The 72,089-nt window shown below is 41.0% G+C and overlaps 1 protein-coding gene across 1 annotated transcript; it reads left to right on the top strand.

Moving 5' to 3' along the window:
* The first annotated feature begins 19,493 nt into the window (after positions 1 to 19,493).
* On the top strand, positions 19,494 to 57,817 carry LOC114643928 (PRKC apoptosis WT1 regulator protein-like). Its single transcript, XM_028792267.2, has 7 exons — positions 19,494 to 19,795; positions 21,891 to 22,390; positions 23,308 to 23,391; positions 38,676 to 38,710; positions 51,449 to 51,587; positions 51,735 to 51,839; positions 53,003 to 57,817. Exons 2-7 carry the CDS (start codon positions 21,923 to 21,925, stop codon positions 53,090 to 53,092), a joined length of 921 nt encoding a protein of 306 aa, XP_028648100.2. The 5' UTR covers positions 19,494 to 19,795; positions 21,891 to 21,922; the 3' UTR covers positions 53,093 to 57,817.
* The last annotated feature ends 14,272 nt before the right edge of the window (positions 57,818 to 72,089 follow it).

Here is a 72,089-nt window from a genome sequence, read left to right on the forward strand (position 1 = left end):
AGGGGGGGTTTGAGCGAAGGTGCGTTCAGCTCTCACACACCCACACACACACACTCCTCCTTCCAAACGCGCAGAGCGACAAGCAGGCATTTTGGCAGAAGCAGCACAAAGTCCATTTCTGCTCTGCTGAGAGTTCAGCTGCCCCCCTTCACAAAGCGAGTGCAGACACATTGACGTCTGATCGCTGCGTGCAGTGTTGGTCTGAGGTGTTTAAGAATGTAGAAAGTGTTTAAGAGCATAGGAAGTGTTTATAAGAGTGTGGGAAAGGTTAACAAGAGAGTGAGAAAGGTTTATATGAGTGTGGGAAGCGTTTATAAAGCCTTAAAATATGTATAAATAATAAAATAAATATAGGTCGCTACTTCGCGGATTTTCACCTATCGCGGGGGGCTCTGGAACGTAACCCCCGCGATAGGTGAGGGATTACTGTACTTTGTTAAGCCGCGAGGGAATCTTTGTTTGATGAATGGCATCTGGTGATGCCACTTCTGCATGATATCAAATCTAAGTCCAGGCTCTTCTCATGTGTAATTCTTGGCTGGTGGAACAAGCTACAAACCTCCATTCAAACCTCTGACTCCCTCAATGTGTTCAAGATGCATTTGAAGACTATTTTGTTTGGTGAATTTCTGCCCAACTGTTAGGTTAGGTTTTCTGTTATCTAGAAATTATAACTCGCTTATATTTTGTTTTGAGCTCCTCATTTGTGATGATCAATTGTATACCCTTGTCCTGTAACACTTGTTACCAAACAGTCCCCCAGACTGATTTTTATTTGGTTATGTTGACCTCTTTTGTAAGTCACTTTGGATAAAAGCGTCTGCTAAACAAATACATGTAAATAGAAATCAAGGGAGTTCTCCTTTAGCAGAGATACAGAACAGACTACTATTGAAGGCAGCGGCCTGTGTTTGATTGCTGCTATCTCAGGCAGGTCATCAGCAATGAGAGGAGTGTAGCCCTAACATCTGTGATTTCCTGTTTGTGTGAAAGTCAAAAAGAAACGTGACAATGTTCTATGTGGAGTGGCCCCTGTATAGGGTTTCCCAGGTAATAGTGAAAAAAATTGCCAAGCTGGTGACAAAGGGGAAGAACATTTCCAACAGAGTGTGGGCAGGGGGCAGGAAACTAACATCAGAAAATGGATGATTCCTTTGCAAGTAAAACAAAAGGGCCAATGGTGAAGCAGACCACACCAACACCTTTGATTCTGGAAGGACACGTGCAGTACTTCTGCAGCCAGTAAAAACAAGGCAACGTATCATGAGCTGTTGCTGCCGAATCTTGGCTGCCCAAAAGGAAGGGCCAGTGGCTCAGAATCTGAAATGCCTGTCTTGCCAGTTCCAAGAGTATTAAAGTCTCCAGGCTCTAACAAGTGTGATAAGGAGTCGCTGGATGCCACTGTGGCCTAACAGTACCGGAGTTCTATGGAATGCCCCTGAAAATGTGATGTTATTCCAGTGCATAAATAAGTCTGGAGCCAGGAGCTGAGTTGGACATACATCTAAGTTAGGGTGAGGATGTGGTATAGAAATGTGGAACCTGGAAAATGGAAGCCTGTATAGTTATGCACAACAGAGCCCAAAGATTTTGGCTTTCTTTATACTTGGTATATAGCTTATGCTTTGTTTAAAAATAATAGCTACATTTGATTTCCACTGGCAGGTTGGAGAGATGCCCATGGAGTTCTTTCAGTCACACTTACAGCTGCTAATACTAAATTGAACTCTTCATCTATGCCCTAGAGGAAATAATTTTTAGCAGTTTGATTGTACTGCCATGCATAACAGTTATCTAAGTACCCCCCAAGAAACCCACCAAATGTCAAAGAATCCTTGTGCTTGAACACCAAGAGGTATTCCATGCCTCTTTCGAATTTTAATGTAAAAGTATGGCTGCGTTCAAAACTCCAAGGGGAACCACCCCCTCAGCCCCCCAGCTCTTTGATTGAATACATTAGCATTAAACAGAGTACTGGCACTTACATATATCTACTTCAGGCATTAGACTCTACAAGGGGCTGCAGATATGTCAAGGGTTGCTGGTCCTATTCAGATGCTACTGTGCTATTGAAATGTTAACTACTTTGTTCATTTTACTTTTGCAAAAATCTCAGTTTCATAAATGGTTGTACATTAATCTTGTTTTTCGCGTTAATTGAACAATATGTGGCTTCTGTCTTCTGGATTCTTACAGTCTAAATTTTACCAGATGATAACTAGTAAGAACCATCTTATGTTGAATAAAAGTGTGTTATTCACCTAAATTTTGATACTTATTTGTATTTTTAGGATATCAACCACAATCTAATAACTTCATTATACTATCTGAGTAGGTAGCATATACCACATAATTTGCTCTGGTTTCAGCTTCTGTTTTTATTTTAATGATGACCCCCTGACATTTGGGCCTGTGTGATGAGGTGTGTCACAGATTGGTTTAAATGTTGGCACGATTTGGTAGAAGGAAAACAGTTAACAACAGGCACACTTACCTAGAAGGGGGTGCTGGTCTTGCAGTGGCATGGGAGCGCACGTGGGTATGAGGTCCACCCAGGGCATGTGTGGAGTTTGGGAGACCGATACATCAAAGGATGGAGAGGGGGAGCTGTCCACCTGGTGCTTGTTGGTCATGTGGTGGAAGTGGCATTAGATTGCTGGCAGTGGGTTGCACATGGGTGTACAAGAGAGACTGCAAGGATGAATGAAGCCCAAATGTGCTTCATTTCTTATATTCTTATCAAATTAAGGGAAAGTACATTTAGGACTGAAGCTAGGAAGCACTTCTATACACAAAGAATTTTGGGAATCTGACAAAAACTACCAAGACATGCAGTTGAAGCAGAAACTCTGACAACCCTTAAGAAGAAACTGGCTGGGATTGGCTCCGGCGAACCCCCATGACCCTGTAGTTAGGATATAGTGGGTTGGATAATGGATGGATGGATGTTTGAGATTTTAGGACCGCTTAGCTATTATCCAAACAAACAGGTTTGATGGAGTGAATGGTCTCCTCTCGAATGTCAAAGTTTGTATGTTTTTAAGCACGCTGGTGAGAAACAAATGCAGAGTAATTACTCCTTTTAATTACAGGTCAGAGGAGCTGCATGAAGATGTCTCTTGAAGAGAGTTTATTGCCTGAGTGAGAGAGGAATGGAGAGGCATCATGAAATATGCAGATGCATGTAGGAAACAGTTGTTTTGTTTGTTTCGTTCTTGTTCCTTCCAGATTAGTGGCAAACTTGAGGTCTCATTTATGAAACCTTGCATGGATTCAAGTGTGAAAATATGCTTATGGCAAAATAAATCAGATTTATAATACCTGGAGTGTGCAATTTAACTTTATAAATCACAATCATCTTACAAATGTGCTTAGGTGAATGCACCTTGAACCCTACCCAGGTGCCACCCTGAAACAACCACATATGGATTATGCTAATGAACCTCATACATATGCAGTAACAATGCTGCAGACCTTCATTGGCTTGCAGAGCAGCCTCCCACCTGATGCATCCAGACACCGACACCTGTATTGAGGAGTCTGATTACGTTAGGAAAACTGGACACTGCTGCAAATTGACATTTTATGTGGGCAAAAAACATGTTATGTTTTCTGTAAATTCACACACGGCATATGAAAACTGAGTGTAGCGCCTCATTGGTCAGTTAGTGGCTTCCAGGACAGTGGGCATGACAGAGTGAAGCTTGGCTGAGATATTCCAGGACCTGTCTGCCTATTCTCAGAGAAGTGATAACAGGTAGGCTATATAAAGACATGAAAATCCAAAAAAGTTTTTTAGTGCAAATATGCAGCAGTCTGTACACGATATTCATTACTTTTGAGGTTTAATATGTTTGTCATATCAACACACAGTATAATAATGTATTATTGTGCACATGTGTCGTCATTTAGCTGGCTTGGCTGCATTTCTCCACTTGATCAATGCTGCTGTCATTTCATAGTTTCTTTAAAATGTTATGTACAGTTGGGTCAGAGTTGCCGCAAACATGCACAAGTTCTCCAGCCAAGTTTTCCTTTATAAACCCCTGCGTATGTACATTTCAAGCCTCATTTTGTGCATATGCAAGTTTTATGCATTTGTATGACCCCAAGCATCGCAAAATAACCATGTCCTCGGAATCTCGATAGATAGATAGATAGATAGATAGATAGATAGATAGATAGATAGATAGATAGATAGATAGATAGATAGATAGATAGATAGATAGATACTTTATTAATCCCAAGGGGAAATTCACATACACCAGCAGCAGCATACTGATAAAGAAAATATTAAATTAAAGAGTGATAACAATGCAGGTATACAGACAGTCAATAACTTTGAATAATGTTAACGTTTACCCCCCCGGGTGGAACTGAAGAGTTGCATAGTGTGGGGGAGGAACGATCTCCTCAGTCTGACAGTGGAGCAGGACATTGACAGAAGTCTGTCGCTGAAGCTGCTCCTCTGTCTGGAGATGACACTGTTCATTGGATGCAGTGGATTCTCCATTATTGACAGGAGCCTGCTCAGTGCCCGTCGCTCTGCCACGGATGTCAAGCTGTCCAGCTCCATGCCTACAATAGAGCCTACCTTCCGCACCAGTTTGTCCAGGCGTGGGGTGTCCCTCTTCTTAATGCTGCCTCCCCAGCACACCACTGCGTAGAAGAGGGCGCTCGCCACAACTGTCTGATAGAACATCTACAGCATCTTATTGCAGATGTTGAAGGACGCCAGCCTTTTAAGGAAGTATAGTTGGCTCTGCCCTCTCTTACACAGAGCATCAGTATTGGCAGTCCAGTCCAATTTATCATCCAGCTGTACTCCCAGGTATTTATAGGTCTGCACCCTCTGCACACAGTCACCTCTGATGAACACAGGGTCCATGAGGGGTCTGGTCCTCCTAAAATCCACCACCAGCTCCTTGGTTTTGCTGGTGTTCAGGTGTAGGAGGTTTGAGTTGCACCATTTAACGAAGTCATTGATTAGGCTCCTATACTCCTCCTCCTGCCCACTCCTGATGCAGCCCACGATAGCAGTGTCATCAGCGAACTTTGGCATGTGGCAGGACTCCAAGTTGTATTGGAAGTCCGATGTATATAGGCTGAACAGGACCGGAGAAAGTACAGTCCCCTGCAGTGCTCCTGTGTTGCTGACCACAATGTCAGACCTGCAGTTCCCGAGACGCACATACTGAGGTCTGTCTTTAAGATAGTCCACGATCCATGCCACCAGGTATGAATCTACTCCCATCTCTGTCAACTTGTCCCTGAGGAGCAGAGGTTGGATGGTGTTGAAGGTGCTAGAGAAGTCCAGAAACATAATTCTTACAGCACCACTGCCTCTGTCCAAGTGGGAGAGGGATTGGTGTAGCATGTAGATGATGGCATCCTCTGCTCCCACCTTCTCCTGGTATGCGAACTGCAGAGGGTCTATGCTGTTTGGGATTGAGGAGAAGTGCCCACTGTATAACAACAACAAATCGTGTCTCCAGAACATCTTATCGGGATGCAAGGTTGCATTGACACAGGGGCACTACAGGTGGCGGCATGACCTGGTGTTGGCCAAGCTATTACAAAGGCGCATAGTGGTGGCAAATAGTGCTTAAGAACTCCATCAGCCAGGTATTGTATTTATTAAACAAGGTGAGACTCGACCACAACCAGCAGCAGGAAACTCACAGTCAGTGCTGACCCCTGGGAGAATATGGGAATTGAGGGTGGACTTGGATAAGCAACTGTTTTTTCCATCAGAAATCACTCAAACACCATTAAGACCAGATGCTGTAATATGGTCTACAGCTGCCAGGAAGGTCATCATCATCAAACTTACCATCCCCTGGGAGAGGGGGGCTACCAGTAGCACATGAGTACAAGCACCTCAAGTACTCCGAGTTGGCAGCAGAGTGCAAAGAGGCAAGCTGGGCAACTTCCATCTACCCAGAAGAAGTCGCATGCAGGGACTTCATGGGTAAATCAGTGGTAAATCTGGCTCCTGCGGGCTACAAGTATGACTGATACCAACTTACAGAAGGCCATTAAAGAGCTGGCAGAGGCTGGCTAGTGGTTGTGGCTGCAGAGGAGAGATAGTTTTTGGGGTTTAATCCCAGAGTAAGACCAGCTGTAGAGAGTGGTGGAGAGATGTCCCCATTTGACCACAACCCCCTCCCCCCAGGAAATGTACTGGGTACTGGCTGGGTAGGGGGCGAAACATTAATGAATTATGGCACCAGCTGATGATCCTGCAGCTGACCTATTGGGCATTGGTGGAGGTGCATCAGCCAAAGGCCGAGTAGGAATCACATCACCTGTACAACAAACTGGACGGGAGGGGTGCGGCAGAGTGAGGAAAGCGTTGATGTGGATTTCAATTGTTTGTAAGCATGAAGAGTCAAGGGCTGAAATTTGAAGAAACTTTATTTATTTTGTTTGTATGATAATGTGTGAGAGCCCACCTGAATGAGCATTGCGATATAAAATAAGATTGCTCTTATTTTAATAAATGACTGTTTGATTTTGCACTTTATAATATTTGTGTGTGTACCTCAGTAATTCTGTGGCGCATGCTCAGTTAAGATCTACAAGATGATCCAACAGGGGTCAGTGCCCATTGGTTGCAGCTACCGGGGCATCACAGCCTAAGAGGCCTGTTCAGGAATCCATGTATGGATATATTGCAATTTTTGTGCAAAGAACTGACCTCTTGCTAAGATTTAGGTAATATTGAACTGTAAAATAGTGAATAAAGCTTCAAAAGTGTATATTTCAAAATGGGACAAATTGCCCAAAGGGCTTCAGTTCATTCTGCCTCTATCTGCATTGCTGCCCCTAAAGATTAATATACTTGGTCGGATTTTGTCCAGGGATGTAAAGGTGATACTGGAAGATGTTTTAGAGCAATATGAATTGTTTAAAAAAATGACTACTATGTATTTTGTTTAGTTTTTGGAAATGGCCTTCTAACCTGGCTTGACTTCTTGTTCTCTATGCTCATACATGCTCACATGTGTCACAGAGCTGCCTATGGATGAAGGGAAGCTTCCAGATGAAGAGCAAGTGTACTGATATTGACTTGCCACAGCTTAAATGCAACACGTGTGCACATTTACATGTGTTTATAAGACCAAATCTTAGCACCAGACTTTAGAATAAACTTTAACTGAGCTGGTCCATGAAGGAACTTTCTTATTGTGGCCATTTGACACTAGCCTGGTCTAAGGGTCTTGAAGCCTGTTTATCTGACATGTCTTCCGTCATCCATGCTTACATGCTAATTTACCTTTCACATTCATATGAGACCATGTGGTCTTCTGATATAATTTGACACCCCACTAGCAGTGAGGGGCTTTCTGAGGTCACTGCACTGCTCCTTGGTGCTTCAACTGTAGCACACTTGGAGTGCCCCTCCTTTACAACTGTTCAGTAAATTTCAAGTTTTCCAAGAAACTGCAACTAACCAACTGAGAACTTTGAGAAGAAAGATTGACTGTATTGATTCTCTGCAACACCACTGTCATCCAGGCATTTTATATTGTGTTTAAAAGAAAAAAGTCTGTAAGTTCTGCTGGCATTAGTGGCCCGCTGCTGTGAGGACTGATGCAACTTGCTCAGCTCCTCTGTCCAGTGCACATCTCAGGGTTGCATACAAAAGACTAAGCTCAGAAAGAAAAGATGCTGACCCAGGTCATTCACTCTTTCTGAAGAGTTCTTTAGGCCATCTCAGTGTATTCACTAGTACCGCAGAGAGTGTCATGTAATTAAAATGAATCACCTGTACAGGAGTGACCAGGCCATTGAAGAAGTTCCATTATGAAGACACTTAGCCGAGCAGTGTCGTCCTGTTTCTACGTCTACATTGTTCAGTATATTTTACTGCTGGCTCTTCACCAATAGTGAGCTGCAGACTCATCTGGCAGTGTGCCGATTGCTTGACAAGTATAGTCTTCATCTTTTGGAAGAATTTACTGAACAGTGGCCTGGCTTCTTGGGGTAGCAGAACAGCTAAATTGGGCTTAGGAGAGTTGGTGGCCATCTATAGGCACCTGGGTTTTGAGGAGGCGCTGCCAGTGTGTCCGTTTGGGCCATGCAGGAGGGAAGGATTGCTTGTCTCTCTAAAAGCTGAATCCCACACATTCAGTCTTTGTGACGGGCTGCGTCCCGAATTCCTTCCCATTTGGCATGGTGCCTCCGCAGCTGTCTGTCTGCCAGATGTGCGGCTAAATCAGACAGAGCTGCATTAGACTCGTGTCTTGCGGGTTAAAAGTTTCCATTCCAAAGGGCACCAAAAAAAAAAGGAGCACTGCAAGGAGACGTCAGATTATACAAGCATTTGAGCAAAGCCACCGTGTTTTCACAAAGCTGTGCTGCTTCTCATCTGCAAGCAGAAAGTTTCTGACAAGGTGATCCTAGATGTCTCCTGTCGTACAGAACGGTTCCTGCCACATGTGTTTTACATGACTATGGACAGATGAAATAGGTTAGGTTTTTGCTTTTCAAGACTGACATTTGAAGAAACAATTCTCTACGTACAAACCTGTTTTTTAACACTAGGGGCCTCATTTATAAAACTTTGCATGAGTTCCAGTGCAAAAATATGAGCACGACAAAAAAAATCAGATTTATAAAACTTGGGCTAAGCACATTTCTAGGCAATTTACCGTTTATAGATCACAATCACCTTGTAAATATGCGTACGTGAATATGCCTTGAACGCCGCCCTGAAACATCCATATATGGAGCATGCTAATCAACCTCATACATATGCAATCACGCTGCTGCAGAACTCACTCCGCTACACTCTGCAACTGAGATCACAAATTATGTGTGGCATCATAGCGCTTCTACACACCATCATCTACATTCTGGGTGGTCAGGAAGATGCATGAGGCAGCAGCGTCCGAGCAGATAGCTACTATCACCTGGCACATGTAATGATGAGAGTGCTGTTACAATGAATAGTTCATATGAAACACGTTACCATTAAGCCAGCCATCACGTACAGCACCATCATGTCTGCCAAAGCTACTTTGCCATAAAATAAATTAATCACGTGTTGATGCAGGCCATTGAGCCACAATGGTGGTCAATCTCATATTGGTATCACAGGTGACTTGAGCGTTAATGGAATGTCACTGCTTATGGTTAACAAAAGCAGCTTCATTTTTGCTAGATGCCCTTATTACAATTTGTGAGCAGTAAAGTGCTTTGATTACATTAGGAGAACTGGACACTGCTGCATATTGCTTTTTATGTTGGCAAAAGCATGTTATCTGTTTTCTGTATGTACACCTCACACAATACGAAAACTAAACGTAGTGCCTAATTGGTCTGTAATGGCTTCCAGCACAGCAGGCACGACAGAGTAAAGCTTGGCTGAGATACTGTTGGCCAGCTACTAGAAAAGTGACAGCAGGTAGAAATGAAAATTAAAAAAAAAGTTCTTTAGTGCAAACGTGCAGAATTGTCTCTCTTAAAAGGGAACGAAAATACAGTCTGTACATCGTATTCATCATTTCTGAGGGGCACGCTGTTGATCACGTCAACACACATTCTAATAACGGCTCAGTAATATGGATTATTACACATGCTGGTTTGGCTGAATTTCCCCTATTGATCAAGGGTGTTGTCATTTCCCAGTTTCTCTGAAATGTTGCATACACAATGGTTCAGAGTTGCCCTAAATTTAGGTGTGTGTGTTCCACCTTCAAGTTTTCTTTTATAAATCCCAACTTTTGCATGAGAAGTCGCATACGCACATTTTGAGTCTCTTTATTTGTGTATGCAAACTTTTTAAAGGAGGCCCCCCGGACTCTGCATTTCTTTGAAACAGGAGCATCCTACTGTTGTTTTTTTTCTGTGAAATTGAAGAAGCACACATTAGGCTTCCCTGGTGATTTTTTTTTAAATTTAGCACCATCAGATGGCCCTCCTCAGTGATGGGTGAAGATCAAGATACCACTCAGATCCCATTCAGTTCCAATATTTTTTAAGATGCTTTCCTCATATTGGTGTGTTTTCCTTTAAGAGGGCAAATTCTCCTGGAACTTTCATATGCCTGTGCTGGCTTGCAGGTTGATTGGAGAAAGCTTGAACTGCAATGGTGAACGTGCTACTTAAAAAAAATAAAGCAAAACTGTCCCCAATTCAGTCCTGAGGAGCTCTAGCCTACAAGCCCCATGACTAAACTGGGAAGGTAAAGTTACACATGCACACAAACACACAGCCAAGGAGAAACAAAGGACACTTCAGGGCCATAAAAAGCAGGATGTTTCTAGTTAAAGAATTACATTGAGTCACATGACAGAAATGAGAATGTTGAGATGGAAGTGTGGATTACAAAAAAGACAGAAAAAGAAATGAGACAATCAGAGGTACAGTCAAACGTGGGAGAGATTTCTATGAAAGTACATTGAACTGGCATGAACATGTGATGAGGACAGACAATGAATATGTGGGCAAAGGACCTATGGGAATGAAGGGGAGGTGAGGGAGGCCAAACCAGTGGTGGACGGATAAAGTAAAAGAAGATCTAAAAGAAAAGGGTTTGACTGAGAAGGAGATGCAGGATTGAACTGTATAGAGAAGGCTAATCAAGCACATTGACCCCACATAGAAGCTGGAAAAGCTGAAGATGAATATGACAAATTCATGGAAAAAAACTGTTCTAAACATTTAATAGCAAGTTAAATTACTGAGGGAAGCTTATTATTATTTTGCACAACATCAGTGTGCTGAATGGCCTTTCTCCTGATCCTGTCTGTATGTTCTGCACATCTGGCATGTTTCTCCACATGTTCTGCAGCTGCCCTTCCATTTCCCCATACTGGTCCCATGTTTCCTTTTCTTTTTACTCAATTCTGGCTACAAATATTCCTTTTCATCCTCATACAGGTATACTCTAAGTCACCTATTGGACTTTGCTTTCCTTCCTCTCACCTCCCTCCAGCAGAAAATCTTTTCCTTGGGCACCTTAGCTACCAAGGGCAGTAGGGTGGCGCAGTGGTAGTGCTGCTGCCTCGCAGTAAGGAAACCTGGGTTCGCTTCCCGGGTCCTCCCTGCGTGGAGTTTACATGTTTGCTCCGGGTGCTTCGGTTTCCTCCCACAGTCCAAAGACATGCAGGTTAGGTGCATTGGCGATCCTAAATTGTCCCCAGTGTGTGCTTGGTGTGTGTGTCCTGGGGTGGGCTGGCGCCCTGCCTGAGATTTGTTCCTGCCTTGTGCCCTGTGTTGGCTGGGATTGGCTCCAGCAGACCCCTGTGACCCTGTGTTAGGATATAGCAGGCTGGATAATGGATGGATGGATGGACTTTAGCTACCACATTAAACCCTTGCATCTCACTCAAGGCAGGCTGATCCTTTATCCCAGAATCTGTGGAATTCCTCCTTTTAGAAACTTTTGCTTCTTGAATTATCAGCAATGAGAATCAATGGAGCCTCAAAAAAAATATTCAGACCTGGTCCTCTGCAGTACACATCACATCGAGAATAAGATGACCTCATAGCATCACCGAGATATGTAGATCACCCTATGGCTGCACCCACAGGGATTTTGGAGATGGGTGGGATTTGGTGGTTTCAGTTTCCTTTTGATTTGGGTATTTAGTGACCAAAAACTGTTTGTGTAGCTTTGCATGTTCTACTTTTTCATCTTTATAATAAAAAATTGATCACAAAAAACAAGAAAAGAATACCACCATTGGGCTGAACTGAGATTAACTGTTCGGAGATCCACCACCATTTTGGATACACTTCACTGAACATGGGCCCAGTACATTCGTACCACACTACCAGTGCCGTTTTAAGTCCAATTCTGGAATGATACTGTAGCACGTTTTCACCAGGGACATAGTAGTGCCTAGTGGTTGGTGCTTTATGGAGAAGAACTCCACACCAACAGTGACAGGTTTGGATTTCAGCTCATGGAACTGTGAGGCAGTAGCATTAAACACTGTGTGCCACTCCTCCCCCCAAAAGCCTGAAACCCAACATGAGGTGTTTTACTGCCAGCCTGACAGAATAACGCTGGCCATCCTCAGCCCTCTTCAACTACTATTCTGGGTGACATGGTTGTGTGGCAGTAGCCTCAGAGTGTCAGGAATGCAGCTCCCAGCATTGCCCCTTTAATTAAAAGTGATTGTCTATTAATTTTGTGTTTTGTTCGCGTATAAGTGGGGTTGTTTTTCATGTACTCTGACATCTAAGGACTTAAAAGGCTGTCCTAACAGCATCATAGGCCCCCGGGCAAAGTAATGCGCTGGGGCCCCTGTCTTGATAACAAAACAGAAACATACATAGACATCAGAAACATTGTGGGCCCTTATGGTCCTGGGGTCCCCGGCCAGTGCCCATTGTGCCCATACGTTAAGACGGCCCTGGGTAGGCTCAGATTAGCCTGATGTGAGTCAATGCGCCCAGCAGTCATGGATGTCCCCCTGTAGGGTTGGTTTCCTCTTTACACAACATGCTGCTGACAAGAGCACTGCTAGAGTGGATAATGACCTAGCAGACGTGCCACCTTTGCCTATTGCTTTCCTTCCTTACTTCTCCACAGCTGGCTTCTCCTGCTCACAGTCCCATTTAAACTTTTATGATTGTTGATGGGAGCTCTGGCACTAGGATGGCCAGTCATGCGCTTACTAATTGCACCCCCTGACATCTCCCCAGTTATAAATCCCTCCATTTCACTTAATATGGCGCATTTCAACATTTAAGCCCACTCAACAAAGCACCAGCACACACTATTAGCCGTGACAATTAAATTGCCCGGTATCCTTTTATAAAATCCATGTAAAAAGTGAATTAAGTTAAAAGCGCCTCAATATCATATGCAATAGAGCGCACGAGATGGGTATCATTTGCTCCTTGGGGTTTTCTGCCACGACGTTCAGACGTCAGTTTGCGGAAATAAAGTAAAAAAAAAAAAGTAAGTCAGGGTTAACATCTTCAAAAACAGCAAAGAAGAGGCACGAAAAGTGGAAAGGAGGATGAACGAGACAAGATCGGAACGGCAGAGCAGTCTTTGTATTCCTTTTTAATCGCCTCAATGCTTTGAAATCCTCTTTCGGACGAGCAGCACTTCTGTAAATAATGTGCTTTAGGGCCTAATAAGGCAGCGAGAGTCGAGCTCTTGAAATATCCCAAGGGCTCGCAGAGAAGGAGACAAGTCACGGCTGACCTTATAAGGGCAAATCTGGGTAGTGCAGCTCAACGGACGGCTTTTTCCCAGGACTTCAGCCCTGAGAACGCGGGCTCGGCGCCCATGGCTACTCTGGCGGGGCGCTGCTGCCATCTCGTGGCCAGCGTTAGAAAGGCACCCTGCAGGCTAGGAGCGTCTTTGAGACTGACTCGCACCCTGTCCTGGGCAGTCGCCTGACTTGCACCTTGTGTTTCAAGGATAGCCTCCGGCCTCCGATGCCCTGAATTGGATGAGCTGGGTTTGAGAACGTTTGACATGTTACAACCTCACCCTGTAACCAAAATGGAAAACAAAGGTTAGAAAACATCCATCCATCCATCCATCCAATTTCCAACCCGCTGAATCCGAACACAGGGTCACGGGGGTCTGCTGGAGCCAATCCCAGCCAACACAGGGCACAAGGCAGGAAACAATCCTGGGCAGGGTGCCAACCCACCGCAGGACACACACAAACACACCCACACACCAAGCACACACTAGGGCCAATTTAGAATCGCCAATCCACCTAACCTGCATGTCTTTGGAACGTGGGAGGAAACCGGAGCGCCCGGAGGAAACCCACGCAGACAACATGCAAACTCCACGCAGGGAGGACCCGGGAATCGAACCCAGGTCCCCAGATCTCCCAACTGCGAGGCAGCAGCGCTACCCACTGCGCCACCGTGCCGCCCGGTTAGAAAACAGGTGTGTGATAAACACCTTGGGTGGCAGGGTGGCGCAGTGGTAGTGCTGCTGCCTCGTAGTTAGTAGACCCAGGGTTCGCTTCCCGGGTCCATCCTGCGTGGAGTTTGCATTTTATCCCCGTGTCAGCGTGGGTTTCCTCTGGGCGCTCCAGTTTCCTCCCACAGTCCAAAGACATGCAGGTTATGTGGATTGGTGATTCTAAATTGGCCTTGGTGTGTTTGTGTGTGTTCTGTGGTGGGTTGGCACCCTGCCCAGGATTGGTTCCTGCCTTGTGCCCAGTGTTGGCTGGGATTGGCTCCAGCAGACCCCCGTGACCCTGTGTTCAGATTCAGCGGGTTGGAAAATGGACGGATAAACACCTTTAGATGTTTAATTAGGTTTGAGTGTGGATGTTGCGTATGGTGTGAAGGAAGGATCAATCCTTTTGTATCTCTATTGATACTCCATTATTGCCTTAAACTCTAATCCTTGTTAGTCTGCCCTCACTGCACCTCACCTCTTACCAGCAGAACGTTATCTGCTGAATCCGTCTTGCTAGTAAAGTTCTCCTTGCTTCACGCTGATAATCCCCAGAGAGTGTCACTGATAACTGGGTATGTAAATTTAGCAGTTTATTACAATGGAGTTATCTGCATCTTGTATTAACAAAGCGTCAAATAGAAGACTATGGAGGACTGTTCTAGTGTTGTTCATCCTGTCTGTCTACTGCTCACTAATGTTACCATTGGTTCAGTGCCTCCTGACTTAGCGGGGTGGTGGGTGTAAGTATGGAGTCTATTTTAAATGTTATCTACAATTGGTTTTACTTACAAAATGGGAAATTTTCAATAAATAATTGGTCAAAAAAAATGGAAGGACCATCTATGGATGGGAAGTCACTCCTCAAGCTTAACAGAAACCAAAATGACATATTCTTTGAATATGTTCGATAATCCGATCAGTTGGCTTTTACATGGCATTTTCCAAACATTTGTCCACTCCTACATCTGGTTTCATATCTGTGTGTTCTCTCTCATGACCTGGGATTTTATCTACAATTGGCTCTCACAAAGGCTCCATGATCACCAACCATGAAATAGATGAAGCCAGCATCAGGTGTTTAGCTGTGTTTCCTTACTGTTTTGAGATGTGTTTTCAGCTATCTATGCCCAGGTTGGTTGCCATTTTATAAGAATGTGCATTAAAGGGTAACTGTCAACGTATAAAGCTTGAACGTGTGCTTGCAGTGGATTGTCATCCCATTCAAGTTTTCCTTTTTCAACTTTCAGCCTGCATAAAGGAGGAGTGTGTGGAGCAGTCTGGTAAGGGTACGTTCCAAGCATAAGTTGACCACATTTTCATAGTCCCAAAACAGGATACAACTTAATAATGAAACAATCACATATGAGTTAACAAATATTTTAGACATATATTAAAAAGTGGATATCATGCATGTTAGTTTATTAATAGAAGTATATTAAATCAAAGAGCTCTGAAAGAGCACACTAGGGCTCTATTAAAAGACTTTTTAGAACATGTTGTTATATTCCAATTATTGAATGAGATGCAAGTCATGAAAGTGGGACTGGCCCAAAAAAAAAAACTGGATGTCTGGTCACCCTATCCAGGCACCATGTCACACTGCACAAAACAGATCTGCACTGTCACTTCTCTGCTTGTTGTTGTCCAATTACTATGAAAGCAAATGTTCTCTGTGAGCCACTCCTGAGAGGATGGAAGAGGCCTGCAAAACTAATGTGAGCAGGAAGGCTGAGGAAACTGAAATATGAAAAAAAAAAAACAATAGTTCGGTTAGTAATAATACATAAATGCAACAATAAGGTAATTTCATCAAAGGAATTAAATACAGTATATGCATAATTTTTAGGGAAGGGTCAAAAAACACAAATGACAGGCTCAGATTCAGGCTCAGATGCAGAAGTCTATTTAAACACATCAGCAGATAATCAAAATGGCTTCATAGAATTTGCAGCTGTCAGGTGACTATATGTGGAAGGTGCAGCCAGTTATGATGTGCACACTGGGGTGTGATATCACTACACTGCTTACAGCCCTTGCTGGAATGCTATGCTCAGCAGAGATATTAACAATATAACTGCATGATCCAGAATCCTGGATAAACACCCAATGCCACATCAATACCTGTGTGGAGTTTGCAGGTTCTCCCCATTCTTTGTGGTGTTTCTTCCACATTATTATGTTAGTTATATTTTTATTCTGGGTTATGTTAATTAACGGCTGTGTGCAAGGCTGAGCATCAGTCCAGGGTTGGTTCACTCCTTGCTCCTAATGTTGCCAGGATTGCTCCAGACCCTTTTGACTTTGAATGGAACAATCAGCTTGGAAAATGTTACGTTATCCATTCATCATATCATGTTATGAACCATGTTTTCAGGATTGCAAGAAGACAAAGCAAATCCCAGTCACATCAAGTGCAAGACAGAAGTCAATTCATTGTGAAGTTTACTCTCACACATCTCCACACTCACATTTCCTGGGCCAACTTACCTAGTAATATCTAACACATACTGTATTTTTGAGATGAATCAAAAAATGCTATAATACCCATAAAAAAGTATGGAAACACAAGAAGAATGCATAAATTGCACACAGACAATCATGAAGCCAGCTTGTGAGAAAGTGGCACTAACAGTGCACCACCATCCTGTTCATTTGTTTTGTTCAGTTGGGCCTAATGGTCAGTCCTTAAGAAAGAATTCAACTATTAAGCAGAAGTAATTGCATTTTATTAGAACCAGGATGAAAAAATGCTTCTTTGAATGTATAGGGCCACACCCATGGTCACCTTCCAAAGTGTATGCTTTTTAAAATAACTTGACAATTCCAGCTGTAGTTTTGAAAACGGTTTGGGAGCTAAATGGCCTTGTGATTGAATTTCCCATGGGCTGTGGGTTCCCAGAAGGTTAGGTGGATATGGAAATTCACTTTAAAATCTGATCGCATCTGGAATTTCCTTCTAGTTTTCATCTCTTTGCCCAGTCTTTCTGACACTTGACAGCAGTGCTGGAGCTGCTCTCTTCACTGCGATTCCTGGACACCTCACTTGCCGAGCCATTGAGGGGGAGGCTCCCATTCTTTCATATAGGATATTTTTTCTATTGCTTTCTAGCATGTCTTTGACCCAGGTCCCAGATCTACCCTGAGATACTTCCATACCCATTTGCTGGTGTTCAGATTTTGGACATCATAAGTAGCTTGTATTCTTGCTTTACTTCGGTAGAAGCATGTTTACTTTGCCTGTGCCATTTGCTAGTAGATAAGATGCCTGGTAAACCAATGATGGCTACCTTTTCCCAGACTTCCTAATCACGATTATCCAAACATATCTCAGAGTTCTGCAGATCACAAGCCTTTGAGAAGTTCTAAAAACTAACGCTGCAGTCCATCAAGATCTGGGATCCCATTCTGAATAACTTGGGTCAGCTAACAAATCAATCAACCTCTGCCCCACTTCCACATTGGACATATTAAAACAAAGAAATGTGGCGTTAAGGAAGAATGCACTTATCTTATTTATTAATGCTGTCTTAAACTTCCAGTTTTAAATAGCAGCTTGAAGCTCATGGAATGCACAATGCCACCGGATCTCCTATGTTTCTGTGGCAGAAGGAGGCATTGTTTTGAGTACAACATCCAGTGTGTTTCTTAGGATAGTCTTTTGTTTGAATACTGACACATTTTATCAGAGATCACACATACTTGTCCAGCTAACCCTTGCTCTCAACTATGAACTGGCCACATTCATCCCCCTGCACAAGTTTGCTTGACCTTAGACTATCTGGACAATTCCAACCCCAGCTTTTAGACTGAAAGCCTTCATTTTTGTAAATCCCATGACTTCTTTGTGTGCTACATAGGGTCTTATACTTCACATTGTAAGCTTTCATTCTTCTATTTATTTGTCAAGCAATTTCAGACGTCTGCAGACCGCAGCCTATCCTCACAGCATTGAAAGTACCCAACAACCATGAATAGCAGTAAGTAGGTAATGAAAGGGATTTACGGAATGTTTGTTGCTCTATGCCTGTGCAGATGTTTCAACATTTTAGTCTTTTAGTAAGACACTGAATTTTAGTGTCACTACCTTTGTTTGAATCACCCATGTGACACTAGCACACAATATAGTGCCATATATTTAGGAAGAAAATTCAGAATTGGATGATTTTCAGACAAAGGGTTTGGAGATTGGATGCCAATAAACCCAACTTGTCTTTGGGACGTGTGAGAAAAACCCACTCAGACACCAGTTAAATGAGCACATACCACAGAGAAGGTGATCCATTGTTTTGGAGCTGTGAGGCAGCAGTGGTAACCACCACTTTTTTTTCTTGCATTTATTCTTATCTACTGTTTATATATACAGTATGGTTGTATGTTAAACTTACATGTGTATGAAGTAAACAGGCTTACAAATCACACTTACATATTGATTATTGATGTTTCTTCACCACTTACTACTCATAGCTGCCAGAATGAGAGGGAGGTTGATGTCAGTGAATGTACCGGTACTTAGTGAGTCATTCCTTCCGATTAGTGTTTCATGTCTCTTCATTATGTAAGCCATTGGTTTCAAAGAAACTATCCAAGTGAGTTGGTCCTTACACACCAGGCACTGCTTATGCAATTAATGAAGGACACCAGCAGACAAGGTAATATGTCAGGATGTGTATACCATAGGAATAAAATATGATAATCCTTGGTTTGTGTGACCTCACTCCCACTCCAAGACCTCTCTTCTTATTCTACATTACTGCCACTTGTGTTAGGATCTCTGGTCAGGTAAGTAGACTCCAAGGCACCAGCAACTGCAGATATAATTCATTTCTGGTATACGGAGTGCACAATGAAAAAGGTGAATTGGAATCTGAATGACCGTCACATGACTTCTCCTCCTAGTGATCCCGAGAGAGGGGTCAAGTGACTTGCCTCAGATACACACTGAGGGTCAGTGGCCGAGGTACATGCAAGGGGTTTCTGATCCTTCTGATTTGATTAATTGGGGTTGGTTCCTGCAGTGATAAACTGTAAAGTATTACAAATGCTCTGAGCGGCCTACTGGTTGTGAGTTGTTATCTCTAGACCAGGAGCTTCATAGAGCAGGCAAACAGAAAAAAATATTTTTAGAAAAACTGAGAAATATCCACACTTATTAAAAAAAGAAGTGTCAGGCGAGTAGGGGAGAAGGCTCAGCTGTCCTATGTGTACAACGTTTTGGTCATAAATCTCTGTTAAAGACTTACGGAGCTTACATGGGAATGCAGTGTGAAAACCCAAAGCCAATGTCTCCTTGGGAGCAGTTCTGTACCTAGCTTTGTCCATGTTTTCCCGTGAAGTCTTTGACCCATTAAGAAATGCATTTTCCGAACATATGTATTTCAATAACCCTGTGATTGACTGGCACCCTGTACAGGGAATGTTCCTGCTTTGTACCCTGTGCTTTCTGGGATAGGCTCCAGCTTCCCCACGACCCTGCTCAGGATGAAGCGTGTTTAGAAGATGTATGTATGTATTGTAATACAGGGTGTGAAGGGAAGTGGAGCCTGTTTCAGCATCACAGGGTGCAAGAAAGGACTCAGCTGTGGACTAATCAGCAGGTAATAATGTGACGCACTCCTCTGCTTTCCTGTTCTTTGCCTCCCTTAATCTTCCTCACTTTTCCACCACCTCTCTTGCTTTCTCTATGCTTTCCTTCCTCTATTGTTCTCTCTCTCTCTCTCTCTCTCTCTCTCTCTAGCTGCCTCTCTTCTTTTCTCACTTGCTCCTCCCTCACTCATGGCTGTTGTGTTGCTCACCCTCTGTCCCTCCCACCCTCCCTCCACACCACAGCCTTTCATAGCTCAGAGGTGTAGGCAGAGTGTCAGGAGACAGACGTTCAGCTCCCACCATCATATACAGGTAAGACCCTCCTCTCCCACTTTTGAGAGCTCATAGGTGTATCCCCTGTGGCAAAACTTTCTCTTCTAGACTATCAGCCTTGAAATGTCTTTCTGTAATCCTCTTGGGAATTGCTGCTTTTTTGGCTTCTTGTACTTTACACGTGCAGGAAACTGCTACTAAATATGACGCATACAACTGGTTGCCGGCTCTCATGACCTCCACCTCTGAGGCTGAGAGGCTACATGTGCACCATAGCTGCATGTGAAAAGACTTATAGCGCATTTTTTATAGCTCCTTTTATTTATTGCTCAACCCTGTAGTACTCTGCATGTGGTATAGCCTGCATTTGGGTCTTGGTCCTTCCTCATATAATTAAATGAGATATTTTCTTGACTTGGCCACACACCAGGAACTGATGCTGGAGCTGGCATTTGTGCCATGTGCCTCCTGATATCCTAATCTTTACCTGCCTGATCTCTTAGACTCTTCTAAAGTAAGAAAAAGGGCAGTGACCTGGCACAGCAACATTTAGCAGGGTCACTAGACATCTCATATTTCTCTGGATAGTTCCATATATCAACCTCAATTTAGACTTTCTGACATATTATTCACATATAATTTTTCCAATATTTTAATTACTTAATGCAGTAAATTATGCACACATTTTTGCATACTGAGACATGCTAATGGCACACATTTAATTTACAAATCAGATTAGCTCTGTTCATAGCCAACATGATCTGACCAATCAGATGTCCTGTTATTGCACCTGTGTCAGTGTGCATTCCAACAAACTCACACACCTTAAAAGATCAGGTTGAAAATGAGGACTGTGGCGCCTTCAGTTAATAAAGAACCTTTAGAAAGTCTGCTTTTGTGAGTTATAGCACAGCAGTCTGTGATGCTGAGAAGTTTTGATAAAAACATCAAGTTTATATCTAGTGCTTTGTGTCCTTCCCCTTTTTCCTGTTGTCAGTGTTGCTTGCATGCATTAGAGGGTAAAGTTAATGTGGATGCAAGGTATGGATGTGTTCTGTAACCCTTCGCAGAGAACTCAAAAATAAGCAAACCAATATACTTATATGTGGTTGATTTTTATTTTTTTCCCACTCACCTGGGCATAATGGAGCATTTATCTGAGCATGACCAGTCTGGGTCCTGTGGTAGGTGGGGATTGTGCATTGGTATGATATTGTGCTAAGAAGAGCTATGGGAAGGCAACAACCTTCATGGAGCAGAATGGCAAAAATCCATTAGAGACTGTCTTTCAATATGAGCATAAGTCATGAAAGCAAAGATACAAAATGCTCCTGGCTTGGTAGAAGAGTTTTATAAAAGTTACAACAGTGGTAAATGTCCTATGGCGTCTCTTAGTGATGTTGTTTTTTGATTGGCTATTCTTTTTACTGTGAAGCAGAACTCAACTAGCAGTCACCCACTAATAAGGAATGTGATCTGGGGGTTAGACTGTCAAGAGGCAGGTTAATATTAGCTTGGTGATGATGATGGCTTGTCATGGTAACAATCCTGTGAATTATGAGTGGAACCAGTGACCTCAGGTTCAGACCTTGGTCAACCTCTGCACCACCAATGCTCACCAACACTATATTTTCTCCTCAGTCTGACTTTGCTAAATCCCATTACCATCTCGTAATACATCCAGGAGGAACTGGTCAGTCTAACTTTTAGAGAGTCAATGGCTGAACAGAGATCTAAAGTGATAAAACTGCTTGTTTAAAGACTCATTTATTGTCAATAGGAAGTTTATATTTTAAAACTAATCAGCTTTCCCAATGAAATAATCCTTCAGTTACAAAAACTGAGAGCACAAAAAGGCTTGCCTAACCATGAGGGTCTGCACTTGGGATCTTCAGATGGTTCTCAGATGGACACATGCAGGTGAGCTAGCACTCGTTTTATAGGAAAACAGGCATGGCATATGGCTCATCAATGTCACTTTACAACTGTGATTCAGATGATATTGTGGGTAGAGGGGTTAAAACTTGGGGTTTACTACCAGAAACCTTAGTGTGTTTTTTTGATTTACTGCCTTGCACTTTATTTGGACTGTCCTTACATGGCATGTCATGCTAATCATTTTTTTGCCTTGTAGTGTACTTTAACTTTGGACACACTTTTGATAAGATGTCAACTACCACTTCCACTTCTGGCTCTCCATGGAGTCCTCGAATTACCTCAGAGGCTGATCAAATAGATTTTCTGGAGGAGTGGAAAGCCAAACGAGAGAAACTGAGAATGAGATCTCTACCTGCAGTGCCTTCCACCACACAGCCAAATGATAGTCAATGTTCAGGAGTCAGGGGAGAAGCATTGAGACCTGCAAGTGCTCAACAGCATGTCAGCCCCAATGAGCACAGAAGTCAAGGAAGCAATACTCCTAAATCAGGGAATGATGAGCGTGGCCTGGGTAATGTCTCTCAGTCCAGGACAGAAAGTTCTGAGAAAGCAGTAAGCCCATCACCTTCCAGCAAGGAGAAGAGTGGGTCATTGGGCTCCTTATCTTACCGGAAAAACAAGACTCAAGTGGAGAAGCGTAAACTCAGGGAGAAGCGGCGATCAACTGGTGTGGTCAATCTATCCCTTAGGTTTGAGGTAAATGCAAAATGCCAGGATTTTGTAACAATCTCAAAAACATTGTCAGTACATACCGGAATATGTTTCATTTACTCTGATCCTGTCCTCGATCTTCAGCATACCAGACTGCCAGCTCCCATGTCCCGATCAGACAAATACAGTATGTAACTGGCCTTCTGGACAGCCTGACTAGATATCAGATCAGATATCACCGCCCTGTAAGCTGAACATAATCTTTCTTCGGGGTGTTGCTGTGTTTAGCACTATTGTCCCATAGGTTCATTGACCCATTGATAATTCCCGAAACCACTCACTGTCCATGTCTAGTTTGCATATCCTCTGGGTGTTCATGTGAACCCACCATCCTCATATTTTAAAGTTGTACATGTTAGGATGAATAGTGACTCAAACTGGCCAAGTGTATATGTGAATGTGTCCTGGGATGGACTTCTGTCCCAGGGATAGCCATGAAACAGAACAGAGGAGGTTCAGGATGGTGGATAGATGAACTTATGAATTTGCTGGTAATCCACATTTCAGTCTTACACATTAAACTTGCTGACCAGGCCATGGTTTGCTAACTTAAACTTCTCCCCACTTAATAATTAGTGGCAAAAAATATAGTTCAGTACAGCAGGCTTGCCCCTATTCTGTGATACTAATTATAGACAAGGAGGGGCTTTATTAGAATGAGACTTCCTCTTCAACTTTCAGACTTTATTAACTGGACTGGGAGGATGGATCTGCCTTATACAGACCAGACAAGGATGCTCTGTTTCACCCTCCTCTTTGCCCTCCTGGACTATAGTTCTACAGTATTATCTAGAGTGTTCACTTTCTAGAGCAATGGAGTATTCACTTTCTAGAGTTTCAGATTCTCTTTACATATTTATACTTCTCCATGCTGCTGACTCTCATCTTTCTATTCTTCCCAGAGCTCAGATGAAGACAAGGATGTTGTAGACAGAGAAAAGCAGCCATCCAGTCCAGACCTTCTGAAACTACCATCCACTGTAGAGGTTAGTAATGGTAATGTTGAGTGATATACTGGTTAGTCCTGCTGCTTCACAGCTTGGGAGTCCTCAGCTTAAATTCCAGTCCCAGACAGCAGCTATGTAGATTTTGCAGGTTCTTCTGTGTCTGAGTGGTATTTTCTAGATCCTCAAGTTTTCCCCCTATATTGTAAAGTGTGTAGTTTAGATTGATTAGTGGCATTAATAAAACATAAAATAAAAGGGACATGGACGGCATGGTGGTACAGTGGTAGCGCTGCTGCCTCACAGTAAGGAGACCTGGGTTCGCTTCCCGGGTCCTCCCTGCGTGGAGTTTGCATGTTCTCCCCGTGTCTGCGTGGGTTTCCTCCGGGTGCTCCGGTTTCCTCCCACGGTCCAAAGACATGCAGGTTAGGTGCATTGGCGATCCTAAATTGTCCCTAGTGTGTGCTTGGTGTGTGGGTGTGTGTGTGTGTGTGTGCCCTGCGGTGGGCTGGCGCCCTACCTGGGGTTTGTTCCTGCCTTGCGCCCTGTGTTGGCTGGGATTGGCTCCAGCAAACCCCCGTGACCCTGTGTTAGGATATAGCGGGTTGGACAATGACTGACTGACTAAAAGGGACACAGTTGGAAACTTGTTAAGGTTAAATTTTGTACAAACATTACAAAATTTTTCGTCACACAGAGAACCACAGACATACGGAATATGTTGTCAACTAGTGTGATAGAAAGTAGGACTTTATGTGTTCTAATGTTCTAATCTGGTCCAGTATGAGTGAGGGCTTGTGTGTGCATGCCAGCATGCCCTGCAATAGGTTGGTGTCAAGTGGTGCTGGGCTATGCATTGAGTCCCCAGAGCTCTGAATTAGATTAGAAAGAATGGAAATGTAGTGCTAAAGAAGCAGATCATTGTAAATCTAAGAAATGCTGGAGGAGGGAGATGCTTCAGATCACTTTTAGGTTTGCTGTATATTTTAGTGGCTGTTAAATGAAATCAGTTGTTCCATTGTCCTCCTGTGCTACATCCACTGCCCTTACAGCTACAGCCCTGTAAAGGATCTACAATGCATAAAGCAAGCAATTCCTCATATTTGTTGTTTACCAGAATAACAAAATCAATCCTTCTTGAGGACCCTTTAAATGCTTTCAAATCCCATTGCATCCTGCAACTTGAGGAGTAATGGCAGAAGACTATGGCAATTTAGCACTTGGCACACAAATAAAGAATAATGTGGAAACATCAGTCAAAATAGCTAGTCTTAGGACTTGGAAAGAATGCCAGCTGTTTCAGAAGACACTATTGTAAGCACACTAAAAGGACATAAATCCAGGCCATCACTGAAATTTGGGCACAGTGAAGTGTCAATACTGCTAACAACAGCAAACTGGAAATTCAGATAAATGTACTTCAAACAGAAGGAGCTGTTTAAACTTAAATTAATTACGGACTAATGTGAAATAGAATAGCTGCTTTCTGTAGTGAACACGATCATACAGTGCTTTATATGTACTGAGCTCTAGTTTTATCTTTTTAACAACTGGTTAGTGAGTTACACAGGGAAGCATGGTGGGTACTCAGCCTCTGATCTTATGGTATGCAGTGCACTACCACAGTCACCTGGGCACATCGCCTGTCTGTCCTGTTCATATCACAGGCTTAGAGTAGCAAAACTAAAGGACAAATTGTAATGTTTCCTTTTTTCTTTAACTTGCAGTCAGCAATAAGAAGATAGATAGATAGATAGATAGATAGATAGATAGATAGATAGATAGATAGATAGATAGATAGATAGATAGATAGATAGATAGATAGATAGATAGATAGATAGATAGATAGATAGATAGACAGACAGAACTTTATTTGTCCCCAGGGGGAATTGTGGCATTTTACAGAAGCCATGTAAATAAATAAATACATAAATAGATAGATAGCTAAATAAATATATATACACACACACTATGATCCAAGTACACACCAGAATGACTATGAAAGGAAGAAAATTTAAAAAAAAAAGAAAAGAAAACTTCTGATTTGGCAATCACTGTCAGAGTAAAGCATTATGCAGAAGTATGCAAAACCAGTCAACAGATAATAAAATTCTTGAAAAGAAAAAAAGCGAAGGTCTCAGAAATATTTTTCTGGTCTGGCTCACAAAACATTTTTGATGATGTTCTCAGAAACAACATTACCATTCTACAGAATGAGAATACTGATAATCTATACAGTTAAATCAATAAAATAACCAAAATGGCTTCTAATTATGAAATTGGTCAAAGTGAAAATGGTACCCCTTCAGGTACTGATTCAATTTGCATTTCATTATTGTTTGGCTGATAGATAAGGAAAAAAGAAACAGTAAAAGCTTTGAATCTTAAAAAGCAAGTCTAGCACAATTAAGGAAAATTAAGCCAATCCCTATTAGTACCAATAACTGGTTATTAATTAAGAAGGTGGCTGGAAAAAAAATCCTGCCATCATGGATCCACAAGATCTAAGCTTGACATCTCTGAATTAAGGATTTATATTCACAAAATTATGGGACTAATGGAGAAAGGGGTTTATCAAAAATGGCTCCAAATACTAAAATTATTTAAAACACAGTAACAGATGCAAGGCAATTTGTGCTAGCAGACCCTTAATAAATCCAAAGCTCAATTAACTGGTGTTACACAAACATATTTTGACACTGTGTCCTCCTATCCAGACTTTAGCATATTTGGGCATCGCATGCTGAGCCTCAGCTGTGACTGACCTCATATTTCAGCCTAAATATTTCATTGTATGATTTTAGTACTTGATTACTGAGTCTTTACCCCTCAATCTGCTGATACGTTTAGCTAATGTTTTGGCTCCTGTTTTATTTTTAATCCTTGGTATTGTTTCTCACTCACAAGCACAGCAACCTTTGCTGGTCCTCTGCACACTTGCACCTTTCTCTTAATGGCCTGTAGCCCACCTCTGGATTAGTTCTTCATTAACTTACATCACTTGTGGAGTTTTATTTTGTTCATGCCTAAAAAGAACTTCATTTCACCTGCTTAAAGATGTATACCAGACATGCCAGACAAGGACTGCCCTCTGTTTTTACCATTATTTGTAACGTTTGATATATTAACAGTTTTAACACCAACAACAGTTTCTAACAATGCTGCCTACTCTGTCAAAAAGTTATTGGATATCACAGCTTTTTCAGTACTCGACAACACTCCTCATTTGAGGTGTTTAGCTTCAGTGGTTAAATCAAATACTGTATAAGAAAATGAATCGTTTGTCCTTCTGAAAATGGAGGTGCATTTAGTCATCATGGGAGGTTGTTCTAGACTGTGGTAAAAAAAGCAGTGAAACTACAAACATCTGCTGCTTCTAAACCATGGCATTGTGAGATGTTCACTGGAGGCCCACTGCACATAGATGCCTGGTAGTCCTTTAATTCTGCACTGAGAATTTTAACCTAATACATGTCATTTTCTTCTGATTCAATGTGGATAATAAGAAATCATTCGAACATTAGAACAATCTCGATGAGAACAGACCTTTCAGCCCATCAAAGCTCGCCAGTCCTGTCCATTTAACTACTCCAAAATAACATCAAGTCAAGTTTTGAAAATCCTTAAAGCCTTACTGTCTACTTTGTGCAAAATTTACCCTTAACAAGTTTCCAACTGTGTTCCCATGTTCTTTAACTACTGAATTAATTTTCATTTTTAGTCAAAATGACCCAATTTATAGCAGTCTAAAAACTTTGCTCTGAACTTTCATTAAGAGAGGATGCTTAGAAGTGTCAATCTCTCGTGTGTGACAATTAACAAAGTGCTTCTTTGAGTTCCATTATATGGTCCAAGTTAGTGAGCATTATGCAGTCCCTCCATTCAGCGGCCATTGGTAGCCAGCATTGAAAATGGCTTGGAGAAAATTATTTAAGCCTCTCCTCCAAAAGCCTGGATCAATAAACAAAATAATAATACAATACAAGAGCATATCTGTTATAAGTTTACCACTCACAATAACATCTTGTTCCTCATAAGTTTATTAATATTAATTCCTTTTTTTATTTCTTTGGTGTAGTGCGATGATGAGGTTATCAGCAATGCCATTTTGTTTGATGCACTATATTGCTAGTTGCATGTTCTCTGTGCACATACATTGGTATGATGTCACGGCAGTAGTGATGGGTCTTGACATCATACGTTAATTTTGAATGGCTCTTTTCAGTGAATAATACAAATCAATTCAGCGCTGCTCAAAAGGAGGGTTAAAGTGCATATACTGTATGTCCTACGTGATGTCATTAACATGCTTTGTTTCTCTGTTGCTGGTAAATGTTTAAAACGCATATGCAAGAATCACCTGAATCACAAATCTCTATATTTTTTTTATGTTCCTTTGTACATTGAACAGATTAGTCACACAAAAATGAACATTACAAAAAAATTAATCTAATTTGCAACAATTACTTGTTTTCAACTTTACTTTAGTGTGCACTTTTTACAGCTCATTGACTGTACTGGGGATGGATCACTGTCTGAATTTTTTGAGTTCAAACTGAATCATTACCCGAGAACCAGTCAATTTTATCCATTATTTTCTCCTAGAAGGTTTTTTTTTTGGGGGAAACTTTTCTTGTTTTCGGGAGTCAAGGCTGGGGGGCTGTTAAAAAACAGGGCCTGTTAAAGACCCTTTAGGCATTCATTGTGTGATTCCGGGCTCTACAAGAAATAAATTGTTGTTGTACGACACTCATTCATTTGATTTGTGAACTGAATCATTGCTCACAGGTTTTGCTAACATGTGATTCTGTAACATAACATCTTATTTTAATTATGCATCTTAAATATATTGAATCTTTGTGTACTGAAACAGGACAATATATAATTACTTATATTTACACACACACAGACACACACACACACATACATATATTATATATATATATATATATATATACATATATACATTTTTTTTAAACTTGCACTGCGTTTTTATTGCTCTTTAATTAATATTGTTTTTATCAGTATGCTGCGGCTGGAGTATGTGAATTTCCCCTTGAGGATTAATAAAGTATCTATCTATCTATCTATCTATCTATCTATCTATCTATCTATCTATCTATCTATCTATCTATCTATCTATCTATCTATCTATCTATCTATCTATCTATCTATCTATCTATCTATCTATCTATCTATCCATTAAATTAGATATTTGTGATGTGATCTTGGAAATTCCCCCTCATATCAGGGAGTCCAAAACATAAGTCAAACGTATTAAAGGAATCAATCCATGTAAATGGGTGGTTCAAAAGATTATTTAAAAGTGATTCACGAGTGTAGTCAATGAGTGAACTTTCTGTTGATAAAGGAAAGAGCTTTTTATCTAGTGAGAGAAAACTAGTTTCTCTGGAAATGTCTTTTTGAAATTCAGAAATTCTTCTCTTGGTATTTTGACAGATTGATTATATTGATTTCCCCAACTTCCACGGTCACTTTGCCATGGTAGTGGGGCTTGTACACCATCAGGATGCTCAGAACTAGGTTGTCTTGGACTCTGTGCTTCTACTAAGATCTCCCTCGGTGAGCAGGTTTGGGTTGAAAAGTCAGACAAAGAATGATTTCCAGTGGCCCTGATGGTGGAACACTTTGGTCTAGGCAGGAAGAACCTAAATGAATTAGACCCTGACAATGGAGACTGGCTTTGGGAACTTAGAACATTATCTTTCTGACAGGGATGAAGCCTGAGCTTGTGTAAGTGGAGGAAAAGTTCCAAATTGATACAATTGGTACTACCTCTATTTATGAATAGTTCTCTCTTCTAGTCTGATGCTCTGATGTGTGAAAGGCATCAGAGGGTGTGGGGACACTCACAATCCCCCAGCTGAAGGCTGTGCATTTGGAGTTTCAGGCTTTTTAGAGGGGGAAGGTGTGTGAAAAGGTGCAAATAACTGACTTGGAAGTCTTGCTGAGTGACTTCAGTACTCACATTTGTTATGGTTCAGTCAGGGTTTCTCCCCTGGTTTGTGTAAATATGTCCTTGTCGAAGAGTGTCACTGAATGTTGTGAACACCAGCAGTGATTTGCCAATTTATAAGCCATCTCATTCTAGGGATGGAATTTTATTTTGGAGAAGGTAATGTTCTAACCCAATCATAATGCGGCAGTAACATGGAAATCCCGGCTTGAGATCTTTCCTTTGAAAATAAGGAATGTGAAAGAGGAGGATAAAGAGGGATGATCATGCTATGACAAGTGTCTATTCGAGGTTTTGGAAAAGAAAATAACCTTAGCTGCGGGGTGATTAAGAAGCAAATAGAAGTGCACTTTTGTTATAGAGACAATCCTGATTACATGACCTGGAGCTCCAATTCAGAAGTCACCAGTAAAAATGATATTGTTGGTTATAGGAGTTGGGGTGACTGCTTTCTTTTGCTGGGACTTTGTAAGATATCTAAATTGAGAATAAATTAGCTTGTGTTTAATATACATATTGTTTATAGCGGTGTCTAAGTGTTGGTTTTTTACATCCTTATTACATGTCTGTATTTGGCATATTGTATCAGATAATGTTTAATATAACTACCCTATTGAGACCACAACAGCTTTGAGTTTAATTTTCTTTAAGATAAGAGGGGTTATAAATACGAGAAACTGGGGGCTAGAGGTAGTTACAAGTAGCAATAAGCCTTGGTCAGCGTATTATTAATTTACCCTTTTCAAAAAGGTATGTGTTTTGAGTGGTGGACCTTGTTAATACTAAAGTTTGTTACAGACTCACTCAAGGATGTGCTTTGTCAATGATTTTGTTTGTGGTTTTCATGAATAGGACATAAAAGTGCAGTTTAAGATGTGAGAGTGTTCAGTTGGGGAAGCTAAGGGTAGCATTGTTGCTTAATGTGAATGATGTAGTTCTCTCTGCCTCATTTGACTTTCAAATTCTGAACGCACTTGAGTGATTTGCTACTGAGTGTAAAGTTGCAGGGATGAGGATCAGGTCCAAAGTCTGAAGTCATGGTTTTCTCTTGGAAAAGAATGTATTGATCTCTGTAGGTGTGTGTTTGGGAATGGGAGCAACCATCTTCTTCTTCTATGTGGTGGTGTGCTGGGGAGGCAGCATTAAGAAGAAGGACGCCTCACGTCTGGACAAACTGGTGAGGAAGGCAGGCTCTATTTTTGGCATGGAGCTGGACAGTTTGTCATCTGTGGCAGAGCAACGGGCACTCAGCAGGTTCCTATCAATTATGGAGAATCCACTGCATCCATTAAACAGTGTCATCTCCAGACAGAGGAGCAGCTTCAGCGACAGACTGCTGTCACTGTCCTGCTCTACTGACAGACTGAGGAGATTGTTCCTCCCCCACACTATGCGACTCTTCAATTCCACCCGGGGGGGGGGGGGGTAAATGTTAAAATTATACAAAGTTATTGTCTGTTATACCTGCATTTTTATCACTCTTTAATTTAATATTGTTTTCTTTATCAGTATGCAGCTGCTGGAGTATGTGAATTTTCCCTTGGGATTAATAAAGTATCTATCTATCTATCTATCTATCTATCTATCTATCTATCTATCTATCTATCTATCTATCTATCTATCTATCTATCTATCTATCTATCTATCTATCTATCTATCTATCTATCTATCTATCTATCTATCTATCTATCTATCTATCTATCTATCTATCTATCTATCCTTAGTGGAGGATTTCAGTTATCTTGGGATTGTGTTCACAAATGATTGAAAAAAGCAACGTGAGATCTATAATCAAATTAGAGTTGTGGCAGCTGTTATGCAGGTGCTTTAACATTTTGTGGTGGTGAAGCAGGAGGTGGCTTTTAAAGACAAAGCTCTCGGTTTACCGGTGGACCTACCTCAGATCATGAACTGTGGGCAATGACCAAAATAATTAGATTGTGAGTACAAGTGGTAAAAATGACAATTATTTGAAGGATCACTGGGCTGTTACACTGCAATAGAAACTCAACCATTTGGGGTAGCCTCAAAATAGACATAAGGATGTCCCCCAGTCGTATGCCACTGGAGCTGCTCTGGGCATGTCCCACTGGACAAATACACTGCAGCAGACCCAGGACACACTGGAGGGATTATACAAGAAGGAGGGTCACAGGCTGACCACTATCTAATGTCATTCTCAGTTTTGCTAAAAAACAAGAGTGGCATGGTGGTGCCATAATTAGTGTTGCTACTGAGTTGTATGAGCATACATCCTTCATTTGATTATCTGCATATCTCAAAATTGGTCATCTCCACTTAGTCATCAAAGCACAGATACTATATATTATAGTATACTATATTTTAGAAGATTGGAATGGGAAAGCACTTTCGATACTAGGGGTACCAAAGTAAAGCGCAGTTGAGGGTACACATGTTTTGTAAAGAAAGTTGAAAGCACCCTTACTTGGTTCAAACAGGCTAACGTGCATGGATAGCTAACCTTTACATCTCATACATGTGTCAATGTGTTTTATTGGTAGTAGCAAGCATCTACAATTTTATTGATGTCATGATACTGCATGTTCAGCCCATCCCACGTGTCTTCCTGCTTCACCATTTAGGAATGTGGAGGCACTTAACAAGTCTGAGAGAATGAGAGCTGCTAGAGACATTGTCTGAAAATGGATTGGCCAAATAAGTGAAATCAAGAAGTAAAAAGTCTAAATTAGTGTAAGATGCCCTAATTTGGGGTGTTCATCAAAAAGGTAATGATTTACTTATTGAGGAAGAAGTACATAATAATCAAGAATAGTTGCATTAAATATTTGAAATATTAACATTCTTGCTTTAATTGAAATGTATAAAGTCCAAATATTCTCAATTGTAATAGAAATGTGTCATTTCTTTGCCCTCTGATAAGGGTCTATAGAGGGCTAGATCCTTTGTAAAGGATCAGATATCAAAAATACCCTCATATTCATAACCACTCAACTTGAAATAGTCTAAAACAATACCCACACATACTTATATTTGAAATTTATCAATTTTTAACCTCCTTAGACGGTTAGGGCCACTAGTAAAGAATGACATTTCAAAAATACCATATTCATGATCATCAAACCTCAAAGCTGCATTAAACAACGCTACACATGTTTATATTGCCAATCCCCATTTTTTCAAAGTTTTGCAAAAAGGAGTAGCTTTGGCCCCTCATATCCCATTAGGGAATATGATCTTTGGACCCTGGGTTCGGCAGCACGGTGGCACAGTGGTAGCGCTGCTGCCTCGCAGTTAGGAGACCTGGGTTCACTTCCCGGGTCCTCCCTGCATGGAGTTTGCATGTTCTCCCCGTGTCTGCGTCGGTTTCCTCTGGGTGCTCCGGTTTCCTCCCACAGTCCAAAGACATGCAGGTTAGGTGCATTGGCGAATCTAAATTGTCCTTGGTGTGTGTGTGTGTCCTGTGGTGGGCTGGCACCCTGCCCAGGATTTGTTTCCTGTCTTGTGCCCTGTGTTGGCTGGGATTGGCTCCAGCAGACCCCCATGACCCTGTAGTTAGGATATAGCGGGTTGGATAATGGATGGATGGATGGACCCTGGGTTCAGTTGATGTGGCATTCACAATTTAAAGTCCTTCTGATCATTTTCACTCTTTATCATAAGAGTGTAATTTCCTGCACAAAATTTCATCCAAAAATGGCATAAAATTAGTTATTTTTGGTTCTAAAGCTCCATGTCTTGCATAACTAGACATCAAGATGAGTTAGGTGCAGATCTAGTGACAGCTACAAAAGCTTACAATGTATGCATTCCATTTTCTCTCATCATGATGATTACATTTGGGCCTTACATAAAGAAATCACAGCACTGAGTATAAAATTGGCTGAAAAGGAGGAAAGGAAAGGATTTGAGGAAATGTGCCTTAGGGGATTGAGAAAGGTGATTGGATTTCTTTTGTGCCCATGGCTTAGTCAAAATGGTTTCCAGTGCTATGTGGCATCACCATAAATATTGTACAAGCTCACAGAATATTTGGAGGTATCATAGACTGATTTAGACCTTGCCTCCTTATCATTTACTCATATACAGTATATTCAAAACAATTGGCAGAAGGTTTGCACCGAACCCTGCAGGACATTAGATATTTCCTGTTAAGGTGCACTCATTAAGCTCTTTCCAGATTTTCGACTAGTGACATCTTAAAAAGTAAACACAATGGGCCTAGCTGTTCAGCATGCAAGGGAAAGTGGTCCCCATCCTCTTCTACCATTTCCTGCTGAAGCTTTACTTAGGAAAATCCTGTTATCTGTATGCAGGCAGTTGAAACTTCAAAATATGTAGACCTTTAGACCCTGTTGAAGCAGTACTCTGACTACTTGACTCTTAAATGGACTGTGTTTAATTGTTATCACATTTATGACTTCTTCATACTGTCATTAGTATGGAGGGTCCCACATTGTACTGTGATAGGCTGTTTTACTTGGTACTCATTTCCTCTTGCTTTTGAGATGGCTTCTGTTCAGTTTGACTTTTACTGTCAATTAAAGGGAAATGTCTGAAGTTGATGATGTTTACTTTAAAAATCAGTCAAATGTTGGGGGAAGTGAGCTTCATACTTTAGGCTTTTTCTGTCAGTGCATTCATAACGCTGCTGTATCCAGCAGGGGTTGCTAGCTTCCTCTGATTTGAGTTCATTTAAAAAAACAGTATTCTGCTAAGAAGCCAGAGAACATCCCTCCACCATCCCTTGACAAAAAAGCAGTACAACTCTAAAAAAAACTAAAATGAAGAATTACACTTAGATTTATTTTGTTGATCACTTGCAATCAGTTAAAAGTGAGCCCATTTGGAGGAAAAACAGTTGATTTCTGTTAAAGTATGTTTAATTTTCTTCAGCAGAATTATGCTGGAGCAGAGAGCAAGAATGAGCAAACTGAAGGAAAGCCATCTTCTTTATTTGGTAGAGCTTATATTCACATGTTGGGTGGGATCCTCTTTTTCTCAGAGGTACATTGTATTTTTAGACAGTTTTTTAGTGTACTTGAACAAGCTTAAACAGTCAGGTAGAAGTATATGTTGTTTTTTCTGTAGTTACTTTTACAAAGTAAGCTTCACCACAGCAACATACAACAACAAAAATGTATTTCTTGTATAGCTCAACATGATACAAGGAATGTCTCAATGGGCTTTAACTGGCCCTGTTTAATTGACAGCACCCCGCCCCGCCTCTCTAATGGACAAGAAATAACTCCCCAAAAAGTATGCAGGAAAAATTAAAAGCTAGTCTGTGTGTGCAATAGGTGTCAAAAAAAATAAAGTAAATACAATACACAAAAGATAACACAAGTAATCCTCTTCACAGAGCAAGATGGCCAATCTATCATTGCCACCTCCGAAATACAATAAAATAATACAATATAATTTGTTCTTGCACAGCAAGCAGGTGCAGATTGCTGCAACAACTCCCAAGGCAAAATGCAAGAACAGATTATCACTCACTAACTACAGAACTATCACGTACAACGATATACTGTAGATTTGTTAAAACATATAGACAACAAAGTAGAAACTGATTAACTTTAATGGGAACCAACAATATCTGCCCATTAATTAAGTGTAGAACTATGGCCAGTTGACAACATAGGAGATGTAATTGTAAGAAAGACAGTTATAAAGAGTCAGCATACCAAATGTTGCCCTTGTTCACAAAGTTTTATTATGTTCATATTTCCTGGCACAAACATGGCTGCCATTGCATCATTCAGTTATTTGCTGCACATTAGCGGTGGGTGAAGTGGCTCCCCACTCACTATTTAAAGTGCTTTGACTAGTGGGAAAAGTTCTACATAAATGTAAATAATTATAATTATTATTTTGATATCTTCAGTTTGTTGGCAATGTGTCACATAGAATAACCATCATTCTGCAAAAAAATTACTGACACGTTTCTTAAAAAAGCTGTTTCATTTTGTCCTTTTTTGAACCCAGAACTGAACTTTAGGAATACCAATACAGAAAACAGGTTTCAGTGGTGGTAATGCAATTAGAAAGGTTTCTATAATAACAAATGAATACTTATACATGACTAAATAGGACTTTGCAGTCATATATGAATGATAAATTAAAAATCATTCATTTCAAGCAGTAGTAGCCATTAGAAACACAAGTAATGTTTTTGATGTATTTTTAATCAATTTAATGGTATCTTGTATCAAATTCTACCAAAAAATAATTTAACTTTCTGGGCATATCCAAACTTTTGACTGTTAGTATATGTATGCATATATAGTAACCAAAGAAATACATGTGCATCATCTACTCTATATATAAAATCCTAATCCTAAAAGTGCAACGATTTTATGTGACATTTTTATGTGACGTTTTTATGTCACTTTTTTGTCATGCTTTAAATAGGGCTTATTTTAAAACCTAAATATATATGTTTGATATCATTCTTTTCAGAATTTACTGAACTTCAATGTGATGCTGTTAGATTTTCAGATTCTTATTCCATTTTTAAATTATCAACTAAAAAATATCAAGAACATCCTGCGAGACGAGACTTTGTGGCAAGAGATTTAACCATGCCCAGGACCGGAAATAAAAGACAAAGAGTAGGACAGCTCCTGTACAGACTTTTAAATGTTTGAAGTGCCACCTGAGATGCAGATCACTTGGCATGGCAGCAGCAGCAAGCCAGAAGCTGATTGAGCAAAAAAAAATATTTGTTTCCAATTGTATCACTGTTTAAAAGAGGGTTTTGGGGTAGTGACCACTTCTCCTTGGGGTGCGTTCTGCCCCACTTTTCACAACGCGCGCGACAGAGATGTGAATTGGCTGGCCGATGGAGGTATGGTTTGGCGAGCAATGCAAGCAGGGGGCGAACTCCCTTGTTCAGCAATGTATTGAATTTTCATCCATCCATTTTAACACCTCTTAATCCATGTCACAGTGAGCTAGAGACTATCACTGCAGTATTGGGTGCAATGCAGAAACCAAACCTGGGTGTGGCACCAGTTTATTTCAGAGCAAACAATTTTCTTTATACAAATAAGCTAAGATAGTCAAATAATATGTACATGCCTTTGCAAAATGTACAAGAGTATCAGTACATAAAACACAGTCACTCTAAGAAATCAGGGGACATTTTGAAAAGTACACACATAGTATCACACATATAAACCATGAAACTGCTTCTTTGTCTGGCTTTCCTTTAAATAGTAGATAGGTAACATATTCAACCTAAATGTTTAGTGTAATGTTGCATTACTATGCTGTCTAGATAAAGATCTCTGCACACACAAAGGTCATAGTTCTGACACAAAATTGCTGTTATTTGCACTGCCTTAGTCACAGTTGTCTAAAGCTGAATTCTCATGGTAGACCACCTCAGGTCTGTTTCATACATTCACAACATAGGCCACCTATATGATTTATCCAGTCAAACAAATCACACCTAGCAGTTGGAAAAACCTGGCTGTATTCTGTTTCCAAGTTGTAACTCCTTCAAACACCTACACACACAGAGTCTCTTTTAATTAAAAGATAAATATGAAGTTCTTAATTTGAGAATAGACGATTAAAAAAATCAAAAGGTAAATGTAAGTTAAATTAATATAGGGAAGATCCTAGACTTCTGGATGGACTGAGCATAATATGTGGAGTCAAATGCTTGCATTCTGTCTTTTGGTGCACCTTAGCTACTAACAGCTACATGTTATTTTAATTAAATAATAGGAAGATTATTTTAAATTGCTAACAGTTTCAGAATATTGTCTCTAAATTTGCAGCTCTAGCTCTCTTTTGTATGTGAGGAACCAGCAAAAAGATTCTTTTTAACAGAGAGAACATTATACAGAATTTCTTTAAAAAATGAGAACACATCTGAATATACTGCAACATATCCAACTGACTTCACAGATGCTATAGTAATAGTGTCTTCACTTTTGAAAGCACTTTAAATATTTGTGCTGCTCTTCTCTATCTTTTAAAGGAAGTAAAGTCATGAGGCCATAATCCCAAGACAAATGTCCCTTCTGCTGTGTTAATGACCCCATTACAACTGAATGGTAAAACAGTAGCACTTAGAAGGTAACATCACTCAAAAACTGACTATTTGCCAGTCACTATTCACAATCATGGTACATATTTAAACAAAGTAAATTCCCAGGCTGCCAAAACTATTCATTTCACTTCCATTTGAGTTTTTCTCTTTCCAGCTGTCCAGAATAGCATAAAGGATTGTTTTGAATATTTCATTTTCGTGTAATCATACCACCTGAAAGGTAGTTTGATTTATTTTAGCTTTTCTTGCTAACCTTGTGAAAGGGATGGATACTGTTGTTTTCACTTGCATGAGTGATATCTTTCTTGTATGGGCTACACTAAGCTTTTCCCAATTAGTGATGATGGGGAGGAGGACCCGAGTGCAGCCGTGCAATGGGTGACACCTTAGCACCACACTAGTTCGAATGGGATGGACTGGTAAAGTGGACGCTTCATCTGAAGACATAACCACCATTATTGTTAACTGCAGTAATTTGTTTGTCACTGTTATCTCTGCCTTAACTTGTATGCCAAACCGTCATGGTACCGAAACACTTCAATGTAGAGCAGCAGCTGCTACTTATCATCTGCAGAACAGCAAGCCACTCTTACAGGATAAATCCATATACAGTAAACAGTGACTGTGCTTTTGGGCATATTGCTACAGTAGTAAGGTCCAGGTCTACATTTCATTATGCAGATTTGGAAATGGATGAATAGGAAAGTATGCAATGAAAACCAAAGAAATTATAGTTACTAGTGCCAATCTCCCCCACCTTTGTTTTAGGATTGTCTTGATAAGGAAAGCAAGATACCAATAAAGGGCAGGAAAAGGTATAGAAACTCTTTGATTTATAATGGTTATATTTGTGTTGTTGACAGTTTTCTCAAATAACTAGCAGGAAGGTAAACACAAGGAGTCTAACTGTGAATAAAGATGAAGTACTTCAAGTCATAGTGACAACAGATAGAGAAAAGTAACTCTTTGGAGAATGAACACAACACATGCCTGACTAACTCCTACTTTACCTTTGGCTGAACTTCACAGGCTCTGATTTGCTTTCAAATGAAATCCACAATTAGAATGTGATCTTTTGTAAATTGCAGTGGAGTGCTTTGAGATGCTTGGTGGCAAGCTTGATTTTTATGCATTTAGATATTCTGTAAACTTACAGACCTAGAGTTTCTTGCTGTTTAACACTTGCCAAGTGAAAGGTATGTGAAAGATAGTCAGTTCATCAGAGGCTGATACTATATTGTAGAACTGCATAAATTTAGCGATTCTTCAAGTTTTATAATTTTTTTTACTACACTGTCTTTGCAGGATGGAACAAGGGTGAGCCTCAATAAACAGAAAAGGTAAGTCATATCTTTGGAAATGGAAGGTGATTTAATTTCAGCAAGACTGTCATAAATAACCCTAACACAGGGAGAGTGGGTGGATGTTACATGTTACAGATACGAGCCACCCAGTAGATGGAGAGATTGTCACATCTGGATTACTGCAGCTCTCTACTGGTAGGAGTATGCGGCATGTGTCACCAAGCTGCTGCAGATGATTCAAAATGCAGCGACACATGTCACTTCTCATTTCAGATCACTACAATGCCTTCTTGTAGTGACACATGTTAAGTTCAAATCCTTTAGGCTTGCCTAGGTCAGCATCTACAGCACAGGCTTTGAACTCCAGGCCTGGAGGGCCGCAGTGGCTGCAGGTTTTCATTCTAACAGTTGACCAGTTTTCACTGCTAATTAACTCCTTTTCCCTTCATTTTACTAGCCCTGTTTTTAAGGATTCAGTCCTCTCAATTGATTCTTTTCTTCATTAAATGGCACCCAAACAGAAATGAGACGTGAAATGAGCCAACAGATGACCAGCTAAACTGCGGCTTCAAACTCCAACCAATTTCACTCCAACCAGTTCCTTAATGAGAAGCCAATTCTGTCTGTTAATTAAACCTGTTGTTTAATTCCATGGCTTGCTGCTGCTCTCATTCTACCACAGCAGACATATCCCAAACTGTTGATTTTCTGTTTCTGATTACTGACCTGAGAGATCAACCTTACCAAGACCATCACCTTTCTTCATGTTCAGATAAAGTGCTTAGCTGGTCACCTGTTTGTTCATTTTGTGTCAAATTATTGTTTGGCTGCTACTTAAGGAAAAAGAAAGAACTAAAGGGTCTTAGCCGAGTTAATTAAAACTAAGGCAAAAGTTAATTAGCAGAAAAACAGGTCACTAATTAAGAAGGTGGTTAGAATGAAAACCTGCAACCATTGCGGCCCTCCAGGACCGGAGTTCGACACCCCTGATCTACAGTATATACCTGAAGACACTTGTAAGGTCCTATGCTCATTCTTGACCACTCAGGTCTGTTGATGAACAGTGCCAGGTGATGTCACCTTTGTGTGGCATCATGTCTCAATCCAGATTCTTTTTAAATTTACAGTAGCTCCTAGAAAGAGATGCGTTATCATAAAAACACTGGTAAATACTTGAGAAACGTTCATCAGTAGTAGTAACAGTAGCAATAGTATTAATATTGTTATCAGATATACAGAGTACAGCAAAATTCTTCCTTGCATGTCCTACCAACCCCTCCTTTAACCGTCACCTTATCGTGGTGGAGGGGTTTGCGTGTCCCAATGATCCTAGGAGCTCTGTTGTCCGGGGCTTTATGCCCCTGGTAGGGCCACCCAAGGCAAACTGGTCCTAGGTGAGGGATGAGACAAAGAGTGGTTAAACAAACCTCCTATGAAGAAAAACCATTTTGGACGGCGTTTTCCCTTGCCCGGACGCGGGTCACCGGGACCCCACTCTGGAGCCAGGCCTGGAGGTGGGGCTCGATGGCGAGCGCCTGGTGGCTGGGCCTGCACCCATGGGGCTCGGCCGGGCACAGCCCGAAGAGGCAACGTGGGTCCCCCTTCCCATGGGCTCACCACCTATGGGAGGGGCCAAGGAGGTCGGGTGCAGTGTGAGTTGGGTGGTGGCCGAAGGCGGGGACCTTGGCGGTCCGATCCTCGGCTACAGAAACTGGCTCTTGGGACGTGGAATGTCACCTCTCTGAAGGGGAAGGAGCCTGAGTTAGTGCGCGAAGTTGAGAGGTTCCGGCTAGATATAGTCGGGCTCACCTCGACGCACAGCTTGGACTCTGGAACCAATCTCCTTGAGAGGGGCTGGACTCTCTACCACTCTGGAGTTGCCCCCGGTGAGAGGCGCCGAGCAGGTGTGGGTATACTTATTGCCCCCCAACTTGGAGCCTGTACATTGGGGTTTACCCCGGTGGACGAGAGGGTAGCCTCCCTTCGCCTTCGGGTGGGGGGACAGGTCCTAACTGTTGTTTGTGCGTATGCACCGAACAGCAGTTCGGAGTACCCACCCTTTTTGGAGTCCCTGGAGGGGGTGCTAGAGGGCATACCTTCTGGGGACTCCCTCGTTCTGCTGGGAGACTTCAATGCTCACGTGGGCAATGACAGTGAGACCTGGAAGGGCGTGATTGGGAGGAATGGCCCCCCTGATCTGAACCCGAGCAGTGTTTTGTTATTGGACTTCTGTGCTCGTCACGGATTGTCCATAACGAACACCATGTTCAAGCATAGGGGTTTTTCATATGTGCACTTGGCACCAGGACACCCTAGGCCTCAGTTCGATGATCGACTTTGTGGTCGTGTCATCGGACTTGTGGCCACATGTCTTGGACACTCGGGTGAAGAGAGGGGCGGAGCTGTCAACTGATCACCACCTGGTGGTGAGCTGGCTTCGATGGTGGGGGAGGATGCCGGTCAGGCGTGGTAGGCCCAAACGTGTTGTGAGGGTCTGCTGGGAACGTCTGGCAGAGCCCCCTGTCAGAAGTAGCTTCAACTCCCACCTCCGGCAGAACTTCGACCACATCCCAAAGGAGGTGGGGGACATCGAGTCCGAATGGGCCATGTTCCGTGCCTCTATTGTTGAGGCAGCTGACCGGAGCTGTGGCCATAAGGTGGTCGGTGCCTGTCGTGGCGGCAATCCCCGAACCCGCTGGTGGACACCGGCGGTGAAGGATGCCGTCAAGCTGAAGAAGGAGTCCTACAGGACCCTTTTGTCCTGTGGGACCCCGGAGGCAGCTGATAGGTACCGGCAGGCCAAGCAGAATGCGGCTTTGGTGGTTGCTGAGGCAAAAACTCGGGCGTGGGAGGAGTTTGGGGAGGCCATGGAGAATGACTTTCGGACGGCTTCGAGGAGATTCTGGTCCACCATCCGACGTCTCAGGAAGGGGAAGCAGTGCAGTGTCAACACTGTATATGGTGGGGATGGTGCGCTGCTGACCTCGACTCGGGACGTTGTGGGTCGGTGGGGGGAATACTTCGAAGACCTCCTCAATCCCATTAACATGCCTTCCAATGAGGAAGCAGAGCCTGGGGACTCAGAGGTGGGCTCCCCCATCTCTGGGACTGAGGTCACCGAGGTGGTCAAAAAACTCCTTGGTGGCAGGGCCCCAGGGGTGGATGAGATACGCCCGGAGTTCCTCAAGGCTCTGGATGTTGTAGGACTGTCTTGGTTGACACGCCTCTGCAACATCGCATGGACATCAGGGACAGTGCCTCTGGATTGGCAGACCGGGGTGGTGGTCCCCCTCTTTAAGAAGGGGGATCGGAGGGTGTGTTCCAACTACAGAGGGATCACACTCCTCAGCCTCCCTGGAAAAGTCTATTCAGGGGTCCTGGAGAGGAGGGTCCGTCGGATAGTCGAGCCTCGGATTCAGGAGGAACAGTGTGGTTTTCGTCCTGGTCGCGGAACAGTGGACCAGCTCTATACCCTTAGCAGGGTCCTGGAGGGTGCATGGGAGTTTGCCCAACCAGTCTACATGTGTTTTGTGGACTTAGAAAAGGCATTCGACCGTGTCCCTCGGGGAATCCTGTGGGGGGTACTCCGAGAGTATGGGGTACCAGCCCCCCTGATAAGGGCTGTTCAGTCCCTGTACGATCAGTGCCAGAGCTTGGTCCGCATTGCCGGCAGTAAGTCGAACCCGTTTCCAGTGAGAGTTGGACTCCGCCAGGGCTGCCCTTTGTCACCGATTCTGTTCATAACTTTTATGGACAGAATTTCTAGGCGCAGCCAGGGTGTTGAGGGGGTCCGGTTTGGTGGGCTCAGGATTGGGTCACTGCTTTTTGCAGATGATGTTGTCCTGTTTGCTTCATCAGGCCGTGATCTTCAGCTCTCTCTGGATCGGTTTGCAGCCGAGTGTGAAGCGGCTGGGATGAGAATCAGCACCTCCAAATTCGAGACCATGGTCCTCAACCGGAAAAGGGTGGAGTGCCCTCTCAGGGTTGGTAGCGAGATCCTGCCCCAAGTGGAGGAGTTCAAGTATCTCGGGGTCTTGTTCACGAGTGAGAAGAATGGAGCGTGAGATCGACAGGCGGATCGGTGCGGCATCTGCAGTAATGCGGGGCGTTGCATCGGTCTGTCGTGGTGAAAAAGGAGCTGAGCCGCAAGGCGAAGCTCTCAATTTACCAGTCGATCTATGTTCCTACCCTCACCTATGGTCATGAGCTATGGGTAGTGACCGAAAGAACGAGATCGCGAATACAAGCGGCTGAAATGAGTTTCCTCCGCAGGGTGTCTGGGCTTTCCCTTACAGATAGGGTGAGAAGCTCAGTCATCCGGGAGGGGCTCAGAGTAGAGCCGCTGCTCCTCCGCATCGAGAGGAGTCAGATGAGGTGGCTCGGGCATCTGATCAGGATGCCTCCTGGACGCCTCCCTGGTGAGGTGTTCCAGGCACGTCCAACCGGGAGGAGGCCCCGGGGAAGACCCAGGACACGCTGGAGGGACTATGTCTCTCGACTGGCCTGGGAATGCCTTGGGATTCTCCCGGAAGAGCTAGAAGAAGTGGCCGGGGAGAGGGAAGTCTGGGCATCTCTGCTCAAGCTGCTGCCCCCGCGACCCGACCTCGGATAAGCGGGAGACAATGGATGGATGGATGGATGTCCTACCAATAGGCAGCATGTCACCATGGTGTCATGTTATTTAAAAGAAAACACAAATCAGCTTCCATGATGGACTCATTCCTCCTGTTGCTATGCTCCCATGACAGAAGCTGCGTATAGTAAGTGGTTTACAGGAATTGGCTGTGGTCTGATTCTAGTCCTTCTCTTGTCTGCTTTTAGCGCCCGGAACGTCTCGCTTTTATTTCCTCTGTCCCTCCATAGAATGACTGCTACATAATAAAAGAAGTTATTAAGCTAAAGATGCAGGCAGAAAGAAACATTGGACCAAACAGGAATGAAAATTAAGCAGGGGATGAAAATTAAGCATTGAGCTCTAGTCTGAGGCCATTCTGGCAAAAACTGTCATCTAGCATTAATTTAAAAAAAAAAAAAGTTTAATTTTTTTTTTTGGTATCTGGTACACTATTAATCCCTGAGGGAAAACTGCCTTTTCGAATGAGCTTTGGGGGTCAGAGTGCAGGGTCAGCCATAGCACAGGACCCCTGGAGCAATTTTCAGGTTAAGGGTCTTGCTCAAGGGCCCAAGGGAGTAGGAATCCTTTTGGCAGTAACTGGATTTGAACCTTTCAGGTAGCAGTACAGACCCTTAGCCTCAGAGCCACCAAAATGTTTATACTTCAAAATGCATTGTAAATGGATTAAAAAATTTAAGCAAGGTATTTATTTTTATGATGTTAATTCATCAGACTAAAGATAGTTCTAAACAAGATTAGCTAGTAAGATCTTACTTCAATTGCTTCAATAGACTGTCAAGATTAAGTTTAAATATATTTTAAGCATGTGTATCTGTAACACTTAGGCAGCAAACAGATAAAAATATTTAAGGTGAAAATTTTAAACTTGGTCTTATTTGATTAAGTGTTAACTGGAAATAAAACACATTTCCTCAAGTTAATATTATGTGAACTCAATCTCAAATAAGATCGACGAACTGGCTGTGCTGGTGAAAAATGTCAGAACCTACAGAGAATGCAGTTTGTTGTGCTTTTGCGAAATGTGGCTAACTACCACCATCCCAGATGCTAACGTGGAGCTACCCGGGTTTAGCACAGTTAGAGTGGACAGAGATGCAAGTACCTGTGGGAAGCACAAAGGAGGAGGACTCGCTCTCTATGTTAATACACGGTGGTGTAACTCTGGACATGTTAACGTCAAAATCTCCACTTGCTGCAGGGACATCGAACTGTTGGCCGTAAGTTTGTGTCCCTATTACTTGCCCAGGGAGTTTGGACATGTCATTGTTGTTATCGTGTACATCCCTCCTCGTGGAGACAGCGAGTGACATCATCCATTCTGCTGTTCCTAAGTTACAAATGCAGCACCCTGAGGTGCTTGTGCTAATCGCTGGAGACTTCAACCATGTGACGCTGGACAAAACATTACCTGCCTTCTCCCAGTATGTGGACTGTAACACCCGGGAAAATAAGACTATTGATTTACTGTATGCAAACGTTACAGACGCATACAGTGCCACCCCGCTGCCTGCGCTTGGGATAGCAGATCATAACCTGGTTCTGCTTCAGCCTCACTACAAACCAAAAGTGAGGGTCCTACCTGCAACCACACGATCATTCAGGAAGTGGACCCCGGAGGCTGAGAATGCTCTGAGAGAACTACAGACTGGGATATCCTGCAGGGATCTCATAATGAGAACATTGAGGAAGTTGTTGACTGCACTACTGACTACATCAACTTCTGTATGGACATTGTAGTTCCAGTTAGAACTGTACGCTGCTATGCTAACAACAAGCCATGGATTACAAGTGACATCAAGGGTCTTTTGAACCAGAAGAAAAGGGCTTTTAAAGACGGTGATCAGCATGAGCTCATGCGTGTGCAGAAGGAACTCTGAGTCCAGCTCAGGACGACGAAGGAGCAGTACAGGAGAAAGCTGTAGCAGAAGTTGCAGAATAACAGCATGAAGGAAGTGTGGGATGGGATGAAGATCATCACTGGCTGCAGCTCGAAGCGGGGTACCACCATCGAGAGAGACGTGAAGAGAGCAAACCAAATGAACAACTTCTTTAACAGGTTTGACCACCCTAACCCACTCTCACTCTCACCTCAGAGTACTGCACCCTCCACACATCCTTCTGCTGATACCAGCATAGGAGAGACATCCCAACCCATAATTACAACAGCGCAAGTGAGCAGAAAGCTGAGGAGACTTCGTGCCAGCAAAGCAGCGGGTCCAGATGGAGTATCGCCATGACTGCTGAAGGTCTGTGCATCAGAGCTGGGGGGTCCTCTACAGCGCATCTTCAACCTGAGCCTGGAACAGGGGAGAGTCCCGAGGCTTTGGAAAACATCTTGCATCACCCCAGTCCCAAAGGTATCACATCCTAGTGAGCTGAATGACTTCCGGCCTGTTGCTCTGACATCACATGTGATGAAGACCATGAAGAGGCTGCTGCTTCACCACCTGAGGCCACAGGTTCAACACGCCCTTGACCCTCTGCAGTTTGCATATCAGGAGAAGGTGGGAGCGGAGGATGCCATCATCTATATGCTACATCGATCCCTCTCTCACTTGGACAGAGACAGTGGTGCTGTAAGAATTATGTTTCTAGACTTCTCTAGCGCCTTCAACACAATCCAACCTCTGCTCCTTAGGGACAAGCTGACAGACATGGGAGTAGATTCATACCTGGTGGCATGGATCATGGACTATCTTAAAGACAGACCTCAGTATGTGCGTCTTGGGAACTGCACGTCTGACATTGTGGTCAGCAACACAGGAGTGCCACAAGGGACTGTACTTTCTCCGATCCTGTTCAGCCTATATACATCGGACTTCCAATACAACTCGGAGTCCTGCCACGTGCAAAAGTTCGCTGATGACACTGCTATCGTGGGCTGCATCAGGAGTGGGCAGGAGGAGGAGTATAGGGACCTAATCAATGACTTTATTAAATGGTGCGACTCAAACCACCTACACCTGAACACCAGCAAAACCAAGGAGCTGGTGATGGATTTTAGGAGGCCCAGACCCCTCATGGACCCTGTGATCATCAGAGGTGACTGTGTGCAGATGGTGCAGACCTATAAATACCTGGGAGTGCAGCTGGATGATAAATTTAGACTGGACTGCCAATACTGATGCTCTGTGTAAGAAAGGACAGAGCCGGTTATACTTCCTTAGAAGGCTGGCGTCCTTCAACATCTGCAATAAAATGCTGCAGATGTTCTATCAGACGGTTGTGGCGAGCGCCCTCTTCTACGCGGTGGTGTGTTGGGGGGGCAGAATTAAGAAGAAAGACGCCTCACGCCTGGACAAACTGGTGAGGAAGGCATGGAGCTAGACAGTTTGACATCCGTGGCAGAGTGACGGGCGCTCAGCAGGCTCCTATCAATTATAGAAAATCCACTGCATCCACTAAACAGTGTTATCTCTAGACAGAAGAGCAGCTTCAGCGACAGACTGCTGTCACTGTCCTGCTCCATTGATAGACTGAGCAGATCATTCCTCCCCCAAACTATGCGACTCTTCAATTCCACCCGGGGGGGTAAACGCTAACATTATATAAAGTTATTGTCTGTTTTTGCCTGCATTATTATCAATCTTTAATTTAATATTGTTTTTTGTATCAGTAAGGTGCTGCTGGAGTATGTGAATTTCCCCTTGGGATTAATAAAGTATCTATCTATCTATCTATCTATCTATCTATCTATCTATCTATCTATCTATCTATCTATCTATCTATCTATCTATCTATCTATCTATCTATCTATCTATCTATCTATCTATCTATCTATCTATCTATCTATCTATCTATCTATCTATCTATCTATCTATCTATCTATCTATCTATCTATCTATCTATCTAAACCCAATACCTGGTGGAAATCATCCAGGGCATCTAACCTATAAGGTAGTGATGTGTCCAAGTCAGCCATATAAAATGTCATATAATCTACAAAATAATTATATATTTATTTGTTCAAGGCTGTCTATTAAATGTGGGGGTGGTACCCAGCCAGGACGCCCAGGAGGACCGGAGGATGGCTTATGCCTCCTCCAGACCATGAGGGGGCGATCGCCCTGGTGGCTTTGAGGACCATGGGAACTGAGCTTGGAAGCTCAATCCTATAGTGGCCCATGTGCCCCGATGCCTGGAGACCCCTGGTCCTCAGCCCTTCCGCCACACCTGGAAGTTCTGGGGGGAAGATGACCGAGGACACCCGGAGTGCTTCCGGGTGCGCAGCCAGTACTTACGCCACACTGGGGAGTGCCGGTGGAAGATTATTGGGATGCATCTGGAGCACATCCTGGTGATTATAAAAGTGGCTGCCTCCCTCCGTTCGATGGCTTGAGTTGGGAGTGGAGAAGGACAGAGCTCGGGAGGAGAGGAAAAAAGGTGGCCTGAAGAGAGAGGAATCATTATGTATAGAGGCCTGGACTTTGGGGAAGTATTGGGGTTGCATGTGCACTGTAAATAATAGAGACTCTAAATTAATGTGTTTTGGGTGATTCAAAACGATGTCTGCCTGTCTGTGTCCGGGCCATGCTCCACATAAAATATAACAGATTTTGAACTTGGCACGCAGGCACTCTAAATGACTTCTAGTAATATTTTATTAAAGTAAAAAGGACACAGGCCAAAAATCAATTCAAATTGTAAATGGTATGCCTCACATTACAGGGACAGAATCAGGAATTAATCTCAGGGGGGATGAGAAAGTACACAAATCATAATTCAATCTATGATCAATCAGTTGGAACTGTTATAACATTTATTTGGGTACAAGAGCTCAAACCACGTCATCCCTTCCGGGGCAGCTACACCTATGTAACATAGATGAAAACTACTATAACTCTGGGAGAGTCAGATGTCTACGTGTGTGTATTTATGGATACATTTTGCATTTTTTTGTGCTTTGTTGTGTGGTTGGTCTATACCTTATGATGTTTTGGGTCTTGTATAACAGCTGAGCTGTACTTTGAGCTGAGTCCAGAAATTTGACAAAATAGTTTCAGGCAAATATAAAATCCTAGACAAAATTTAAACTTTAATAGAATGTTATTTTTTTTTCTTTGTATTTTAATTTTTCCTTTGTTTTTTCTGGATTCATTTTGAAGTAAACTGTTATGCCTTTTATGTTATTATTATTTGTTTGACTGAGTAGTATTCTGTTATGTTGTGGTGCTTTTCAAATATAAAATAAAATAATAAAAACTCAGACATAGGGAAAAAAATATGGTGTGCCTGAAATGTGTCAACAAAATGCATTTCTAAGACCTGCTCTTGTATCAGAAATGTAATCCAAGTCAGGCTCACAATTAAATGGTAATCTGATACATTCTCAACTAATCCTGATTGGAGTCAGCTGCTCATAAAATGTATACAATAGTTCAAATAGTTAAATATTTAGATCAGAGCTACTTGGCAAGACATAGCTAAGAAATGTTATTTTACTTTATTGTTCTGTTGATTTGTGTTGATCTGGGCATCTGGAATTACTAGGGGGCTCCGCCCCCTGCTCGCTTCGCTCACCAACCCCTGGTGTTGGGAATGACAAAGAGCGTGATGTATGAATGAGATATAGAATAGTGTGACGGTGTAGATGATGCAAATAGAAAGCAAACAATAAAGTGTGTGGCACAGTGTAAAGGTTTATTTGAAAATTTCTTTGTACACGCCGTTTAAGTGTAAAAGGTAATTCCAGCTCAGAACTTGTAAGGTAATGAAGATGGTTATTGTTGTGATCAGAGTCAAGTTTGTCAGAGCTTAGAAAGAGTTGTGTCTCTCCAGGAAGTAATGGAATGACTTGGGTATTTATGTTTTCCACATTAATATTTTTTGGACATAATATAGTGCGTTGTGTTAAAAGGGGCATTTGGTCTAATGAGATTGCTGTTCCAAATCTCTCTGTAACTAAGTCGTCGCAGAAAAAGGCTTGAGGAATTGTAATAATTTGTGGCTGAAGTCCATCTGTATTGGTGAGTGTACCATCTCTCAGTTGTAATAAGCAATTGTTATGATGTGGTTCTGGACATCGTATCTTTTTTACTAACTGTATCTTTTGAAAGCAATGCCAATTGTCTGCGTATTTTAAGGTGCACTGAACAATAGCTGAGTGCATGGCATCTGGAAGAATAGCTAATCACTGTCTAAAATCTCTTCCTCATAAAAGTACCTTTCCTTCAAATCGAATATTATTATTCATAAACGTTTGTAGAAGTTTATGAATGGTGTTGAGTAAGTGACTTCATGCCATTGAACATTCATCAATAAACAACATTTTTTCAAGACGGATGTCACGTGCAGTGCCACCGTTAATGTTCATAGTGGATACCGATTTGTAGGATCTAATGTAGTTGCTAAAGATTTCACTTTCAGGTACATCGTCAGTTATAAGCCTCTGTAGATATTCAGTATATGAATGTAAAGAAGGCAGTCTAATTTGACCCTTTTGACAACAACGTGTAAATGTATAACTTGTATTGCCAGTTGTTTCTTCAGGGAAGTGAACTGAATGACAATGATTGCAAATGACATTCATTAATCCGAATGAATTTTCCTGGTGTATGTTTTGCTTGTGCCGTTTGAGAGGCGCGTTGTTGCATGTGTAGTATTTGGGAAGTGTTGTTTTGGAGCTGTAATCGATTTGCCTGTGCTGTGTGAGAAGCCCGTTGTAGCCTTCGCTGCCATTAACGTATGTCTGAGACGGGAGGTGTTTCGTTTTGAATCCGTGACTGTTGCGATGCAGCACTTTGATTGATAGTTTGCGTCATGTGGATCTAGGATGTAGATTTGTGCATATTTGCGTTGTTGATTTGTTTCAGGGTGCACTGTTCCAATGCGATGCAGTATTTGTGCACATATGCGAAAGCAGTATGGGCCATTGCCTTTTGGTGGCCTGATATTTACTCCGGTAGATGCAACAGGAAATGAACCATTGTAGGATCTAATGCAGTTCATAAAGTTTTTACTTTTAGGTACATCGTTAGTTAGAAGCTTTAGTTGAGCTTTGCGTTTTTGGAGTCGAGACATTTTTTTCTTTTAGAAATATGGATAAGTAATAAGGAGTATTGCACTCACTGTTAATTATGGAGCCTTTTCTGTGGTGAACGGTTAATAGTGCCTTATTGTAATGAGATCCACCTATGCTGCATAGCCGTCTATTTTGTTGTTTCTTTCGTGTTCGTGTGTTTGTTCCTGTTATCCTTTCCTTTTCGTTTTGTACCCGTGACCGTGTATTCATGACTTGTTTCTTTCTCAGCATGCGAAATATGGATAAGTAATAAGGAGGATCGCAGTCACTGTTAATATGTTTCCTTTTCTGCAGTTGAACGGTTAATAGTGCTTTATTGTAAGGAGATCCACCAATGCTGACACCTATGCTGTCTAGTGTGAAGGTGTTGATGTTCACTTTAGAATATGTGGCTTTGGGTGTCACTTCTTATGGATGTGTGTGTGTGTGTGTGTGTGTTGTGGGGGGAGGGGGGGGGGTGAGGATTGTTGTCGCACGAGCGTCTTCTTTCTTTTTGTGTTCCTGTGTCTTGTTTGAATCCCCCTCTTTGTGTGTGTCCCGTCCCTTGCTTGTAGGGTCTGTGGGGTGGTTTTGTGTTCTTTTTTTTGTGTTCCATGGGCTTGTTGAATCCCCCTCTTGGTGTGTGTCCCGTCCAGTGCCTGTGGGGGGGGGGGGGGGGGGGGGTGCCCTGCTGTTGTGCGCGAGCCTCTTTTTTTTTTTTTTTTTGGGTCTAGTTTCGTGTGCAATGCCTCATTTCTCCATTTTTCCTGTGCTCACTCCTTTTTTCTGTGGTCTTGTCCGCCTCTCGCGGCCCCTCATCTGCCTCTCTCGCCCTCTTTTGTCCGCCTTTCTTGGCTCCTCAGCCGACTCTCGCGGACTCTTTTTGCGCCTGCGCAGTACGTCTTTTTGCAGCTACGGCCCATTGCCGGATGTGCCTGCGTCCATCATCCGGTTTAGCATTCTCGGTTAGTAATATGGATAGTAATGTTTATTTACACTGCAAGCAGACCTGATGCTTTCTTTCTTTCTTTCTTTCTTTCTTTCTTTCTTTCTTTCTTTCTTTCTTTCTTTCTTTCTTTCTTTCTTTCTTTCTTTCTTTCTTTCTTTCTTTCTTTCTTTCTTTCTTTCTTTCTGTCAGATGTACAGGGAACGCCAATCTAGAGGATCAGTCTCCTGTAAACCGTACCCTGAACAGCAGCCAAAACAGGCTCAGTCCTGAAGGAGAAGATGCTGGATACAAGACAGAGTTAGAGAAGAATCTCCATGAACTGGAGAAGGTAATGATCCTTTTTTTACTTTACCTTTACCTGTTTACCTTAATATTTACATTAGGATGCTTAAGAGCCTAATAAAAAGAAAGGTATATACTGTAGATACCCAACAGTCTAATACTTCAAGAGGAACTACACATTTCTATTATTTAGGAGATCATTGGAGAGAAGCGATCAAACCAGCGACTGAAGAAGCAGCTTCAGGAAAAAGAGGACCTTGTCCAGAAACTTCAAGCTGAGATTGGACTCATGAACAAAGTAAGTTAACACAGTACTGTAGAGGAATTGAAAGCTCTTTTCTCTCCAATAATGCATTTAGTATAACCTATGATCAATAACTTGATGATGTATTCCATATTACACACTCTGATGTCATTGTAGAAATGTTAACTTCTTTTGTAGAAGATGAAAGTTGAGGAGATGGTTTTTACAACAATTAGTCTTCCAAATGATTAACTGAACTTCTAAAGCACTACCTTAGAGGCATATACTGTAGTTGGGTCCTGTACACTAAGCCTTGTAGCTGCAAGTTGAGTTAGTTAGTGTGGCGTCATTACAGAGATTTATAATTGGTAAGACGTGTGTTTCTATATCCGGTTATACACTTTACTATAAGCAGAGATACACTTTTGGGAAATCCTCTCATGAATACCATGCTTTGCAAATATTTTTCAGGATTTGGGCAGAATAGCTTTATCAAACACCATGAAAGGGCCAATCATTTTTTTTGATGCACTGGGTGACTCTCACTATTATTATTTTAATGAGGTGTTTTGCAGAACTGTTAATATTGGGAACCTTATTGCCTTGTGGTTATTTATGAAAATAGGGTTGCAGCATGTGGACTTCCTTTATGTCACCATAATGTAAACTAAGTATTTGTGCAAACATGGGCTGCCAAAAAAGCTAAGGAAAACAATGATTATGCAAATAAATATTTTTTATTTCATTATTTTTAAATAATGGCATTGTACTTTAGAATTCTATTTATTTAGAAATGGACATTTATTTCCTTGAATGACTTCAATAACAGTCCTTCCCAACATCTATGCATTGGGAAGCCTTTCAGAGTTGCATTCCTATCAGGTCGTTGATCAGTTATGTCCCTTAAAGAAGGATGGTTTCATACCTTTGGCTCCACTATGAAGCCACACCTCTCTGCCAAACCATGAATCATTTGTTCCGTGATGTTAAAGATGTAATTGGGAATGCTGTCAACAAACCAGTCAGAAAAGTGCTTGGCACTTAGCCTACTATTACACTGAAATAAGTATAAAAGTGTATAAAGCCCCTGACAGTATGCTCTGCACTCAGCATTTTTTTGTTTTACATATACCTTAGCTAAGCATGGGCATATTTTTATGTCATACCCAGAAATACTATATCACCAATAATGTGTTTTACTTTTGTGATGCTTCCAGGATATGGACAGCTTGGAGGATGAGAACCAACAACTGCGAGAGGAGAATAAGACACTTCTGAGAGTAGTCAATCAGCTCACTAGCAGCTAGTTGAGAGGGCTGGTGGAGTGGCACTCTGCATATCCTCTTCTTAGACACACATCACCAAGATATCCCTCCACAAGTATTAAGAAAATGGAAAAACATTTGTGTTGTTTAAAATATACTAATGTTCATTCTCAACAGAAACCTTACTTCATCAGGATCAATTCATCTTCCATACTTGCTTATCCTAAGCAGCATTGTAGGGAAGCTGCAGCCTATCCTACCAAGCAACCAGCACAAGGCGGGAAAAATTCCTGGACAAGGCACCAACCCATTGCAGGGTGAACACACACAAACACACACCATCACACACTAGGGCCAATTTAGCAACATATGTCTTTGGACTGTGAGAAAAAAACAGAGCACCTGGAGGAAGCCCATATGGACATGAGGGGAAAATGCAAACTCCACACCGGGAGCACCTGGGACACAAACCCTGATCTCCTTGTTGCAAGACCACAACACTACACGTTAGTTATTTAAGGTAAGGAAGACAGAATATCTGGGGTAAAGTAATAGTACTCACTAATTATGGTGCTAAGGAGTGGCAACCTGCCGCTTGTTGATTGGCATATGCAAATAATTTCAGCATTCTCTGTACCAGTTGCAATACAGTAATGACTTTATAAACAAGTCATTAAGATAAACTTTAGCCTAGAAGAAAACTGACCCAAAGGCTGCCTAGAATGGAAAGCATCAGTAAAATAAAACAATTGTAATTATTGTCTACAGTTACATTCCATTAATGCACCAGGCATATGTGATGTCAAGATGAGACTGACAAATGTTGTGGCATGGTGGTCAGGTTCAACACATGATTAATTTATTCTTAGGCATTTAACAGTACTGTATGCAGTGGCTGGCTTATTGGTAAGGTAATCGGCTGAGCTCTCAGTGTTTCAGCCTACTATTTATTGTAACAGCAATCATGATGTTACACTTGCCAGGTAAAAGGGGGTACCTACTCCGATGCTGGCGCCTTATGCCTTTCCCTGTCTCTCTCTCTCTGTCTCTCTCTTCAGTGCCATGCTCAGTGCATCATACATGGAGAATCGTTATTGCACATGTATGATGTTGATTACCAAAGTCCATATATGTTCATTTCAGTGTGATATATGCAAATTTACGAGTTGATTGTGATTTATAAAGTTGATAATGATTTCTAAATTTATTATGAATGTATGCAAGGTTTTATAAATGTGATTTTTTGGCATACACATTTCCCTGATTTTTGGTGTCTGCATATTTTCGTGCTGAAATCCACAAAAGGTTTTATAAATGAGACCCTTGAGCTCAATATTTGACCCATTCACTTTATTGAGTTTGCATATTCTCAAGGCATTTGCACGGTATTCCTAACAACTCCTATAAATATGCATATTAGCTCAATTGGTAAGTTTAAATTAGAACATTATGAACATTGTGCCCATATTGCCATGCCCTGAAATTGATTACCATCTTGTCCAGAAATAGTTCCTGCCTTGCATTTACTTTTACTGGGAGAGTCACTACTTAATTCAGATCATACCCTGTATAATGGAAAATGCAAGTTTAAAAAAGTTTAAAAATTGATGTATAGATAGATACAGTAGATAATTAATACTGAAGTACACTGTGAACACAGGCACTTTATTCCATTATGGATAAAAATATTGTCCACTAGATAAGACTGAGTTATAGTTATTTAAACTTAAACAGAAACTTCTGTAATAAATCTGTCTGTGAATATACAGATATAGAAGCAAAGTCAATTTGTTATGTGCAAGTTCATAAATGATGAAAGAGAGAACTTTGAAATTATACATCAGGAAATCAAGCATCTTATGCAAGGTGCATAGCAATAATCTCTGTCCAGCAATTCAGGGGACATTTGAAAGAAGTACATTTTACTGGTGTATAGTCATCAAACACTACATTTTTATTCTCACTTCAGCTTTTTGTGGTTTTTATCCTTTAGCTTATTTTTGACTTAGGTCTTGTTTATTTAACTGTTTACATTTGTATCAAGCTGTATCAAGACCAAATCCTGGCTGTCTCAAAATAATGTTATTTATAAATTTTTACTCAACACATTGGTCGGCTTTAATTTTAAGTATGTGCGCCTAAGTCTGGGTAACCTTTTTTTCTTAAGGTAATGATAATTGCAGCTTACTGTTAAAGTCAGAAAACTAGGAACATAGAAATGGATAGAGTTTTCTGATTACAGCATAGTTACAAAAAGAAACTGAGCAAACTATTATAGTGTGTCAAAGCTATCTTGGGGATTTACAAAAAGCACAGATGGCTGAACTGGCTGAAGTGTTAAAAATACAAAGTAATGAACCATTCTATTCAAACCCTTAGCTGTTCTTTTACGGAAGCCTACTTATAGCTGCTCACAAAAAAAACATTTGAAACCTATATATTGTATGGAATTCTATTTTAACAATGTTGATTTACTTTATGAAAAACAGATTCCTCAATTGCTATTGCCTACATTTGCTGTGTGGCATCTCTGTCATGATGAGAGATTCACAATGAATTCTGGTATTGCATAAAAATAGTTCAATGTGCCAATTCCTGCAGACAATTAAAAAAAATACAAAGGAATCTAAAAGAAATTGAATTTTCTTATTATTTTTTTATTTATCTTACAGCGCAAATTTACAGATGCTAGTTGTAAATAAAAGCACATTCTTGGTTATTGTTATTGTTCTTACTTTAATGCAGGAGTCCTCAGATTCAGATATGGAATGCTGTAGGTATTCAGATTTATTAAGTAGGAGCCAATTATTGCCGCTAATGAAACATACCTTTGAAACATGAAGGCACCAATGCTGCACTAGATAAACTTTGCCTCAATTACATGTGTGCTTTTCCAAAACTAAACATTTCTAAAAAAATGTAAAAAAGGTGGGAATCAAAAGATCAAAAGCAGTAACTTTGATGTTTGGTCCAACAGGAGCAAGATGGAGGATTTCTGCTTTTAATGGATGCAGGCGTCATTTTCCATGCCATTCACACAGTAAGCTATCATAAAACTGTGGTCTAAGAATAGCATTTCACGATGACATTTTTAAAGTTTTAGCTCCATATAATCTAGCATCTGAATAAAAAGTGAAAGAGATAGATTTAATCCCTACCTATGCAGATCATAGACTGAAAAACACCTCTAAGAGAAAAATATTCATTATCTGTTTATGTGGAATGCAGCACACCTCTAAAAATGTATATGTAATGCTAATCCATCAGTCTACTTATCAAAAAACACTTGCATATCAGCTTGCCAAGGTCTCTTTCATACATCTCCAAAATAATTCAACCTAAACTAGCCAGGTGAAAAACGAGGTCAAAATAGCAATGTTTGCCTACTACTAGATCTCCAGAAATCATTCAGGCGTCAAGGCTTTGTTATCTAAAATACCTACAGTCAATGTTTTCTGACACCTACAGACCAAGTCCCTTGGCAGTATAACCTCATGCTCAATGGCTTAATTGATCTTGTAATGATTTAACCTGTTAGTCCGTGAAAACCAAAAGAGAACATCTGGAATGCTAATGATTAACTAGCTTCATCTGGCAGTTAACTGAATGAGGCAAATAAAGATTCATTAACTCAAAATTAATTTTTCACTTTTCTTCTGCCCACATTTGCATTTAAAAACTGGAGGAAGGGAAATTGCAAACTGACAGATACTTTTTAAGGAAGGCGAAAACAAGGACGTAACAGTTCAGTCATGTGGCTAAACATTTGGTTTATCACAGCACTTTTTTTTGAGAGATTTTTGTTTGGCTCTCTTCTCTCATCTGATTAACTCCAGGAATAGCATTGATTACACCTCAGACTGTGGTAACTGACCTCTCCTTTTTGGTTCATCCAAAATTCTTCATAACCCACACCTTTCTCCTCCATCCGTAGGCATGCTTATCATCCTCTTTACAATAAATACCACCTATGAAAACAAAAATACTCTGAAATCAGTATACAGACAACTCAGTGTGGATTAATGCCTTACAGCCTACAGCAGATTTCTTGCAAAAGAGTGTCTTCAGCTATATACACTTCCAGAGCTTCCTTTCATACTTTTATGTTCCTGAAGCATTCTTTGACTATACTATAGTTTTCTTTAGATACCTTTAAATTCTTCACCTGCTTGATTCTACATACAGTAAATTAAGATTTTACAATTACTATTATTAATAAAGTGTCAAAGACATGTTTGCATTAATTCTTAAAATGTCATGATTTGGTATTTCTCTTAGTAGCGTTGGTTAAACTGCATGTTAGGGATTGACAATGTCTACTTTCTTATTTATGAAAGGCTAAAATTGTCCCATACCTATAAACTGGCTTTTAAAAGATTCAAAATTCATTCTTTGCCTTTGTTATGATCTACTGTAGAATATGGCTGACCTAGAACACGAAGGATAGGGGATTCTAAACTATTAGATGCTTTAAGAAACCTTTATTAGTATTAAAAATATATATATATATTCTCAAATATTTTTGTATATGTTGCATGGTGTTTTTCTGCTGGTGATTTAAAATTATTTTTTGTGTTTTTGTTGCATGACATTTTGTTTTACAGTACTTTTTAAAGAATAATGTTTTTGTAATTATTACAAAGTGCATTGACCTTACAAGTGAAAATATTTAAGAATAAATGGAATTGAACCATGGCATGATTTCCCTCATATTGGACTGGATATTTAGAATCTCCCTTAAACATTAAAGCCAATTATGCCCTCCTGGCAATTCTTTGTCATATGTTTCCTTATAGCTCTGAACTTTCATAATCTTTGTTTTGTTTGTCAAAAGTTCATTGTATTGAGACACAAAAGGAATCTGTTTCAGTAAAACCATTAAGAATTATATCACACAAGTTGAATAATGATAATACTAATACATTTTATTTAAAAGTGCCTTTCAAGGTACCCAAGGTCACTATACAACTATACACATAAAATCAAATAGTCCGCTATACAAACAAAATTAATGAGAACAACAAAAGGCAAAATTTAAAAGATAGGTTTTAAGTGTAGATTTAAAAAACATTCCATAACAGTGGCCCTGATACATTAAAAGCCCTGTCGCCCATAGTGCACAACCTGCACAGTGGAATGGTAAATAACAAGGAGTCAGAAGAACAAATTGAACATGATGGAGAATAGAGACAAATTCAAGAAGACAATTAAGGTGGGGCTAAATCATGAACAGCTTGAAAAACTAGAAGAAGTTTATATTGAATACGTAAGGAAACAGGTAGCCAATTAAATTTTAGAAGAAGAGGAGTAATATGCTTCCAGGGTTTTAAGTGGTAAATTTTGTTTAGGCTCTGAGCTGGGATACCAAACAACACTGCATTGCAATAGTTCATTTGCGATGGTGACAAAAGCATGAATAAGCGTCTCAGTTGCAGTTTCAGAGAGCAATGGAAGCAGCCTTGAAATGTGCTAAAGGTGAGAAAGGCAGCCTTGGTAATATTATTAATATGAAGAACAAAGGAGAGTGTAGGATCAAGAAGAACACCAAGATTTTAAACTATGATGTAATAAAGCCAGGGATTTTTACTGAGTAATTGTCTGTTTTCTTTAATGTGCCTGGAGATGCAATAATTAAAGCCTCAGTTTTATCAATCTTTAGTCTAAGAAACTTTTCAGACAACCAGTGTTTGATGTCAGCCAAACAGGCCATCAATGCAGAAGGACATAATGTTTGCGTAAATCCTGTGTGTAAAAAAATTTGTGTATCGTCATCATCACAATGAAACAGTGGACAGTGTCGGGAAGCATATACATGCTAAAAAGCAGACGGTCAAGAACTCATCTCTGAGGGACACCCTGGAGTAAGTAAGATGGGGCAGGCCTAAACCTACCGAGAGCAACAAATCGCTGTTGGTTTTTAAGGTGTGATTTAACACTAGAATTGCCAGAGCCTACGAAAAAACTCGTATATCCGGCCCACCTTAAATCGCTTCTTAAATCCGTTCACACCTCTCCGCCAGCATCCTTTGTCCTCTAAATGTGCTGATAAAAGACAAGCTGCCAGCAGCCGGCTATTCCATCCCCCCACCGACTTAGAACGTGAGCGAAGTTTTCCCAGCTCACGTCTTGATTGATTATGTGGGAGTGAAGCTGAGTTTTACAGTGGAAATGAGAAATCATTATTCTAAAGTAATCTGTGTAAACACATTGTTAAAACAGGAACTTTTTCATATTTTAGTAATAAATGTTACAAAATGTAGTAGGCATAAACTATAGAATATATAAAGCCCGAGTTCCAAAGATCAAATAAACACTTTCACAAAAGCTTCAAGAATAATTCAACAGCTTCCGTGGCGTAGCGCGCTAAGATTTGCCTCTTAGCGCAGAGCAGCTTTTCCTTGCCTCACAGACCTCAGTTCGATTCCTCGCTGGGGATGAAGTGTTGCTTTTTTTTTCTTTTCTTTTTAACCTCAAACGGACATAAAATTTATACATTGGTATGCACTGTCAGTTACTGAGATCGTTATATTTTCATGTGGGATGCTCCTTTTCAAATATTTTTTTAACAATTGAGACTGCAATTAACAGGAACAACTGTCCTTATAACTTATTTTTAAGATCCATAACACACAGACAGACAGAGCACTGCGTAATAGAGAGGCAGACAGGCAGAGAAGTCACTAGATATATAAATAAACAGGGAAGCCACGTGTACTGAAAGAAAAAAAGAATATGTGCGTTGTCCCTGACTCTCTAAGTAAGATCGGGGGAGGGGTGATGTTAGAGCGCCTGCGCTTATTCAGTGCAGCTGGGACAACGCACATGTTCTTTTTTTCTTTCAGTACACGTGGCTTCCCTGTTTATTTATATATCTAGTGACTTCTCTGCCTGTCTGTCTCTCTATTACGCAGTGCTCTGTCTGTCTGTGTGTTATGGATCTTAAAAATAAGTTATAAGGACAGTTGTTCCTGTTAATTGCAGTCTCAATTGTTAAAAAAATATTTGAAAAGGAGCATCCCACATGAAAATATAACGATCTCAGTAACTGACAGTGCATACCAATGTATAAATTTTATGTCCGTTTGAGGTTAAAAAGAAAAGAAAAAAAAAGCAACACTTCATCCCCAGCGGGGAATCGAACTGAGGTCTGTGAGGCAAGGAAAAACTGCTCTGCACTAAGAGGCAAATCTTAGCACGCTACGCCACAGAAGCTGTTGAGTCATTCTTGAAGCTTTTGTGAAAGTGTTTATTTGATCTTTGGAACTCGGGCTTTATATATTCTATAGTTTATGCCTACTACATTTTGTAACATTTATTACTAAAATATGAAAAAGTTCCTGTTTTAACAATGTGTTTACACAGATTACTTTAGAATAATGATCTCTCATTTCCACTGTAAAACTCAACTTCACTCCCACATAATCAATCAAGACGTGAGCTGGGAAAACTTCGCTCACGTTCTAAGTCGGTGGGGGGATGGAATAGCCGGCTGCTGGCAGCTTGTCTTTTATCAGCACATTTAGAGGACAAAGGATGCTGGCGGAGAGGTTTGAACGGATTTAAGAAGCGATTTAAGGTGGGCCGGATATACGAGTTTTTTCGTAGGCTCTGGCAATTCTAGTGTTAAGCCATGCAAGAGCTTTTCCAGCAATCTATAATAATAAAAGGCAAAGCCCTCACTGACTGACTGACTGACTGACTGACTCACTGACTGACTGACTCACTCATCACTAATTCTCCAACTTCCCGTGTAGGTGGAAGGCTGAAATTTGGCAGGCTCATTCCTTACAGCTTACTTACAAAAGTTAGGCAGGTTTCATTTCGAAATTCAAAGCGTAATGGTCATAACTGGAACATATTTTTTGTCCATACACTGTAATGGAGGAGGCGGAGTCACGTATCGCGTCATCACGCCTCCTACGTAATCACGTGAACTAAAAACAAGGAAGAGATTTACAGCACGAGTCGCACGCGGGAACGAAGGTAAATGACGTTAATTTTTGACTGTCTTTTAATACTGTGTAAGCATACATATTAACACATGTGCAATTAAACGTGTGCATTTACGGGGTGATTTCTCAGGCTTAAAAGCTCACCTTTTATCAAACGCGGGAACAAAGGTAACTGACGTTGTTCACTGTCTTTTAATACTGTGTAACCATACATATTAACACATGTCCAATTAAACGTGTGCATTTACGGGGTGATTTCTCAGGCTTAAAAGCTCGCCTTTTACTAAAAAGGTAAATGCAAAACTATTTTCAATCAGTTTATTGAAACGCTCCCGTTAAGGATTGCAATAACATATTCGCGAGATAAAAGAACGAAGTAGGGGGAAATGGAGGAAGAGCCGCAAACAGCGAACAGCAAAAAATTAATTAAACAATTGAGAACGGAGCGAGTTAAGCATACAAGCATGTTCATAAGGGAAACAAACCACGGTGTAAAATGTAAGTTTAAATTAAGTTTATAGAAACGCTCCCGCTGCGGATTGCAATAACATATTCGCGAGATAAAAGTTTAATGAGAAGACACGAGGTATAAACGAACCACACGCCGTGGCGCAACGTTAGGGGCAACAGTTTCAACCATTCTATGATCTGCTTCTCGCAACTGAAAGACGGCACATGGCGGATGTTAGCCGACTTGCTGACCGCAACGTTAGGGGCTTCAACTGTGGCGCTGACGCCACATCTCAGTGCCAACACTTTGCAGACTGTACTTAAAAGACATGCCCTCCTCACTGGACAGTTAAAAACACCAATCAAACTAACGATGACATCAAGTATTACCCAATCAAAAGTAGGAAAGGAGGCATCTTCATAAAATGCGTGTGGGATGATTTGCATGAGACGCTGCTTTAAAAAAAAATGATAAAAAAAAATACGGGATAAATCCCCGTCCAGTATTGATTCAAAACGGGACGCGCAATTTCATTCTCAAACGCGGCACGATTCCGTATTTTAAAGGACGGGTGGCAACCCTACACTGCCAGGTAACCACCCATACAATCAGATTGTGATTCAGACTAGGAATGCAATGAATGTAATTACCCCGATCTACATACAAGGCGAAAGTCTTGCAACATTCAAAGATGATGGTTTGGGATAAGTACACCATACAACATAAAAGAGCTTATGAAGCCTTGAACCGAAAAAAGCAAGATCTCAGAGATCGTAAAAAAAAAAAAAGGAGGTAATGTCGTTTTACTCGCTGTAGATTTTAGTCAAACATTACCAGTTATTCCACGAGGGAAACCAGCAGATGAACTCAACGCGTGTTTAAAAATCCATGCTTCTCCCACGCTCGGTTATATGTCGCATGTTCTCGGGTAGGTACACCAAAAAATGTATACATTTAAGCATGTAATGGGCAAACAAAAAATGAGGTATACCCGAAGGCACTGCAGTAGTACTTAATGTAACTTTACTTTTTAAATGTTAATGTTTTACTGTTTAATAATTTATACGCTTCTTATATGTTGTTCAAATTCTTTTATCAAAATACCACTGACAGCGCAATGCACGATAACATGGAGTGAATACACCATACGCATCCGCCCACGGCTGCCCTGCTGTGCGCAGATAGGAGTTGATTCTACAATAAAATAAAATAAACATAAAAAGAGTAAAACAATCATCACCCATAAAGCGTGTGTGTGTGTATATATGTGTATATATATATCTTGATATGTGGATGTGTATATGTATATATATATATATATATATATATATATGTAGATATGTATATATATGTGTATATGTATATGTATATATATATGTTTATATGTGTGTGTGTGTATTTTATATATATAAAACACAGCAACACTCATAACAATGACAACACAATTACATTGACCAATCATGTTACGTTATTTTTAAAATGTTTCCTTTACTTTTTCATAACCTCTTTAACACACTACTTCTCCGCTGCGAAGCGCGGGTATTTTGCTAGTATTTAAATAATTCTCAAGTCTAAACAAAAGAATGTCATTATGGACTGTATCAAAAGCAGAAGTGAGATCTAAAAAGATCAGTAGTGTTAAAAGACCACGATCTGCTGCAATTAGGAGATCATTAGTCATCCTGACAAGTGCTGTCTCAGTATAGTGACCGGCCCTAAAACCAGACTGCAAAATCCTCAAATAGGTCATTAGAGGCAAGATGATCTTTTGAATGGCTCGCAACAGCACATACTAGAATTTTACTAAGAAAAAGAAGGTTTGAAATAGGTCTGTAGTTTTGAAATTCCTCAGAAGATCATTTGGACTGGTCAATATTTTATTGTTACATTAAAGAGAAAATTGAACCAGCAGAGGAAAAAGTTAAAGAATACGTTTGGTGTTTTTCAAGTCAAAGTATATTTGTAATTCTTGTTATTTTCTGGTGGTGCCCCATGTCCCATTAGCCACTATTGTAATGCGCTGTGATGGCAATATATTTTTTTAAATTTATAGAAAATGGTTAAATTTAGAACATAACTTTGTGTGTCAAATGCATATACAGTATTCCATATTTGTGAAGAAATAACTTTGACTTGAAAAATATCAAACTTATCTTTAATTTAATCTCAAACAGTCGGCATGGCATTTATCGACACTGCTCTATCCAAAATATTAATGCCTTTATATATAAACCTGTGGCAAAAACTGAGCAGGTCTGACTTCATCTTACTGCCACCTACAAGCCTGTTATTGACAGCAGTAGCTCTTTGTTATCCAAGCCAGAAGTTTTTACGTGTGTTTGGTGGGAGGTTCTTATTTTGTTTTTATCACTAATTATTTTTTTACATTTTTTTGGAACTACTGTAAAATTTTATTTTCCCCTTGGGGACAAATAAAGTGTAATCTATCTATCTATCTATCTATCTATCTATCTATCTATCTATCTATCTATCTATCTATCTATGTAAAGAAGTCACAAGGGAGCCTGCTTATTTGTTTGCTGCTGGGCATATTAATTTTATTAACATATCCTTGCCAATAAGTTTGATAATAGAAACAAAAGGATCTTTATACAGTATTTTAGGTCAACTAAATAAAGCAGAGAATTATAATAATCTTGGCATTAATTGAGCCTCAAGGTTAATGAAGGAGCCTTAGCTTAATAGATATTGTTAATGGATCGATAACACTAATGGAGGTTTAATAGAAGTTAATGTGATGGAGAGTGTTGGTCAGTAGTGTCTTTCATTTAAACGGTTACTTTTGGAAAAAAGTGCTGTCTTAAGATGACTTTAAAATAGTTGATATTATCATTTGGAACCTGAAGCTCAGCTATGGATGGACTGAAAAAATCTGCTGCCCATGTCTAGAAAATTCCTGAGCAATGACAGAAGAACACTGGAGACCTTGCCTAGAAATTGTAAGACAACTGTACTGTCCTACAGCTGTTTGATTATGGGAATGAAAGCCAAATTAACAGCACACTAAACTTATTGTTTCTTAACTAAGATATTTCCTTTTCACAAAATCTCCAATGTGGTTAATGTGGAGTGATATATATTGAATACAGACACCTTACTCTGTTTTATGACTACCTTAGTCTTAGGTTTTTTATAAAGTCCCAAGCATCTCACTGCTTTTTATTTGCCTTTCTTGGATCAATCTCTCAGCCAGTTTTCATTTTTTTTAATAATGTATGTTCAGCTAAGAGCTGTAGACAAGTTTTATTGCAGTACAGGTTAGTTTTATAGGCAGATGCCATGCACCTGTTAGTGGAGAGGAATTTGCTGTATCAAAAGTGTTACAGAAATATCCCACCCTCGTCGTCAAACCAGTATTTTACAAAGATACACCATTTTCTTTAAATTAAAAAAGATGCAATATACTCTACCATTTAAAAATGGATATGGTACGTTTATATTAAAATTATCTTACTACTGTATATCTGTGAATGTATTAACAAAATCCACTCTACCATAAACAGTAACCTACTGGCTACAAGATGGAGACTTAGCTTTTTTACTTTTCGATCCTCACAAACACCTTTATTGAAGCTTTCCTCTGGCCATTAAACCCTGACATGGCAGACGACATTCTCTTAGCTGTTGAAATCATGTTGTTGTTATTTGAGTCTCTTAATCCTAGTACAGGTGGAGCAAGAATGTACAGTACATGTCCTGTGCTTGTGTAGTAAAAGCAATGAATAATGTTCACTCTCATTCTTCAGCTGTAACAACTGTATTTCATGTCACAGAAAAGGAACTTCCTATGTTTTTTAGTTATGTTTACAGGATGGGAATCACTCCTGTGCTCCTATATTTTGGCCAATCAATAAGAATCTCTCTCTGTTCTCATAACACATCAGAATATAGAAACAGAATGATAAGACTTTTCATATTCATGTAAATTCTCAAAACAGATAAATCTATAGATTTTTGTTTTCAAATTCACATTTTCCATTATAGGATAATTTGATGTAGAGCTTATCCCAGGGTAGGAACGGACACAAGATGAGGCACTACTTTATTAGAAGGTACATATATGCACAACTACATTTATGCTGGGTCAATTTGCTGTTGGAAATATAATTAACATACTGTAGATGTTTTATGGATGAGGTCAAACTAAAGTCCTGGAAAACAAAATCTACTTGAAGACATGGAGAACACTCAGACTTCATACAGATTATGACCAGGCAGAAATTTAAATCTAGATATCTGGAGATAGTAGACAGTAATGTTAACTAGTTCAGTGTTTCACCCTGAAACATATAATGTCTTCCAAAAGAGACAAAATAAGTAAACTGATTCTCTGTGGGTGGAGTAACATTACAATACTTGAACTGAGTAGCTTGCATTTTCACATTTGTGCCCACCTCTTTTTCATCACCCAGAAATGTGAAGCACTGTAAATCATGACAAACAATACTTTTTGGATCCTTATATGGTCATAGAGCATCTCCACTCCTAGTATTTAATAATGCCTTATAAATCTCTTGCCAGTGCTCTACAAGGTATTACCTCTGTACTGCTGGCAGATTTCAACAACACTTTTGAAGCTCTCTGCAACTTACGAAAAAAAACGAACTGAAGTAACTCACTTAAATGGAATGTACTGATTAAATAGAATGCTGATAATACATTTGTAGAAAAAAGAACAAAGTGGTGGCCTGAGCCAAGTATTCAAGTCCAGCTGTGAGAGTTGTTCTTAAAGGTGTTTACAGCAGCGGCAGTATTAAGTCATAACTGTGAGTTTTATATGACTTGGTGCAGATGTTTTGCGGGTTAAATTGTTTCTCTTTATGTACAGTATATGTATTGTCACAGAAGACAAAGGTTGGACGGCATTCTAACTGGAATGGATGATCTCTTACATGACTGGGAAGCCTTTATGGAAGGACATGGATGGACGAGCTCTCTTGCTGGGTTGGCTGCTGGGACTTTCAAGGTCAAGAGACCATTATAATAAAAGGACAGAAGGAGTCTGCCTCCCAGGGCTAAGTTTTCACCCTATACACTGGTTGGCAGCATCTCTCTGGTGGAAACATGTGTACCCCCACATACTGCTATATATTGGGAGCTGATGTCTTGGTGCCAGGTACCACAGGAGACCTTCAGAGATCCTGTGGGGTCCATACCTCGATGGATCAGAGCTGTTTTGTCAGCAACCTACACAATATTAGGAAGGTGGTTTTAATGTTTTAACTGATCAGTGTGGAGATACATATAGAGTACATATACATATACATATACATATATATTGTCAAACGCCTGGGGGTGCTGTAGCTCCAAAATCCAACAGACAGATGCCTAGGACACAGGGTAAAAGCAATGAGAAGTATTTTAATTGTTTTTTCTTCTCAATTAGTGCCTCCAAAGCACCACAGCCACAATAAACACAATTAAATCAATAATAAACACAATTCTTTTCTCCACTACACCTCCCAGCAAGCTATGTCACACTCCTCCCAACTTTGGCTCGCTTGCTGGGTATCCACCAGTCCTTTATATAGTCCTTGACCCGGAAGTGCTTCTATTCTTCCTTCCATGTGGATCAGCCCGGAAGTACTGTGGGGCTTCTGTCCTCTTGACTTCTAAGCACTTCTGGGCTGCAAGGGAAGCATGACTCCCCAGGTCCTTCCACAGATGCCCTTGGCAGCACCTACGGCACCCAAAAGGGCTGAGAATCCAGACTCCAAGTCCCAGGATGCCCTGTGGGAATCTAAGGCACCGTTACACTCCAGGGGAGCTGCCATCTAGTGTTTTGGGGGAGGCAGTGTCCTGAAAAAGCTGCCTTCCCCCATCCTTCCATTTCAGGGGTGTCCCGGCCGGGATAAGCTGCCGACCGTCTGCCACAACATACAGTACACCCCCAAAATTCACGGGGGTTATGTTCCTAGAGCACCCACGAATTGTGAAAAACCGCGACTTTTGGATGTGGTTAAAAAATGCCTTTTAAATGCCTATTTTTATAGTTTAAACCCTAAATACAGTATGCCCCCAAAGTACTTTAATTTTGTTGCAAACTTAGCTAAATACATTAATACATTACCTAAAAAATTACCTTAATACATTACCTAAAAACAGAATGTAAAGGTAAACCCGTCCACTGTACAGTACTGTACTATGTCTCCTGCGGTGCTAGAATGTAAAATACCAATGTTACTGCTATACATACTGTAATTCATGCAAGCGCGTTTTCTTTGGTATGTGCTGTTGTTTTGTTTGTTATTAGCAGAGTAAATACATAATAATTTAATTTAATTAAAATACAGTAAAATGTACGGGTGCTCACCAATGATGAATGATATTGATGATGATGATGAAGTAGCTGTGCAGTACGATGCAGAGGATTTAAAACTCCTCAGGTGGCGCCTCTTCTTCAGGCGCTTCAGGAAGAGTCGTATCTTTGGATGGGACTTCTTCTGGTGGGTTTCGTGCTGGCTTTCCTTTATAGGTTTCAGGAACATTGTGATGGGAAGTTTCTACATCGTCTCCTGTAGCGAACTGCTGTTACAACATCCATGCTTTCTCCCGGATGATGTTACCCGTCCTGCAGTCAGTGATCCACAATGCCAGGCAGATTCCATCCTGACGATATTTTTATTCCTTACGGTCGTTACCTTTTTGGCACTATCACAAAAACGTACAGATACGGTACTCCAGATCGCTGCTTTGTTCTTCTTTATGCAGAGTGCGGTGCTTTCATTAATGCCATAGTGGCGCACAACTGCAGCATAACTTTTTAGTTCCCGGAGCAAATCCAGTAGTTCAACCTTCTCCTGGAGTGTTTAAACTTCTTCTGGCGCTTAGGCTCAGTGCCAGAAGCCTTAGAAGGTGCAGGTTGTTTTGTGACATCTTGTGTGTTTAAAAATAACAAAATGAATACAATAACAAAATGGAAAACATGAGGACACTCAGCTGGAGACGCATCACAGGGCAGCAATCAATCAGCAGCAAGGAGAAATGAATAACGCTCTCGGATTGGCTACTTTCACCATCCCAAACCGCGTTTCCCTCAACGGTTGCTTCCTGTTCTCTCTACAGCACAGTATTGCCAAGAAAAAGCCATAAAAATTGCGGAGGATATTTGTGCTTTCAGCTAACAATTAATAGTTAGGTTCTAAGGAAAAATCCGCGAACGACTGAGTCCGTGAACCCTGAACTGCAACTTTGCGGGGGTCTACTGTATACACATACATTGTGACAGATGTCCCCACTGGGATGCTGGGAGACGGGAAGGACCTGGAGAGGGACAGCATTTTCCCTGGAATGTGAGAGGGCAGCCTTCCTGGGTTGCATGGGGGCCACGGAGCCGGGACGCTCCCCACTGTGGGAGGACTTGGCCACCGCCAGGGGGTGCCTGGACAGCTCCAGAACAGTGGTCGATATCACTTCTGTCACAGCAGGAAGTGCTGTCAGAAGAGGAGCTGAATCGGCATGCAGCACTTCCGGCCACACCCGTTATGGTCTATAATGCCCTGCCAGCTTCTCAAAAACAGCTATCTAAAATAGCAATGGAGACATCCAATAGCATAGCACTACTGAAGGTCATTAAAAACTTAAAGCATGGCTAGAAGAGAGAGTCATGCATATAGTGTTACTCTATACATGTCATTTGTGGGTGGTTTGCTTCTTTGGGGTGAAATGATTGTACTACCTACTTCCATGAGGGTTAAATGCTTACGAGAATGCATGGAGCACTTGGGTGTGAAAAATCCAAAAGGCAAGCAGGAACAGCTCTCAGCTGGCCCAGCATGAATGCTGATATTGGCCAGTTGATAAGCTAATGTAGTACATTTCTGGAATATCACTATAAACAAACAAAGGGGTCCATGAAGATGATAAATGTGGAATCTCTGGAGAAGGATAGAACAGATCTGATTCATTTAAATAATAAAGTCTATCTGCTTGTCATTGATTATTTTTCTAATTACCCGGAAACCGTGCTCCTGCCCGCCATATTAGCCATCACCCTCATCATGCATATGAAGTGCATATTTGCCAGACATAGTATTCCGCAGATAGTGGTATCAGACAACGGACCTTAGTATAGAAATCTGAAATTTCAACAGTTTGTGTCATGCTCTAAGTTTTATTATGTAACTTCTAGTCCTCTGTATCCCCTATGAAAAGGAAAGACTGAAAAATGTTTCCAGATTATTAAGAGATTGCTGAAAAAAGAAGCACACAGTAGCATTGATCCTTAACTTGCTACCTTATAGATCAGCTCTACTTGAGAATGGGAAGTTTACTGTGGAACTCCTGATGGGGCGCACACTTCTACAAGACTGTCCAGACAGAAAACTGCTGCCTCCAAGAATAATACATATTGACCACACATTGAGACTTAAACAAAGATAAAGGGCCTTTTATGATCACACAGCTACACCCTTGAAACATGCCAAAAATGTCATGGTCCATACTGAAGGGTCACGAGTATGGCCAAAACAGGCTGCAGTGTTTGAATAGGTAGCTCTACAGTCATGCAAAGTTCTGACAGAGGAATATGATATCTATAGAAGAAACCAAAGGAGTCTTCTGAAGACAGAAGAGATATTCAGTTTGGTTGATGATCATGATCAAGATTTTAATGGGCTCTTGGACAAAAATGACACCAGAGCATGGAGCACTGCATCACCTGAAATCAGTGCAGTATCTGAGGCAGAACAGCCACTGTGTGCAGGTCCCAGCACACTAGAAACATACTGGATAGGGTTGATCTTAAAATAAACAAGTAGTGGACCTTATTAAAAGCAATGAACGGTTTAAAAATTAAAAAAAAAAAATATATATACATATATATATATATATATATATTGTGGAAATAATCTTCTTTGTAAATAAAAAGAAGCTTCACCAAAAGAAGTTTTGGGGACCAACCCCGTATATCAGGCATGTCAAACTCACTACCATTGGTGGGCCGCTTCGACTGCCATACGTACGTCAGCGGGCTGTACTGTAACAAATACTATTATACAAAATTACTGTAGCTTTCTTTCCAATACTGAAAACTTTAAAAAATGTAACACTTAAAGTTTAAAGTTTAAAGAAAAGCAATTTATTTCCATGCAGTCTCCATACAAAAGTATAGAATTAGAGTCTTAGCCTCTTAGCTAGGTCCTTATTATATTATATTCATTATATTATATTCATTGCTTATATAGGAGCCTTCCAGTGTGAGATTTATTTATTTTGTCCCGACACTTGGTATCTCTTGTTAGTAACCAGCTCGTCAATATCAGGCTTGAAATCTTGTGCAGCTGCAACTTTTATGAGGGATGAAAGGTGCTCGACGGTAAGTCTTGAGCGATGTGGGGTTTGGGTAGCTTTCATTAACGAAAACAATTGCTCACAAAGGTAAGTGCTTCCGAACATTGACAGTACTCTCGATGCCAACTTACGGATCTGCACATACGAGGGTGGCAGGTAAGCATACAAGCCTGGCACACCAACTTCGTTGTATTTTGCCTTCAGAATAGAATCTGTGTGCACTTCAATCAATTCCATTTGGATATTCTCAGGCGCATTCTCAACGCTGTAAGAGAACAGTGCAATGCACTGTTTGTGTGAACTGAAATCACGAAAATGCTCACTGAATTCATTGCTCAGTAATTCAAGTTGGAAAACAAATCCTCCAAAAATCAAATTTTACTTTATTAAGTTTACTTCAAAGTTTATATTGTAAAATAAGCCGATATGCAAAAAGCCACCTGACCTACAATAATTTTATAAACTCAAAATCACAAAAATATGTTAATAAACAACTCACCGACTTCTCGTGTACACTAACTGTTCGTTACAATACTAGCACAAAATTATATGAAACTAGAGCAAAAAAACATGAAAATATGCAGGCTATTACTACTCGTGATGATCAGTTCTGCCCAGTGGCCATTCTCAGCAGCCTAGTCAGTAGTGTAGCCTTAGCAGGGGCGGCTCTAGGCTCGTGGCGGTCCTGGGCAGAGAAAGAATCGGTGGCCCCTTCGCCTGGCAATGTCAATATGGTATCTTATGCACGGCGGATGGCCACATCTGTTGCGGACACTGCATAGCCGCCTCGTGCTCATGACACGCTTCTATATACGCATGTTCGTAACTTGAAAACCAAGTGGCGGCCCATGATATTCTCATTACGGCAAAACATTATAATACTACATATAACTTACTGCTCCGACTCTAGCGACATTTGTAAATACAGAGTACTAATTAACAAGAAACAGAATGTTTTTCGGCCACATTGCCGTCAGCTGTGTCGTTATTTTCTCTTTCTGTTTTATATTCAATATATATTGGCGTGGCGGCTCCTGGGATTTGGCAGCACTGTGCAGGTGCACAGTTTGCACATGCCTAAGGCCACCCCTGCTGCAGCCTAGCACTTCAGTTGTGACGCTGTGGCTCATTAACTTTGGACAAGGCTCGTGGATATACTAGCAGATGATGTTTCTGGTACCGTAATGCCATGGGAAAACGCGCTTTTGTCAGAAGGCAGAAGTAAGAAAAGTCAATAAGTAACACCGAAGATGCAGAATGATTCAATCACAAATGATAGTAATCATTTTGTACAAGTTCAGTGCTAACTAGGATCTGTTATGCG

This window comes from Erpetoichthys calabaricus, chromosome 2 (genome assembly GCF_900747795.2).
Source record: "Erpetoichthys calabaricus chromosome 2, fErpCal1.3, whole genome shotgun sequence".
Lineage (NCBI taxonomy): Eukaryota > Metazoa > Chordata > Cladistia > Polypteriformes > Polypteridae > Erpetoichthys > Erpetoichthys calabaricus.

Excerpts from the sequence above, each read along its gene's own strand:
- LOC114643928 (XM_028792267.2), top strand. The coding sequence starts at position 21,923 with ATGTCAACTACCACTTCCACTTCTGGCTCTCCATGGAGTCCTCGAATT. Across the intron at positions 22,391-23,307 it reads ATCTATCCCTTAGGTTTGAG|AGCTCAGATGAAGACAAGGA; the intron begins GTAAATGCAAAA and ends TATTCTTCCCAG. Across the intron at positions 23,392-38,675 it reads AACTACCATCCACTGTAGAG|GATGGAACAAGGGTGAGCCT; the intron begins GTTAGTAATGGT and ends CTGTCTTTGCAG.